The following is a 72089-nucleotide window of genomic DNA, read 5'->3' as shown; positions in this document are numbered from 1 at the left end:
GAAGAGAGAGGAAAGGAGAAGGCGGGAGGGGCCAACCCTCGCGTGCTCGGGTACGTGGTGTCGCAATGCACCAAACGCCTGCTGACGCAGGCGCCCGTGCGGGGCGACGATTCTCCCGTAATGACTACGCCACCGGTTTGGGAGGATAACTAGTGCGGAAAAGAAATCGGAATAAAATGTGGCTGTCCATACTTTTCGGAAACGAAACGCTGTTCATAATGTTATCCTACTATTTCACATTTGTTGTCTCCAACAAGAACGCAGTGACAGTTAAGTAAAAAGAAACATGCTTAATGTTGAACTTGTCAGGAATGCTACTTAAGCTTAACAATTGTCACAAGTGCTAAAGAAAATAATAACCGAAATAGAGAATATACTGAGAGCACGTGAGGGTGTTCCTTGTTATGGCTTCCAAGCAGTATTGCCCCTTGCGATTCGGCTCCGATGCAGTGCACTTGAAGTACCAATTGAATGCGTAAATCACTTAGCGGCTCACACCAATGCGTAGTATCTCTTCTTATTAGCGTAATAGCTCCCAAAGAGGGAAGGAACAGACAAACAGACAAGAAACTTTAATTGGTCCTAAGGGACTACGTTTTCGTAGTCGCAGGCCGCGCCGGGGGCGGAAGACCATGATCTTCAGCCGACAGGGCTGAAGATCACGGCCCTTTGACAGGCCCTTTGGACAGCCCGAAGCTGGACTTGAAGGTCGTCGCTCTTGACGGCTTCATCCCAGTCTTCTTGCCTGTTGAAAGGCGAGTGGCGCTACGCAGAACATTGCTACAGCATGTGATTCAAGGTGGACCGTTCCTCGCCGCAGTCTGGGCAGCGGGGATGCACACCTGGAGTGTAGTGGCTCAGCCTTGAGCTAGACGGAAAGGAGCCCGTCTGCAGCATTCTAGCACCGAGGCCTGGGGTCTGCCTAGCTTCTGATGAAGAGCCGGAAACTGCCTGCGTCCCAGCTGGTAGTGAGCAGTGATCTCGTGGAAAGTAAGCAGCGGGTCCGTGGTTCGGTCGATCCGCTGCGAAGCCGGGCCCCTCGGACCGGCGCGGTTGACGAGACCTCGCGCCTGGTCTTGAGCCAGCTCATTGGGGTTGATCGGGATGGAAAAAAATGGCTGTGGCTTAGCTAAGGTTAAGCCCAGGATGCGAAGCATACTAGCCTTTATTTTAGTTGTTGAACCACTGTTTAGCCTGGTGAACTGCTGTTGCTTGGCTATATTTGGTTCGGCTAGACGAAGAAACAACTCATGCGTTACTCTGCTTCGCCTTCAAGAGTGGAACGCGATAGCGTTCCCGTCGGCCCGCCAAGGGATGTAAGACAATGGGCTACGGCGCAGCGACTACGCGCCCCGCATTGGACGCGGTGAGCGTCGAGCAACGCAGCGTTCGGCGCGGCAACGAAATGTGCGCCTGAGCAAGCGACGCACGCCTGAGCCTTAGAAACAGCTCGTTTCTAAGGCAACACCGCAATCACTAGAGGCGCTTTTGTACCGCTTCGAAGCATCGTACTCGTGGCTCAGTGGTAGCGTCTCCGTCTCACACTCCGGAGACCCTGGTTCGATTCCCACCCAGCCCATCTTGCAAGAGTTGAGCCCAAAGCCACCTAGAAAAAGCGCAGCTGCTTATATACCGCCGCGACGCCGCGAGCGACGGCGCGAGTTGGAGCCCCGTTTCTCCTCTGTCGTGACGTCACGGTGTCACGTGGTATTGAAGGCGACACCACCGCGCCTGAGGAGCTGGGTTGAGCTCAAGTAATATGCTTCGCATAAAAAGATCACTTTCTGCTAACGTCCCTGCGGGTTTCACGTCAGGGACGTCCACGTCTAACTTCATGGCACCTACAGTGTTGTGAGCTCCCTCGAAGGCCCAAGTCTTCGATGCTGTTGTCCCTACGGGGAATGGTCCCGAGACCGTCATCGACGCGACGGCCTCAATAGTTCGCCTGAGGTCTACTGCATTCAGCACATGGGAGGCCTCAACTTCCAAGTCCCCGTCAAGAACATGGCTTCCATGACTCTAATTGTCAGTGCTGGCTGCCTTGTCATCGATGGCGAGCGTTGTCCTATCGTTCCCGTCGGCCTGCAGGTCACCAGCATAACCTGCCTCTTCTTGCCGTCCTTTCTTCCGAACGATGTCCTCGTCCAGGTGCTATCACCATTCAGAAAGGTTCTGTCTTTCAACGTGGGTCTTATGGCCGGACGACGCGGCGTGCTCGTGGGCAACCGCTTTGTTCGGATCTAAATGAGCACCATAACCTCTGTCCCCAATTAGCTCCGGGTCTCTGGTCACCGTGTGACGTTTCACTATTGCGGCTTGCAACGCGTGTGTCCTCGGTGCGGCTCCAACCACCACTACCGTACACAGTGCACCGCAGCGCTCTGTGGCCGTTGTGGTATCCATGGCCACGAAAGTGGCGGATGTGACCATCCTTGTCGGCGTTGCGGGGATGGTCACTCTACGGTCGCGTGCCCTGTGCGGCGTTCATACTCGAACCATAGATGCTCGAACGCTGCTGCGGGAGCCTTTGTCCCCTTACCGCCGGCGTCATCTATGGTCGTGACTGCGCGTGACGCCGTAACCAAAGAAATTGCCTTGACACCGCATCAACCAGCGTCGGCAAATGACAGAAGCATGCAGCTCGAGCAATCCCAAGACGCCATATTCTTCTTGCCTAGTGAAATGGCGCAACCAACTCTGGGAAATCGGCTATTAACCGGGCAGTGAAAAAGCTGTTATCACTTTTCTTATGCGCAAGCGTAACTGGCCTGCTTTTGAAACTGGTGGTTTTTGTCTGAAGTCGCGAAGCAAGCGAACGAGAAAGGCGCCTGGGTCTCCGTGCTGACACAGAGTTTGTTTGCAAATTTCTTTTTGCACATTGAATTAGCAATATGGCCAATGACAACGCAGAAATTTGACGATAAAAATCGTTAAGCGTCCTTCATACTCCTTAAACTAACACTTTGAACACAAAGCCTGACCCACATATGCCTGAAATTGTGCTGAAATTGTGAGGCTGAGGCAAATGCTGTACATTTGAGAAAGTGATGCAGGCCTGATCGGGTGACCAGCAGAGAATGGCACCGCGATCAAACTGCCGTACATCGGTGATCAGCTGGTTGTGAGGTGTCACCTTTTGATGCTCTTCCTGAATGAATTTTGTGTTTTCGTTTGAATTGACCTTCCATTGGACGGTGCCAGGTCCACAGGAAAGGTGGTTGGTCCGCTGCGTAAGACAAGTTCATTTGGATAATCATTAGGTGCAAGAGAAGCCGACCAGGCAGTGTTTGCCTGGCCGGGAGAAGAAACAGACATCAGTCTGGTGTGCCTAGGTCCATCACCGACCGATATATAACCGTCGCCCGACAGGGTACACCAAGACACCAGGGAGGGGCCTGTCCAGTTAAACGGTTCATAGCGTCGCACGGCGAGGACCCATCGAATAACCTGGTAAGGGCAGCGACCGAGCAGCGCTTTCTTGCTTGCTTATGAACACATGTTGCGAGGCTATGTTCGCTGGCCTCCTCAACCGAAAAAGAAGACCGCGTCATTGATGACGTGGCCGATCGGAAAGCGACATGTTCGCTGGCCTCCCAAGCAGCGAAGGACACGCTTGCTGTGGCCGATAGCGCCTCCACTTCGATCGCACCGAGGTTTTAAACCTGGCTAAAACACCTGACTCTGGGATTTTTATGCTCAATAAACCCACAAAATCTGCTGTAGCTTGACCTCCCTCAATTACGCCGCTTACAACGCCGCATCCGATTTTGTGCTCTTCTGCAAAAGCCACTGCGCCGTTGCGTCTGAATGAGCTCCTGGCTGACGAAGTTGTCGGCGGCGATGATATCTATCCCTCAGCCCAATCGTTACCGACATCATCATCACCAGAAAGCAGCTTCAGCCTTGAAGTTGACAGTAGCGTTGGACTCTCGCCAAGCATCGATGGACTCGACGTAGAAATGGTGGTCCCACGCGAAGTAAAGCATGCCCACGCGTCAGCCTCTGGCTTGGACGACGCCCCGGATCGCCACGCCGAGTTACAGTGACCAAAGAAACCTCGGCCTTCTTAGAGAGGGTCTTGGACTGGTCTTGGAAACCCCTGGACTTGTTCCCGGGGCACCGACTTGACCAACACGATCAGATCAGTTCAGTGCCACCTTTATGACTAAACATGGCTGACATCCTGAATATTATTTCATTAAACGCACAGTGGTTTCGAAGTTTTATAAAGCAAGCCGGAATTATCAGTGTGGCCCACGTTGAAAATTGTTACCTTTATGTTCGCAAGACAATTTTTTCTACCATTGGACATGTTTTTGCTTTCAAACGCACTATGAACCTAAATTCTTTTTCTCTTTGGCGACATCAAGCTCAAGTGGAATCGGTATTATTATTTTCAATAGAGCTTTCTTGCGGGATCATGATTTTTTTTGTGTTGGGACGGGGTGGATATTGGCATTTTATTGTGTGCTATTTTTATTTAGGTTACGTATTTTGTGCCTGACACCAACTCCATGATCAAGGCACTCATGCAGGACCTTACAAAGGCTTACAGAGCACACTCTGATAACATTCACAGACTTCTACATATGATTGACCCAGACGGTAAATTCTGTTTGCCCCCGAAGCTTACACGGAGCAAAACATCATTGCTACGCAGGATTCGGCTCGGCGTTGCTTTCACCCGTCGCTACGCACACCTCATCGGCCAATCGAACAGCCCTGATTGTGTACACTGCCAGATGCCCGAAACACTGCAACACGTACTGTGCGACTGCCCAGCATATATGCTGGAGCGAAGGACGTTAGACAGTTTCCTAGCCAGCGTTGGCAGACAACTACTGTCGGAGGAAGCTATCCTCGGCCCATGGCCTGACACTGCAATTTCAATGCGTGCAACAAAAGTATTGTTAAAGTTCCTGCAGGACACCAAGCTCGACGAGCGGCTCTAGCGAGGCAACTGTCTCATGTACATAAGCACTCACCACTTCTCTTATCATCATCATCATCCATCCCAATACTTTCACTCTTCTTCCCTCTTCCCCAGCGCAGAGTAGCAGACTAGAGCGCACTAGCTCAGGTCGACCTCTCTGTCTTTCCTATCAATAAATTCTATTCATTCAGTATTTTGTGCCTCTATGGACCGGCGCACGCACTAACTCCAGTGATCTTTTTTCCTGACCAGGACGTGTGTTCCCTGGATGGTCGTCACGCGGTGCATGTTGAGGATTTTAATTGTGTTTTAGACATGCGAGAAGATGTAAGAGGCCCGGATTGGAGTCGGCCTGATTGGAACGCACGGGAGTTGAGTCGCCTCGTCCAGCACTTTTCGGTGCTGGATACATATCAACTTTTTCAGGGCTCTTCATTCGTCTGCTGCACAGTGCGACGCGTCGCGTCGTCAAGCAAGTTAGACAGTGCCTCTCTTTCAAGCAATTTAGTTCTGTATGTCTCACAATCTTATGTGATAGCGTTACCTTTATCTCCTGATTATATTTCCGATCACAGACCAGTTATGCTTGAAGTTTGCTTCCCCGCTTCCTCATTAGTAAAAACCTTGGTAGCTCTAATTCCATTTTCTACGTGATGCGCTCTTGTTTGTAGAGTCTTGCGTGCCTCCTTTTCTCCCGCAGGGGCGTCTACGTCAGCAGGTGTTTGGTGTGTTGTGACAACACGTACCCAAGTCCATGAGGGTTGGACCCTCCCGCGGGCAGCCGTGCGCGGCTTAGCCGTGTCTGGGGAAAGGGGGATCCTAGGAGTTGAACCAATGCCGAAGGTTCGGACTTATAAGGCCCACCGGCGGAGGCAACACACCTCTTCGGCCTCTGCTTCACATAGACGGCGCCTCCAGACTGACCTACCTGAAGGAAATTGGCAGTCCCCTTTTCCTGTCCTCCTCTTCAATCTTTTTGCTTTCTCTCAGGGTGTTTCTCCTTTCCTGTCTTCTTTTCACTTCTCACTTCAAAATTTATGGGCGGCAAAGGTTAACCTGGGGTAATTATCCAACCTTGGGTATTTTATATTAGATTATAGCGGCGTTGCATGGCTAGCGTCTGCAGGTTTCTTCCAACCTACTAGCGTTGGGCTCAGTGGTGCCTCCAAATTTTCCAATATTATATCGCAAACGCTTTTCCCGCACTACCTGACCGCTTCCTGAAGAGGGGGTGCACCGATGAAACATTCAGTTTTTTTATGCAACCGTAACACATTTTTCGCCGAAATACCGCTCTGTACACAGTCAGCACGAAACTAAGACAGTGCGAATGATCGTACCAATTCTTGTAGCCAAATCTCACACGGAAGCAACTGGCCCAGGTTATAGAGTAACCAAGGTGGGAAGCGGTGATCTTCTCGAAGTTCGGGACAAACCACAGTACGACAAACTCTCGATACTTGTAGCATTTTGGGACATTCCTGTTTCAGCGGGCTCACGCAGGTCGATGAACACAGTGCGCGGTGTCATTTCGGAAGATGACCTTCTCGAACTCGGTGAAAGCGAACTACTGGGAGGATGGCAAGACCAGAACGTAGTAAAGGTGCAAAGGATAACAATAAGGCGAGATGACGAAATAGTACCAACCAAACACGTAATTATTACTTTCGGAACCAGCAACCTACGGGAATCTGTCGAAACCGGTTACTGTAATATTCGTGTAAGACCATACATCCCGAACCCGCGTCGGTGCTTCAAGTGTAAGCATTTTGGGCATTGATGGAAAAGCTGCAGAGGGCCGTTTGTGCTAAGTGTAGTTCTACTGGACACACTTCTGATATCTGCACTTCAGCAACCCGCTGTGCCAACTGCGAAGGCGACCACCCCGCCTACTTGAGATCGTGCCCTTTGTAGAAAAAAAGTGAAAGAAATCATTCAACTGAATGTCAAACTAAACCTACCTTTCCAAGAGGCACGTAAGCATTTCTCTTTCCACAATCAGTCCAGTCCTCCCTACACCGATGTGAAGCGCCAGGGGACAGCGCCACATCTTTTGGCGGCCGCCCGAGTCACACAGCGTGTGACGGCGGTTACGCCATCAGCACCTCTGGCAAGAGCAGCCAGTGCTGTTCTGCCCTCAGCCAAGAAGGACCAGCAGACCTCTTGGCCTGCCAGTCGTGTGCCTCTTTTCTGTGTCCCGTTGTTCGCGCTGTTTGCTAAAGAATGTGTTCGTGCCAACAAGCCTGGCTAGTCACTATTCTGCAGTCCCAGGGTCACTGCTCGTGCAGACAGGTCCGAAAAACACCCGAGTGTGCCCGCCTAGCGGGCGTCATCTTGTGCCTCTGATGACGCGATGCATGCAACCAAGACTACTCCGGCGTCTCAGATGGCAAAGGAACGGCGTGGCTCCGTGGAGCACGCCACGAAGAAAGAAAGCTCCCGTATCACGGGGCCTGGAAAGGTCTCGTGAGCTAACTTATCTTCCTTGATGCACATCACAAAACACTTTCACTACGGTTACACAGATACGGCATTGGAATGTGAGAGCTCTAACACACTATCTTGATGACATTAAGAAACTCCTACACAAGTTTAATCCAAGGGTCCTGTGTTTGCAAGAAACACACCCGAATACTACACACACATTTCAGGCTTCAATAAATTGTTGTAACAAGTCCGCTCCAGGAAACGACAAAATACTTTATGAAATGATCAGACACTTAGACCCTGATACCCGCCAAGCACTACATTCACTCTTTAACTTCTTGTTCAATGGAGGCTACATTCCGTGAGCAATCATAAATCCTATACTCAAAGAGGGCAATAACCCTTCCTCGGTCGATAGTCATAGGCCTATAGCTTTCACAAGTCCTATATGCAAACTCTTTGAGAAAATGATTAACCGCCGCCTCACCCATTTTCTTGAAAGCAACAAAATACTCGATCCCTTACAGTGCGGTTTCAGAGAAGGTAAATCCACAAAAGATCACCTTGTCCTCATCGAGACAAATATCCGTGATGCCTTTGTGCACAAACACTTTATCTTATCAGTATTTTTTAGATGTGGAGAAGGCTCATATCTCTCTTATCTCTCTTATCGACAAGATAAGATCTCTCTTATCGATACAACTTGGCGTTTTGGAATTTTCCGTGACCTGGGTGGCAACTTACTCAACATGAGTCAGAGTTACCTCTTTTATCGCACGTTCCGTGCTAGAGTTGGCAATGTTCTGTGTTGCCCATTTACGCAGGAGGCTGGTGTACCACAAGGTGGTGTGCTGAGCTGCACTTTATTTATTGTCAAAATGAACTCGCTCCAAGCTGCCATACCACGTACAATGTTTTACTCTGTATATGCGGATGACATCCAACTGGGTCATAAATCATGTAACCTTAGTACCTGCGAGCGACAAGTGGCTTAAATAACTGCGAGCGAGTGGCTTAAATAAGCGTCTCAATGCGCTCGCTTGCCCGCGAGGAGCTCAATGCGCGAAGGACGGCTCAGCGGCGTTCAATTAGAGATTCATGCGTTTTATTTTATATACTCATTATATACACCCATGACGTGTCGCCACCTCCTCCCCATTGCCTGCACCGTCACGTGACCAACGACGCACGCACTGGACCACACGTTTAGTCTGCTAGATGGCTGCGACTCGACGTGTGCAGTGAGGCACGCACTACGTGCACCTTTAGTCAGCCAGAACCATGAAGTATTGGCGTCGGGGAAGCGTGATCCTCTCGCACTCCGGAGGCTTGGGTTCGATTCTCAACCAGACCGACATTTACCAAATTTTCGTTTCAGAGGTATTAATTAACTTTATTTGCAGTAGCCTCCCTGAGAAATGCAATGTTAATCTGGGCATTTCTTGACGTGCTTTTACTCTTTCCGGCGTTGGCCGTTTCTCTGTTTTCTTTTCTTTTTTTTTTCTTTTTTTTTTGTGCCATGTCTCGGTCACGCCTACAGATTTTCACGTAATGGGGATTGATTGTGCTTGATTGTTGTCTTCAGTCGTTTTTATTGTGTTGACATATCATGTGTGAATTGTATCCCCCCCCCCCCCCCTATGTAACGCCTTTCGGGGCCTTAAGGTTTTCAAAATAAACAAAAATAAACATATAATGACTTCACATTAAAAAAGTGCCGGTCTTACACGCGTGCATGGGGTATATAAAATCAGATTGGTTATCCCACATATAGGATGGAATTGACGAAGGGGAGGAAATTCAGTAATACTAGGCGCGCAGAGTAAGAAAAAAAAAATAAACGGGAAAACGTGCAGACCTTTTGATCTCATCAAGGGAATAAGCGTTCCTGTAGGGGAATAAGTGGGTCGTGCGTGTGATCTGTCTTGCTTCACGCTACAGACGGGAAACAGCAAGCTATATGCCCACAATGTATTATAAAGAGCAATAGTGATGAGAGCGCGAGGATGACATAGTTTAGAAAGAAAAGCCTATTGAGAGGCAATCCCAACATTGACCTTTCGGCGCACAGCGGGTAACTTAGTCTCGTTTATTATGCAAAGTCGATTTTGCCCTTGATATACATAGAACTTCGTGTGCGCCGAATTGGCAGGTAGAAGACGTGCTTGTTTTAGCTAAGTGTGTGAAAGGCATCCGTCTTAATTAAGCAGCACGCAAAACCATTTTATTTGTTGCCATACCCGAGAGCGCAAATCCAGGAGGAAACAAAAATTTTCTCGGTGCTCAGGCGCAGGCGCCTCCTACGACGCAGAACTTTGAAGCTGCGTTTGCACGAAGCAGACAAATTCGAATCGAATCGGTTTGTCGGGCTGAAATCCGGTCATGTAAATGGTAGCGGGTCGGTCCGAGTGAGCGTCGAAACGAGTTGGGTCAAAGATTCCTCCAAGGGGTGGATTGACTCGTCCAACCCTATCGGCAAAATGCACGTAAAGAGGGCCAATTTGGTCTGTGTCAGCGATTCTTTTGACTCAAACCGCAGGCGTTGAATTCACGTAAACGAAGCTTGAACGTTCGCCCAACTCTTGAGAGTCTTCTCGTATGTTTTCTAATAGCCTCCCGTTCTGTTCAAATGACCTTCGTTCGTTTCTTGTTCCGACTGAGTGCCCTCATGAAATGTTAACGCTTCAAGAAGCAAGAGTGCTTCCGTTCTTGGAAGTTTCCGCCGAAAGTGTATACACCACTTGTGCAGCGTGTACTTTCTCGCGTCTGCGTGTATTCAAGCGTCGAGACGTCATGCACCCCGCATTTCTCTGAATGAGGGCGCGCGTGCGCGACGGATTTGCATTGTCCACCGGCAATCCCGTCGTGTCGGCTACGCCTCTGCTCTTCTGCTGTCGACGAAACAAGGCGTCGACGATGTAAGGAATGCCTAACGTGGCGAACTCGTCAGAGGATGTGCTTACGTTGGAAGCCTCCGGGATGATGAATTGAATTAAAGTTCTGGGGTATTACGTGCCAAAACCGCGACTTGATGATGAGGCACGCCGTAAAGGAGGAACTCCGGATTCGTTTTGAGCACCAGGGGATCTTTAACGTGCCCCGGATACACGGAACACGGGCGTTCATTATTTATTTATTTATTTATTTATTTATTTATTTATTTATTTATTTGTTTATTTATTTATTTATTTGCATTTCGCTTTTATCGAAACGCGGCAGCCGCGACCGGGATTTGATCCGGCGCACCTCGTGCTGCTAAGCTGCTAAGCCACCGCGGCGGGTTCCGGAGTGATGGCCAGAGATAATGGCGCTCTGGGTAGTCAGAACCACCCCAGCAACCTCAATTGCACCTTTCTCTCTCTATCTCTCTTTTCACAGAGCCAGCTGTATGAGGAGTGAAGTACAAATAGTAGAAGCTTCATTAACGCCGTTTTTCCCACTGACAGGGATATTATTAGAGTGATACTTCCGGGGAACTCTTCAGGGTTCTGCGGCTGTGACCATATCGTTCAACAAGCTCCCGAGCTCGATCCTTGGCAATAACGCCACTATTCCAATGAGGGGCTAAATACAAGTACACTTGCGTGCCGCGGTATGGATGCTTCTCAAATAACCCTTAGTAGTTATACTTACTCCGAAGCTGGCTATCGTCACTGCCATTACTAAATGATGAAAATGAATACAAGAACGCTTGTCTAACCCTTTATGATATGCTACGGCTTCGCTGGTCATCCAACTTGCACAGAGTGGAATGGCTCCTCCAGAAGAAGAAGAAGGAACTTTATTAAAGAATGCTCCGGCAGTTTTTGTTGTGGTGGCCTCAGGTGGCGGCTCGAAGTCCTTGGACTCGGGCGGCATCTTTGGCTTGCCGGACGGCCCAGAGATGGTCAGCCAACTCTGAACATTTGAGAGCCGCCTCCCAGAGTCCTCCAGTTTTTTTTAATTGTGGGGTTTTACATGCCAAAACCACTTCCTGATTATGAGGCACGCCGTAGTAGAGGACTGCGGAAATTTCGACCACTTGGGTATCTTTAACTTGCACCTAAACCTCAGTACACGGGTGTCCTAGCATTTCGCCTCCATCTAAATGCGGCCGCCGCGGCCGCTATTCGATCCCGCGACCTCTCGCTCATCAGCCTAAGACCATAACCACTCAGCAACCACGGCGCGGTTTCTCCAATTTTGGAGAAACTCGCGCCGTGCATCAGCGCCATTTTTGCTCTAAAAGCGTCTACAGAGTGGCGAGGAGTTCATGTTGGCGCCGTTGCTACACTCGAGCAGTGTAGGCGGCGCCACGGTCCAGGAGGGAGCGTGAAAGAGAGGAGAAACGAGGAGGGCTGAAGGCGGAGGAGGAGACTGTCGCTACTTTACGAAGTTTAAGGGGTTTTATGCATGTATAGCCGAAGGCCGTTACAGCGGTACTGACGGTTACAGTGGCGTGGTGTGCTGCTTTTGCCGAGACGTCAGCCTCCTCGTTTCCCTCGACTCCTATGTGAGAGGGGAGCCACTGCAGCGACAGCTTCGAGCGTTGCCATGTTAAGTCCAAACTACACGTACGCCTGCCTCGAGCGCGAAAGCTCGCGCCCCCACGCCTCACGCATGCGCAGACGGTGCAGAAAAGATTGTACGCGTCGAAGCGTGGCGCGAGCACTGATATCTTCTCCAGACAAATATCGGTGCTCCGGCTGCATCACAAAAATACGAAACGGTGGCTACCAAGTCGAAAATGTGAGCCAAGTGGACGCGCGCTGGCGCGCGTCCTTTAGGTTCGAACGGCCATTCCTCGCGAGGCGCGGCAAACGCAAGGCGCTCAGACGTGAGCTGTCGCGCGCCGGCAGGCGTACGTTTAGTTTGGTTTTTTCTGTTGTCGGAGTGTCATAAAGATCGATGGCAAGAGTGATGATTTTCTTGAAATGAGTACGCCACCGGTTTGGAAGGAGAACTAGTATGGAAATGGGGAAGAAATGTACGAAACGCTGTTCCCAGTATTATCCTACTATTCTACATATGTTGTCTCTAACAAGAAGGCAGTCATCGTTAAGTAAAAAGAAACATGCTTAATATTGAACTTGTTAGAAATGCTACTTAAGCTTAACAATTATCGGAAGCGCTAATGAAAACGTTGACCGAAATCGAGAATATAACTTTGAACAGATGAGGTGGTTCCTTGTTATGGCTTGCAAGCATTGTTCGCTCGAATATTGCGCTTAGGAGCAAGCACTATTTTACTGTTGCGATTGTGAATGTGAAGCATTAAATTTAGGTCGCGGCGAAATAATGCTACCAGGGAACATTAAACAGACCGAGCATATATGCAAATACTAGGTATCAAATTTTGCACAAGTGGTGTCTCACCTCACACGTGGCGAGACATTGTCTGCTCCATTAAAGAACAGTCAGAAGCAGTGACTTCGTCGCCACTGCCGCTGGCAGAAAGGGCTTTCTTCATTAAGAACGTATTGTGCAGTAAACTGTGGTTTGCTACAAGGGTAGCTCTCCCGCCGTCACCAACAGTACGAGTAGTGAACTCACTTATTTTCTCATGGTTCTGGCTAAACAAGTCGCAATACGTAGCGCAGCAATTTTTGCGTCTGCCAAAATCCAGCGGAGGATGGAGCTTGCCGTGCATAGTTACATTCGGTAGGCTGTTGTGCACTAAGAGTACATCTGATCTACTTGATGATGATGAGTACCCTGGTAGGCCACTGCTCCTTTATTGGCTGGGCCATTACCGTCGAACGCTTATGCCGCAGAGTACAGGCAACTTGCTTCCGACGGCGGTAACGCCAGCATCGCAGTATGCGGCGGCTGCGCGCTTGCAAAGCCAGCTTGTACAACTAAGAATTACAAAGTGGCGTGCGACAACAGTTTCCAGGCTTTGTGAAATGTTGTGTGAGACAGCTGTACCTCCACGGACAGCTACTACACAAACATGGACAACTGTGCTTTCACCTGATTTGCCCTCTCAAGTGAAGGATTTTCATTGGCAATATCAGTGGGGCATATCGTAGCGAATGATAAATGCGTATATTGCGCACAAACAGAGACCAACGCGCATGTAGTAAAGGACTGCGTTGTAGCACGCACCTTCTGGAAGCTAGTTGCAAGAATGTGCGGAATATCCATCGTGCGGCCACCACAGCGCCGAAATCGGTTTGCGAGTCTCGTCTACTACAGCGCTAGCTACGTTTTGTGGTGCTTCCGTAACATCGCAGAACGATCTCAGCAGTCAAATAGAGCAATGTACCCCAGAATGCGGAAACTACGGGTGATAGTATGGGGTCATCTTGAAGAACAGTTGTTCAAACTCGGTGAAGCCGAGTATCTTCGCCGCTGGTCTACGCGGTACATAGCCGTCTCCCGAGGCAAAGTCTTTCTACATCCAGAATAATGCTCAATTCTGTTGCGTGAGTTGAGACTGTATTTGTGTGTGCCCCGGCTATCTTTCATAAATTCGAGTCTGACAATAATGCTTTTGCGTGGACGCTGAAATGAGTTTTGTTGTTGTTGTTGTTGTTGTTGTGTGGGGCAAAGCCACTGTCAAGCAGACACCATTTATTATTTCATTTTCTAATCTGTTTTGTTTACATCAAGTATGATGTATTACATGTGCTGTACCTTATATTGTACTTTTCGTTCATACCACCGTTGTAAGCGTGCCTACGGGTGAATAAATTTCCGTGTCAGCCACTTCTGTGTGTGCGTGATCTCGTACACCTGATCATAGCAACACTTCACATATGTAGAATGTCTCTGTCTCATCATCATTGTACATAAACATTTTGTACACTGTATATATCAACATCATTTTATATAACGTGACAATTAGTTTCTCTCTAACTGTGTGTTTCGTGCGTCTATGTGGTTATGTGTTAGTGAGTGAGGACTCGGACACTTCTTTGAAAACGTGCCGTGTATACAGCGCTTCGTACTTTGTATATGTCACCGTCCTGGTGGAATTGTGCCGTGATTGTGATTCTGTGTTCATATCGTCTCTTGTTTAATAAACTTTTTTTAAACACAAGCTTTTCAGCTTGCGCGCAAGAAGAAGAGACATTCTGCGGGCTTCCCTACGTGCTACGTGTCAGGGACGTTCACCTCTGACGCCATGGCACCTACAGCGTCGTGGACTTTCTCGAAAGACCAACAAGTCTTCGGCGTTGTTCTCCCTACGGCGAATGGTTCCGAGACTGTCGATGACGCGACGGCCTCAGTAGTTGGCATCCCTGAGGTCTACAGCATTCAGCACATGGGAGGTCTCAGTTTCCAAGTTACTGTCAAAAGCATGGCTTCCATGACTCTAATCTTCGATGCTGACTGCCTTGCCATCCGTGGCGAGCGTCCTCCCGTCGTTCCCGTCGGCCAGGAAGGATACGCTAGGGACGTCCCGTTTCTTTTACATGCAAGTCAGTAACAAAGCTTCTACTTTTCGATCTAGCGATAGATGTTTCATCCAGCTGACGTGCCTACGCAGCCTTTGTACGCTCTATCTGGTTATTCGGCTTTTAGTCTTCTCTTTGCTAATGCTTTCTGGGGACGCAGAGCCTAATTTTGGGTCTGGGCCAACTACTGAGGAACTGTTAATTGAACTACTTGATGGTCAGAAGAAAATAGAAAAGAAAAGGTTAGATAAAATTGAAATTAAACTAAAGGTGGTTGAGGAGTCGGTATCAGTTATAAAGGAAGTCAGTAATAAAGTCTCTGGCTTCGAGAAAAGTGTCCGCAAGTTGCAGGATAAATTTGTCGATCTAGAACATGGTTCCCGGAGGAACAACCTTCTGATTTTTGTGGTCAAAGAAACATCTGTCGAAACTCATGATGAGGCAAGCTGAGGCAAGCTGTGCGAGAGGGCGTGTTTGAGAACATCCTTGGTGCGCAAATTTCTTCGTCTGAACGACTACATCATATTGGGCGCAGACAAGGGTATACACCGCGCCCGGGCATAACCAAGCTTCTCTACCACCGCGAAAGACAAATGGCCGTACTACGGAATTGTTCTAAACTGAAAAATAAAGATTTTTTCGGTCTCGGAAGACCTCTCAGCACCCACAAGACTCAAAAGAAAGAAGCTCTGGGTTAGCACCTTCGACATTAGAGCTGCATGGGGGAAAACCCAACTAGTGTATGACAAAATCAGAATTAATGGCTAGCAATCCGATGGGACGCGCAAGTGAAAGTAGGATTCCCACAGGCAGACAGACCAGAAGACACTGGTCACAATGAATCGTAACCTATGCTTAAAAGCTCCCCCGTTGCATCAGCCTTAGTGCACGTAGCATCGTTAATAAATCTGATTATACTTATGGCGTTTTTCACTGGTCGATTCGGAGCAGGATTTCTTGCTCCGCGGCAACGAATCCGAATTTCACTGGTCGATCTGGAGCGGGTTCGCGCGTTCCACTGGTCGTTTCGGATCAACTCGCTCCGCGCCGGATCGCTCTCACTTGCTCCGCCGCCGAGGCGCGGATTCGGGCGGAAATAGCTCGCGTCACTTCCGTCTTCAAGTGAAATCGGTACCCGGGTGGGACGCACAACATTGTGTTGCTTCGCAAAATGGCTGCGTTCGGTGCTGCTGCAGCGCTCGCGTTTAGCGATGAGAGCTCGGACGACAGCGATTACGAAGTGACGCAGGTGCTGTACGAAGCCTTCTATGCACGTTGTCCATGCACAATCCTTGCGGGCGCGACATGGTAATGACGGACTATGCGACTACCACGGTCAAATTACACACGGGGGACGGCGAGTTTGGTTGCCATGGAAACGTACAGAACGGAAGTCGGGCATGGTTTTCGGAACCGGTTCGTGCGTCGTGTACGCAGACTTCCTGTGTGATCCACCGCGGAGCGTTTTTGCGCTCCGCTGGCCGATTCGGATTTGTGAAACCCGAGCGCTCGCTCGAGGATTTCGGCGGTCGCTCCAGATCGACCAGTGAAAAACGCCATTAGTGTCATTATAACGTACAAGCCGCATATTCCTATAATCACCGACACTTGGCTTCACCCCGATACCTATGACGAAGAAGTAACACCACTACGTTACGGGATTCATCGTAAAGATATAAATTCGCGCGGCGGTGGTGCTCCAAGTATTTATCAACAGTCATTATTGGTGTCTAGGTTACCTAGATCGGTAATTGATTGCGTCCTCATTAAAATACATTTTGATGGTACAGTATAATCGTAGGAGGCTTTTACCATCCCCCTACTCAAGATAACTTTTTTTCTTGAGCTTAACGAATTATTTTGTTCTAGCAAAAGCTATTCTTGTAATGTCCTCTTCGGTGTCGACTTCAATATGACTTCAATCGACTGAAGCACCGATTTTCCTGAGCCCCTTTTTGTTGACCTTGTAGCATTCCATGATTTAGGTCATGCAGCTAGTAAAAGAGTCGACGCGCTGTCAGAATGATACAGCTTCAATTTTAGATCTATTCCTTGTACGCAATGCAGTGCTCAGTCGTGATCCCGCAGTACATATTTTTGACGGAATGTCTGATCACAAAATGATATCCTTCACAGTTCAACTTAGCCGTCCGACTGAAAACAAGACCGAAAGACGCCTCGTTCCAAAACATTTGCCGTGCTGAAGAGATCGATGTAATGGACGCCATGGATAGATCGTCGCTGGCTGATTTCATACTTCTTTCTGAATCAGGAACGTTCTGTGCGAATGAGCAGTAGTGCTTCTTCAAGAATCTCATACCTGGTTAACCTCCCTGCCTTTCCTCTTCATTCTCTCTCTCTCTCTAGCGTTAAAATGCGTCAAGGACTTTGTTCCCACGAAACTAAGCATTCGACAGCGCACACACCCATGGATGACGAAGGAGCTAACGGGGCTGGGACGGAAGGCTAAACGAGTAAGAAAACAGCACCGTCAGTGTACCACAGATGGTAATGCCAGTAATCTTTACAGCATACGTCTGCAACTAAAGGTAACCATTAGAAAAGCTTTGAAAAGCTAAAGGAATACTATCAAAGTGTATATGCGAAGAATTTTCTTCTGTCTTCCCCGGCAAGGTATTGGCGACATTTTTCTTCAAGAGAGCAGCCCTTGTCCAGTTTCTGTATAGACGGAGAAACCGTAACTGATGTAAGTTTGATCGCAACGTCCTTAAATCAGTTTTTTGTCCGGTATTTACGGACGATGACGGTCGCAAAGCAAGCTTTAACCTTCCAGTTGATTGCCTGCCAACTGAAAATATTTCAGTAACTCTCGTGTTAAATTTAAGTACTCAGAAATCGCCTGTAATGGACGGCACACCTAATGCTTTTCTCGTGAGATATGCCGAGTGGTGCTCGAAATATCTGTGCGTTCTATTTAATAAGTCTTTATCGTGTACAGGAGTTCCGGATGACTGGAAGTACGCAAAGGTTACCCCAATACCCAGATCAGAAAAGACGTCGCTTATCACTTCGTACAGACCGATTTCATTGTCGCCCACATGTGCGAAAACTCTCGATCATATTGTATTTAAACATTTTAAGCATATTTAAACATATTTCGGCCTACCTGAATGACAACAATTTAAGTGATTCCAGGCAGCAAAAGTTTCGGAAGGGGCTGTCTACAACAACACAGCTTCTCGAAGCTATGTATCCACGAACTCGCGGCAATCCTAGACAGACAGGGAAAAATTGATATGATATTTGCAGATTTCGATAAAGCATTAGGTCGCTTGTTTCACTCTAAACTACTTCTAAAACCACAAACAGAACTTAAAAATGATTCACTGACTTCATGGATTTCCGCATACCTGTCGTTAAGGCGACAAAGTGTTTATCGACGGCGCGCGTTCTGGCTCAACACCGTTTCGATCGGGCATTCTATACAGGAGTCCATCTTTGGGTACCTTTTTCTTTCTTATCTTTGTCAATGACCTAATAAAAGAAGTGAACGTGAAAGTACGATTATTTGCAGATGACTGCATACTCTATCAAGAAGTTAAACTATCGTAAATGACCAGGGGCGGCTTGCACGAACATTTAATAACGAAAGTAATACCGAATTTAAGAACGCGTTCTTGTGCGGACTAGGCGTTGTCAACGGATTCAGAACGCGTTCTTAAATTTGTAATTATTTTCCTTATTGAATGTAGGCGCGAGCCACCCCAGGTCCCATTTCTTCACTGTAGCCAACTTAGAAGCATGGTGCGCCACATGCAAATGAATATTAATGCAAGACAAGACGTCACGTAATGCAAGACGTCACGTAAGACAATGAATGGCTCATAGTCCCGTAAACGCGGCCTCCCCACTGCGACGACAGAAGAGAAATTCCACGCTGGAGTGACGAGCGCCAACGGAGCCACCTGTGGAAGACGACGACGCTCGAGCCATTGCTGGTGATTAGTCTTTTGCACAACATCGCCCTCTGTGGAAGAAGAAGACGACGACGACGAACGCGCGAGCACTAGGACTAGCGCATTTTCGCGGTTGGCGCCGAGAACGTTTGACAGTCCATTTTCAGAAAGTAAGGCGTCAAGGAAAAGGACTTGTGTAAGCTGGTACAGTCGTTTGTGCTCAGTGGAATAGTGTATGCGACGCCTTATATGAAGATGGACGCGACGGAGAAAGGCAAGGTGGAGGCTATGATTAGACAGGCGTATAAGGCGGCCCTTGGGTTGCCTAACAATACTTCTACCGAAAGGCTGCTGGGATTAGGGGTGCACAACACCTTGGAAGAACTGCGGGAGGCACACTTGGCGATGCAACTCAGTAGACTTTCCAAAACGAAAGTAGGGAGGGATATATTGGAAGGGATCGGCATTGGAGTTGATCCTCCAGCTGGGGACATGAAAATTCAGGTGAAGCGAGAAATGCACAAGGGCTTGTACATAAAACCTTTACCTAAATATATGCATCCGATACATCACGAGAACCGTAGGAAGGCAAGAGCCAGAGCTTTACATGCTAAGCACGGGAAGTACAACGGGGCAGTCTACGTAGACGTCGCCGAGTATAACAACAAGGACGCATTTGCAGTTGCGGTGGTGGACGGGCGGGGACGCTTAGTCAGCTCTGGATCAGTCAAAACCCACTCCTCAGAAACTGCAGAGGAGGCGGCGATAGCGCTAGCTATAGCTAATACTGAAGCTGACCTGATTTTCAGCGACTCTAAAACAGCCATCCGAAATTTGGCGAGGGGCAGAATCTCTGCCACAGTGGCAGGATTACTAAATCGGGCCACGGGGCGAGGGACTACGGAGGTGGAAATTCTCTGGGTACCGGCCCACTCTGGGAACCCTGGGAGCGAGGCGGCTCACATGAATGCTCGAGGTTTCGTCAGCCGAGCAGGTGAGCCGGACGTTCCAGGGAGGTCCACGAGAGATGGGCTGGTGTCCTTTCACGACATTACTAACCATTACAAACTTGAGCGGAGAATTTACCCTCCACCGGACAAGCAATTGGTGAAGGCGCAGGAAAGCGTCTGGCGAAGATTGCAGACGAGATCTTTCTATAACCCATACGTGTTAAACAAAATCTACCCGGACGTTCAGCCGGAATGCAAATGGTGCCAGGAACTGGCCACCTATGACCTGTGGGGATGCGCGACTCTCGCGCGTCCTCTGATGTTTTTCCCGCATAGCGCATCCCCTGATATGCTGTTTTCCCGCACGGCTCGCGTGGCCTGGCGCCCGCGGCGTGGTACAAGCGCGGTCCGAGAGATGTCGCGACCGTCGCGCCGCGGCGGGGTTACTCGGGCGCCGAGGGACAAGGGGCTGCCGCTTTCCCGGCGGGTCGGGCGCACGGCGTGGACGTCCCACGCGCGCGCGGCGACCCATGCTTCTGCGAGACCGCCTCGCGTAGCGGCCTTCGAGCGCGCCTCCGTTGGCGTGACCGAACACGCGGACGACCAGGCGTTGGGATCCAGCATGGGGCGAACATATTCGCTCGCTCGCGGTGAGTCGGACTTCTAGATTTGTCGCGCGCCCATCGGCATGTTTTGGGGATAGCAACTCGGCTAGCTGGCATTGATCTATGAAAGGTGCAATAAATGTCCTTGTGATTGTTTGCACTATTGTGTACTGTCGTTCCTTTGTCCCAAGAGTACGGAGGAGAACCCCATATCTCCCACATCTGGCTGCCCAACGTGGACCTCTTGGGGCATCGGACGATAGATTTAACAGTTTTGCTTCGTTCAAGACCTTTGTTTGAACCGAAGCGTAGGCCTAGCGTGAATTTTGATCGCTAGCATCGGCGGCGTGCTTTCTTGAGCGAGGCGACGGAGGCTGTAATGTGTTTGAACATGTCAACGTGCTAAGCCTTTTCGCAAGTGTTTTTTTTTAATGACATTCGTCGGTACGAGAGCCACGTGGTCTGCATCCTGGGAGAGCGAGGCTGAGCGCCCGCGGAGCAGTGGCAAGCCTGAAGCGAGTGAGTACGGAAGCCTCGTGGGTGGTCCGAATTTCTTATGTAAATAGCTTCTTCTATCTCTTTGACTCGGATGAAGTCGCGGCTCTGGGAGCCGGGTGGCCGCGGGCCACGGGTGCCACGACGGGCTGACTGGTATTGCGGCCTGGCACCGGGCGCTCCGACACCGTCTGGGACGGTGGGCGCCGTCAACTCGGATGCTGTGTGCACCGAGCGGAGTAGGACCACCTCACAGAGCTAACGTCTCCTCGCGGCTGCCTGTTTTGCGCCCATTTTGGGTGTTGTTTTTGGATGCCGGTTGTTGTCAGAGTAGCGACGATTTAGGCCTAAGGCTTTACGAAGCTGCCTGTCGCACGTGGAGGGACACAACCTGGTGGACCGTGGCGTTGAGGCGTTGCAATTTGCTTCCCTCATTCTATTTAGCCTCGCACGAATTGAAATTACTCGTTCGGCTCAAGGAAGCGAGCTTCGTTCACGTGAACTTAGCATCTGAGTAGCTGCCCGATCTTTTGCTAGCCGAGTTGAACATCGTACCACGTGGGCGATGCGCATGCAGAATTCCTCTCCCTTGCACTACTGTAGTGTTTGCCGAGTGTGTTGAGTCTACGCAGCGTCATTGGAGTCACCCCTGGTTTGCTGTCACCTGCACATCGTCTGCGCTGCTGCCCCGGACTACGATCGAGTCACCCCGGGCGATGGTGATGCTGTGGCCAGTTCGGCGCAGCGACTTCGGCGGCCTCCTGCATCCAGCTCACAACCCTCGGCGGCGGACAAAGGAGCCAGCGGTCACCGACAGCTACGGCGGCTCTTGCCAGCAGGGCGCGTCGGCGCGAGCGACGCTTGCTCGTACCGACTACTACGTCGTCGTCTCCGGAGTCCTGGCCTGGAATGATGCCGTCGAGTCTGCAAAGCTGCTGCTGTGACCGGCGGACGCCAGCGGTGTACCCCAAGGACAGTCGGCTCGCATGTTACGGACAGCGTGTGGACATTTCCCCGGCGCGGCCACTGTTGCATGTACCACCTTGTTCGCGAAGCACGGGTTAATGTTAGACCGTGTGACATGTTTCGCCGGAATAAGAAGTGATTTAAGGTTGGGGGGATGTGGGGATGCGCGACTCTCGCGCGTCCTCTGATGTTTTTCCCGCATAGCGCATCCCCTGATATGCTGTTTTCCCGCACGGCTCGCGTGGCCTGGCGCCCGCGGCGTGGTACAAGCGCGGTGCGAGAGATGTCGCGACCGTCGCGCCGCGGCGGGGTTACTCGGGCGCCGAGGGACAAGGGGCTGCCGCTTTCCCGGCGGGTCGGGCGCACGGCGTGGACGTCCCACGCGCGCGCGGCGACCCATGCTTCTGCGAGACCGCCTCGCGTAGCGGCCTTCGAGCGCGCCTCCGTTGGCGTGACCGAACACGCGGACGACCAGGCGTTGGGATCCAGCATGGGGCGAACATATTCGCTCGCTCGCGGTGAGTCGGACTTCTAGATTTGTCGCGCGCCCATCGGCATGTTTTGGGGATAGCAACTCGGCTAGCTGGCATTGATCTATGAAAGGTGCAATAAATGCCCTTGTGATTGTTTGCACTACTGTGTACTGTCGTTACTTTGTCCCAAGAGTACGGAGGAGAACCCCATATCTCCCACAGACCACATATTATGGAGCTGTAGCATAGCGCCGCCACCGGCGGATATTACGCGTGATCCTTCTCTTGAGCAGTGGGAGGCCGTGTTGGCCAGCTCAGACCCGGTCGTCCAGACCAGGGCCGTGGAGTGGGCCACCCAGGTCGCCGTCAGCCATGAGCTGATGGCCGTCTAGCACGGAATCGTCCGCACATGCGTTCTGACGAAAATAAAGTTTTTCCATCCATCCATGTACAAAACATTTTTTTTTTCAAAAACGCCTGTTCTTACTCTTGCGCCGGCGGCCTCTTTGGGTCCCACTTGTGACAAGAGTACTCCAAGGGCGCGTTACAGGCCCCCGAGCCCACAGGGGTGTGTGCCATTGAGCTTGGACCCTTTCTGCACTATCACCAGGATCGGTCCACATGATGATTTGTTTTTGTCAACATCTTGGGCACATTTTATTTTTCGAGATTCTATCCATAGACAGCGTCGCTGTAAAGCTCGTGTTTTCCTCCGACGATAGCTGAGTAAAATGTGCTCATCGCCAGTACAGTGAAATTCCCGACCGCCCACTCCTTCTGCAACATGCTGAATATCATTTAGACGTAACAGGGTTGTTGTTGTTTGTTTTGTGACATTATACGCAACTTCTTTGTTCGCTTGCTTGTTCTTATTCTTAGTAGGTGTTTTCTTTTTCGGTTCAACGAACCGAGCATGTGTGGTGTATTTCAGCATACTAGTATGACTGCGATTCCTTCTCTACTTATTGTTATCATTATAGTGTTGTTATCAACATATTCTGTACAGATTGTGCGATTCAAGGAATATCTGTCAATTAGAATGTATTGAATTCTTGCAATGCTTTCTCCTGCTGTTCATTTTTTTGTTTATCTGTATATTGTGCTGCCCACTCCTGCGCAGTGCCTAATACTAAGGCAGGCAGTATCCTGTAAATAAATAAATAAATAAATAATGCTCCGAAGCTTTCACTGTGTTGGGTATCCCATAGCCCCAAAGCTGCTTTGGAACGCAAGACCATATAATGTTGCTCAATTAATCATTGTGGGACGCACCTCGGGGAGTTCTCGGTGATGGCACTTTGATCCGACATAAGTTAGACTCTCACGTGACGTACGCTACAAGAATCTGGACAAAATGTACATCAGCTAGTCAAGTCGGTTGCGAGCACTCTCAGCACTCTCCCGGATTTGCATTCGCTCGGCCCATTCGTAGGTCGTTAGAAATGGCCATGCGTCGCGCCGTACCGGTTCAACGCTAAAACGATCGCGCCTTCAACTCGCGGACTAAAACTTGTCTGGGCAACGTGCCGAGGATCCAACAAGTTCGTTTTCCTGGTCCTGTAATCTCACTTACCTGCAACGAGTTGGTCGCCGATTGCAGCTCTCAGAAGCAATCTTTGGGATACGCTACAATAGCAGAACCTCCCCCCCCTCCCTTACCCCCCTCCACACACACACACACACACACTTAACGCCGAGGAAATTATCTCGCTTCCCTATAGAGACCTGCACTGTGCGCGTCGCGCGGCTACAAGTGTTTCCGCTACCCCACACGTCATGCAGAACTGGCGTCTGTCGCGAGACATGCGACTCAACGAAATTTGCGCTCAGGCGTCATGTAGAACTGCTGATGAACCACAATATGAGCGTTTAATCAAAAGCGTATTTCGTGTACCTTGTAACCGTGGAGAAGTGCCGGCCATGCGTCCCTGCCTAAGGAAGGTGCTTTTGAGCTTTCTGTGAGGTGGAGACAGGGGTCTCGACGAGATGCTTCAATTAATTATGTTGTGCGTCTGTGACTTGCCTAGTGGGACCCATTTCATTTGTCATCCTCTTGAACCGTACCAGCAAGCTAGGCGCCGGCCGCCAGATAAACTACGCTGCAGCCTTTATAAAGTACCTCTCTCTCTCTCCTTTATGTGATTTTCTTAGACCATAGAGAATTTCTTAATCTCATCTGTGGCAGATAGCATAATTCTAGTCATTAAGCTGGATTACTCAAGCAGGCGAACATTTGTGGCACTAAAGGATCGAAAAGCATTATCCGCAAATTCGGAAAACTTCACTGATTACCTCTTCTTAAATAATTACTTAACTGCACATAGTGCACTTTCGAAATGCAGCCCGTGAGTTCGCAAGGCATATCCACTTGGAACACATCTCCAGGATAACGCCATGTTTCCAGATAGTCATTCCCAAAGTTTGCGACAGTATACACGGGCGTTCCAGGTACTTTTGTGCTCCAGTGCACAAACCGGTTGTCTGATAAAAAAGAAGTAAGTGGAACAACAGTGCATTTTCACCGCGAGTAAAACGGCGCATATTTCGACATCCGCGCCGCGATCGTTTGAATTCGTTCCAAGTGGACACACGCCTTGCACACTCATTGGCTACAACTCGTACATTTCTATATGTTCAGTAAATTAATTATAAAAGCTTAATTTTCGAGTTTCTGTCAATTGGTCAAGTATGCAGTTTGATTTTTTTGTGCGAGTAATGTCCGCCGCTCCGAGTATTCCAACTCACAGACCGCAAGAAGAGGCTTAACCGAGGTGCCCGATTTTTATTAATCATATCATAATATCATAAGAAACCAACAAACAAAGACACCAAGGACAACACAGGGGAAATTACTTGTACTTGCTATTTGAAAAAAGAAATTATAAATTAATGGAAATGAAAGTGGATGAAAGACCTTCGCATTACGCGTGCGATGTTCTGCCAATTGAGGTACCACGGCGCCGTTTTCCCATCCACTTTCGGGCGCATTTATGAGTTACTACTAGAACTAGAAATAATCCTGGGAGTGTTAGCCAACGCCACCACTCACAAACCTTGGCGGCGGATGTGGGACATGCTTTCAGCCGCAGGCACCATGGATACGTGATCTTTTTGGGTAAAATCCAGTTTCATTTCCATTAATTTATAAGTTCTTTATTTCAGTTAGTAAGTACAAGTAATATATCCTGTGGCGTCCTCGGTCTCATCGTTTGTTGGCTTCTTATGATACGATTAATAAAAATCGGGCCACTCGGTTAACCCCCTTTCTTCTCATTCTTACATAAAGAGGGTCTCAAATCCGGCAACATCGATGCCTTCCATGTGTGCGTTAATTGGCCAGTCGCCTTCACCCAGAAAGATGACGTAATCGTGACGCCTGCGGCAGAAATGATATTCCACAACTGCCGCCAAGGTTTGTGAGTGGTGGCGCTGGCTAACGCTCTCAGCGTTAGTTCTAGTAGTAACACATGGATATCCAGAAAGTGGATGTGAAAACGGCGCCGCAGTATTTCAATTGGTAGAGCATCGCACGCTTAATGCGAAGACGTGGGATCGTTCCCCACCTGGGGCAAGTTGTTTTTTCGTCCACTTTCATATTTCCATTAATTTGCAATTTATTTCAATTAGTAAGTACAAGTAATTTCCCCTGTGTTGTCCTTCGTGTCTTTGTTTTTTGGCTTCTTATGATATGGTTATATATTATATATGTACCAGTACTAAACAAATGGGCTAGAGCTTGCAGAATAAGAAAGGAGCGTTACACCAAACCAAGGACAGTGCAAAGAGCAATGGACTTGTGGAATGGTGGGAGTAACGTTAATGCACAGGAAGGCAGTGGTAGAGATTACAGAGGAAACGGGGCGTAGCCGATGTTCTATAGGTAACATCAAGAGGAAAGTATTAAAATATTCACGCAGATCCAACGCACATGTGGGAATCTATACGAAGCGAAGCTTAAGTAAAGCGGGTAATTAAACGCTTTTACATTAAAACAACGGTGCGTCCAACTTGGTGATTACGACAGGTGTGTGCACATAACTATAAGACACGTGTGAAGCAACGTTTATGGATACTGCACACCTTGTGCCGCAGTGCGACATACCCATTATGGAGGATTGGCCAAAAGTGGTCACACACACCCAGTGGCACATACCGTATGGCTGAATTAAAGAAAGTAAAGTAACTCAAGAGAATTCGTGAAATATAGTTATAACCATTCTACAAACAGATCCGTATGATTTAGAGGTATTTGTGAGACGAAATTGTGTCTTCACGTTTTATGTAGGAATCGTAGGTAGTGCATCATGTACATTCTGGAGGATTGGGAAAGAATTCAGAGGCCCATATACTGAGTGACTAAATAAAGAAGGATTAAGTAAATCTAAGAAGCCGTTAAATATAATTCACCATTCCCTGAACACATCGCTGTGCTTTAAGGATGACAGTGAGCCGACATTATATTGCACTTTTTATGTAGGAAGTTATTTTTTTTTTCGCATACGTGGCACATAGCTGGAAATACGCGGTCAGCACAAACCAATCCTATGAGCTCCTTCATGGTGTCTTTATGCAACCTTTGTATATACGTATATCCCCAAATATATTCGGTGAGACAGCAGCAACGGTGAGGAAGGCCTGAGAGGGTCCACACAAAAAAATACTTCACTTTGAAGTGGGCTAGAAATAGAAAAAAGGTTAGAAATTTTGGTCTTTCAACAGGCGGTCATGAGATCGAGCTGGTTCGGAAACATCGTTTTCTCTGCCTGATTTTAGACCACCAGCTTCGATGGACTCATCATTTGACCGCCCTGGAGGACCAAATTTGTTGTGTTATAGATGTTCTCCGCAGAATCGCAGGCACGAAGTGGGGTGGAACAACTGCATCCCTGCTTCACGTCCACTCAGCACTTGTGCGTCAGAGAATTGCTTACTCCGCCCCTATACTACACAAATTATCTGCGATGTCCCTCAATCGGCTACAGCTATCACAGGCTCGGGAGTTTACGCGTGTGCCTAGGAGTCCCACAAGCTACGTCCAGTCACCTCACTATTGCAGAAGCGCGGGAACCGCATTTCACGGTGATTCGCAGCCTGGAAACATGCCGACATCTATTCAGAATTTCTACTCGGCATTCTGCACACACTTGCTCTGATAGAGAACCGTCCGGGTGCACAGATACACGCCTTGTTTCAAGAGCATAAATCACGACTACCACGATCACTTTTTTTGGCACTCAGACCTCAGCTACCCACCATGGCTTCTGCAAGCGCCGAAAATAGAAACGTCAATCGAAGGGCTTAAAAATAAAAGCGACGTTTACACATTAGCAGCAAAACAATTAGCGTTACATCACCTATTTGACAGGTACCAGGAATCTATTCACGTCTACACGGACGGTTGTGTAATCAAAGAAAGTGCGACTGCAGCTTATGTTATACCATACATACAGGTGGAGTACACTTGTCGACTAGGACACACGTCGTCACCAACAATAGCGCAATTAGTGGCAATTCTCCAAGTCACTCATTTTATCAAAAGATATGAGACACGAACAAAGTGGGTAATTTGCACGGACTCCTTATCGGCTTTAGCATGTCTTGAAAATATTGATGACAGCCAACTACACGCACGAATAACATACGCAGTACTGAACAATTTAACTCAGGCTAATGAAAGGAAACATGAAGTGAAATTACAGTGGGTCGCGGGCCATGCTGGTATTGCAGGCAACGAACTAGCGAACTCATTGGCAAAATCGGCCCATAAAGATGCAGAAATTCAACTCAACCCTTTGTAACCAATGGACACAAAACGTATATTGACAGTACTGAAGAAATACTTGTGTACGTCAACATGGTTTAATGAAAACACAAAGGAATCAATCCTTTACGAAGTGGACCCTCAACTCAAATACCAGCTGGATTCACCGACTGCGCCTTGGGACAGCATACACCAAACATTTCCTATATCGCATCAAACGGGCTCCTTCCCTGGCTTGCCCCTGTGGCCACGACGATGAGGATGTTCGCCATGTACTCCTCAAATGCCCCATATACGAGATGCAAAGACGGCAGCTAGAACAGGAGCTACACTCCATTGATCCTCACCGGCCTTTCTCACTCCCAAAATTGCTCGGCCCATGGCCATCGAAAATAGCACAGTGAACAGCATTGAACGCACTTGAAAACTTTTTATGAAGAAACAGGCATCCTTAACAAATACTAGCACTGAATATTCACACGATGTTAGTATAACGTTCTTCTATTATTTGTAATTATTAGTGCTTGTATATTACGTGTTACACTTTTTTTGTGCGTGAATTATTTTAACACTGTGTAATTGCTCATCTGTTTATATCCTCATGGAAGTCTGCATCACGGCCGTTTGTGTGTGTTTGTGACTTTGTTTACGAACTCATTTTTGGTGCAACTTGCATTTGACTTTTATACTGTTATGTTCATGGGCGTATATGACTGCGCTGTGAATTTCTGACCGTATGAAGTGATTTCTTTTCATTTTCCTACATATTCTTTTATATTGTTGTTTCCGCTATGAGAAAAGGAGTAGCCGTCACCATTATGAGGTGACTGAGTCCCTTTGATTTTCATTTCAATTAAAAGAAAGAAAGTTCCTTGGAAATTCGCCGGGTGGCGGAAGTTTGCTACAAGAAGCGAAAAGTTTCATCTATCTGGCAGTAGTGAGATGCTACAAAGAAAACGTGGGTTTTTCAGAAAATAAGTTACGTGGTTTATATATATATATATATATATATATATATATATATATATATATATATATATATATATATATATATATATTTACTTAAAAGCTTCCATACCGAGATATCTGTATGCGTTTCCGTTGTAGCTTGGTGCTACACTCGTATTGATGACAACGCTTCCATCTCGCAATACAAACTGTGCGTCAAGTTCATCCGCAAACTACGAACTTACATGTTCGCACGGCGATTAAAAGATAAATCAACGAGCGAGCGCGGCAGGGCCTTGACCTGTAGCTCCAGCCACATAAACACGGGCGGGCGAAGCCCGCTGTGTGTTTGGAATGCGCCCCGACAGACGACATTTCGCAAACCTTATCGTCATGAGCGCACGCGTCCTTCGCGCGAAACGTCGTGGCCTCCGCATGCATTAACTGCGTGCAGGCAGAATTCTCGATGTATCGCTTCGTGGCATAAAGAAACGCGAGGATCGCTGTTTAAAAGGCAACTTCAGTCCTGTTATATCCGCATACGGCTCGTAAATGGCCAGTTCTTATGGCCAGCAGAGTCAGACAGAACAAGGAAAAGAGGGTCGACACATGATTGATTGATTGATTGATTGATTGATTGATTGACTGACTGACTGACTGACTGACTGACTGACTGACTGACTGACTGACTGACTGACTGACTGACTGACTGACTGATTGATTGGTTGATTGATTGATTGATTGATTGATTTCAAAACCATGTACCCGGGCTCTCGGACAAGCCCATGTAGAGGACTCGGATTACCCTTCCATTCTGCTTCCATGAGAATGTGGCTGCAGGTTAATCGAACGCGTGACCTTGTGCTCTGCAGCAGGATATCCTAGGCCACTGAACCACCACGATGAGTAAGACATTTTACACGACTGAATACCGCCTGAGTGAGGCAATTCAAATCGCAATCACAAATATTCGGCGACACCGACGCAGCCGCGTGATTTTCCTTTCCGGGTAATTTATTACATGAATGGTGTCATGTTCTTCTACGAACACGCAACTAAGCAGTGAAAACACGTTTCGTGAATGATAAGTTTTCCGACAAAGCATGGAGCATAGCCACCGCTCGTTACATTCGTTATTTTTCTTTTACTTATTTTTAAGACAGCGCATTCGACAAGCTCTCTCGAACTTCACAGCCGATAAAAGGCGTGTTATGCATTCACGCTCATTTTGTCAGGAGAAAGTGTTCTTCTCTGAACACTTGTTTCTAGGATAAATCTTATTCACCGCGAAACTATATACCTCTATCCCGCAATGCATTTGTCGTGCCCGTGGTCAAAAATGTGAGCCGATCCCTGAGGTAGTGAAATATCGGGCCGATCCCGCGGTGGAGATGAAGTAGGCTTCAAGCATCCGGCTCCTGATAATAATAATATTAAAAAATAAAAAAACATCAAGATGCATTGTTTCCAGTCGATGGGTATACTTGAATAGTTTGTGCACAGCACATGGACTAATGAGCAGGATGCATTGCCATAGCTGCAAAAGACAAAAAGTATGTAAAACCGTGCACCCTCAACTCGCTAGAGGACAATGCCATCGAATGTAGCGATGTCTGGGCCTCAGTAACTAAAGACGGAATGCGACATCCGCTGTGTATATATCTCCAAGTGTGATACCGAGAATTTCATGACCACGCTCTTTGCATGGGTTAACCGTGGTCCCACTACCCCTGTGATAATCGTTGGAGACTTCAATGCGGACATTTCGAAACCAGACAAGAAATGGTTCACTCAGTTTGTGCTATAAGAGTTTGGCTTGGAGGGCCACATGAATCCAAATGACTCTGTGGTCAACAACGCTCGTGTACACATTTAACTTTGGCTAAAATCCTGTCTAAGGTTGTAACCGAACCAATCAGTCAATGTCACAGTAATCACAAAGCTATCACCACTACAATTACTAAATGATGAAGAGAGAGAGAGAGAAATAATACTTAATGGCAGAAAGGTCGGCCCGAGTGAAGTGCCTCCAGCCTGCTACTCCACGCTGGGGAAGGGGTTTGGGGGAATAACAGACAGGATGTGACGAGGAAGGAGGGTAGTGGTATGTGGAATATCATGAGGGCTGCACAGCATGCTGTTTCTGTGCAACGCGTACGTGTACACTTCACAGCGCAGCACAGTCATCTTCGCGGACAGAGGCAGGAGTTACTGCAGCATAGCTAGGAGGCCGTCTATAGCTTTCGTGATTTTTGCCGCTGTTAGCGCCACTGGCATATTTAAAGCAGACAGTAGGAGCGGCATGGCGTCAATTATTTGTCGCAGCATTGCTTGGATGACCGAGCCCTATGGTGATATCTGAGTGCACTGTCCTTGCTCGCGCTTACAGTTTAGGGCCCGTGTGCGCGGCGGCAAGCGTGGTCATACATTCAACTCCAGGCTTTCGCGGCTGGCTTGAAGCAATGGTTTGGACAAATCTATCGATGCCGATTCAACTAGCTCCTGCTGGACCTGCAGAATTGGAGCCCTGGAGCTCCCGTTTAGACCTACAGCTTGCCCACGCTGACGACGTGTTCGTCCCTTCCAGTGTTGCACTGACGCTGCCGCCTCCTTGCGGGACATACTTGTCTTGCTCATTTGGGTCAGTATTTTGATCTCCTTTCTCTGCTTAGGACAATTCTTGGAATTGGCCTCGTGGGGTTCATCGCAATTCGAACACTTCATTTCCTTTATTGTGCACGAAGATAGGTAATGGCTGCCAGCGCAGCGGAGGCATGCCGTCTGGCCTCTGTATACAGCGCTGACATGGCCTAGCTTTAGGCACTTGTGACATTGCAGTGGCCGGGGCACATAAGGAAGCATCGGGTGTTTCACGTATCCCACCTTGACATGATCAGGTAGCGTGTCTCTCTTGAAATGAAGCTTGAAGCTCGTCGAGCGACCGAAGGGGTGAAAATCGATGACCTTCACTGTTGAAGACAGAAGCCTTGTAGCTCTTCGTCGCTGAGGTCAATCACGACATCGGAAATAACCCCTGTGCTAGTACGACCACCGTGCATGATGAACGACCGGACTTCTAAGTGTCCTAGTTTGCGCACTGTTTCCAATTTTTCTAGGTGGCCTGCGTTGTTACTTCCACTGCGACTACGCTTTATTTATTTTTTTTTTTTTTTGTGATGAAACGCACTTCATTAATTCCTTTCGGAGCCACATTACCAAGGTAGGTGTTAAGAATCTGTCTAAGCACAGAATTTAAATTCTTAGAGACGTCGAGAGGCCCAAAGGCAATCCTGTAAGTCGCAGTAGGCGGTCCGTTGGGACCCTGCTCACTCACGTCTTTGGTTGTCTTGCGGTATTTTCTGTTTGGTAACTTGCCCTGCACCACGGCGTAGACGTTGTCGGAGTCCATTGGCTCGCTGTTGGAGAAACAGGAAACGGACATCTCCATGTCTGCCGTGGCAAGCCTTACACTACATCCCTGCGGGACGTAGTGCCAAGAGCCGTGCTCGATGCAAGTAATGGCGTGCTTTCTGTCACCGCCTCGGACGGCTTCTCGCCCAACAAGCACAATTAAGCCTCCACTATGACACAACTATCGCAGCAAGGCCCGAGAAGCTACGATCGCTCAGGTCACTTCCACCAAATGATGAGAATAAATATGAACCCTTCTCTAACCCTGTGTGATGTGCTACAGCTGCGCTGGCATTCCACCTACGCAGAGTGGAATGGCCCCTCAAATATTGGAGAACGCGGAGCTGAAACAAAGGAGTTGCGCGATCGCTTCGGCCTCGCTGCATGTTGAGTTGGCCGGAGCCAGGCCTTTGCTGTACCTCCGGGACACCGTCCAGGAGCAGCCGATCCGGAATAGCAACAGGAGAGAACGCTCCTGTAATGGAAGGCTGCGATCAGGAACTGGACGTGGGGTCGACCACTGGCGATGCGCCTATCTGGGTAAAGCGCCACGAGTTGCCACTGCAACGTGTACGTTGCATGTAGGCATGGTCGAAGGCCGTTACAGCGGTGCCGACGAATTTAGTGGCGCTGTGTGCTGCCTTTGCCAGGGTGTCAGCCTGCTCGTTGTCCTGTGGACGTTGACGTGAGAAGTGTGCCACTGCAGCGACAGCGTCAAGCATTGCCCTGTTACTTTTAGAGAGTGTCACAAAGATGGCAAGAGCGAAAATTCTCTTGCAATAAGTACGTAATCGGTTTGGAAGGAGAACCAGTGCGGAAAAGAAAGTGGAAACAAATGGGCAAGCTCGCACTCGGTCGTGCGAGGTTTGAAACAGCGAAGCTGGTCGGTTAGGGGCTATTGCGGCTTCTGCTAGGTTGTAACCTGGCTGCTGCTAAGGTTGTAACTTGGCTACTGCTAGATGGAAACTTGGCTCGAAAAACTTTTCACCAAATTAGGGAGAAACACTGGCAAGGCTGCGGTGGCCGTGGGTGGAACGACGGTTCACTCCGCGTTAAGCTTTCCCGAAGCCGGACCCAGTATGGTGGGAAGTTGCCACAAGTCGCCAGAGAGAACTACATCCAGTCCCTCAAAGTCCTCACTGTACTTCTGGGTGATGTGCCGCAGCCTTATGTCGACTGCATCCAGCTGATCGGCAGACATCATGCCGTATTGACCATAGCCATGCGTTCGCCGTCGAATGTTCATAAACGGTATTCGAGGGGGTTACCATTCAAACGCGGTAGTCCCGCTAGCTTGTGTAGAATGCTTGAAGCCGTTTGTCACGCAGAGCTGCGGCACCTTCCCGTGTAAGACCGTTTCTCGACAGGTCCTACACAGCCGCATCTCGTCGTGATCGCTGGTCTCCGGGAAGATGTCAGCATACACATGCCTTGTGCACGTTTCTCGACAGATGTAACAGTGTTGAGCGTCGATAGGTTCGGGTCAAACCACAGTCGATCGCACACTCGGCAGGAATGTCCAAACTGCCACGAGGGGAACTCACGTTGAAACCGAGCGTTGGCACCCCCGGTTGAAGCGCGAGCTCGGCGTCGCTCGTACTCGGCCTCCCGCACTGCAGGGTCTTGGCGTAATCGTCTCTGCTTCGCAGCGATCCTGGCTCTCTCTCTGCAGGCGTATTCTGGGTCGGCGCGTACTCGCCACCTCTTGGCTTCGGCCTCTCTGGCCAAGTAGGTCGGATCGGCCCGTCGTTGCCCTTGTTTCTCCCGCACCGCAGCAGGTCTAGCTTCGCAATGCGCAGCCTCTTCTTCGGCAGTACGAACTTTTTCAGGCATTAATTAGCTCCCCATGGCGTTAGCTGACCGAGCGCCGCCGAGCACACGCTTTCGTATCAAGCGCATGCGCATTCCTAACCGTTACCACGGCGCATGCGCAGACCTCGGCGCGCTGGCGAAACCGGCGGCGCGCAGTGTGTTGTGATACGCGCTCTATTTTACGCCGGACAAGAACAGCTTCGCTGTTAAAAATGTGGATGTCGGAAACGAAACCCTGTTCGCAATATTATCCTACTTATTTATATATATTGTCTTCAACAAGAGCGCGGTCATGATTAAGTAAAAAGAACAATGCTCAATATTGAATTTTTCAGCAATACTACTTAAGCTCAACAGTTGTCGCAAGCGCTAAAGAAAACATTCATCTAAATATAGAATATTACTTAGAGCAGGATAGGGGGTTCCTTGTTATGGCTTTCAAGCAGTGCTGCTCTTGCGAATTCGGCTCGAAAGTAGCGCTGACGTATTTCGTTCACCTCTTTCTTATGGCACCTCTTTCTTATGGCAATTAGTTTCTGTGTAACTGTGCGCTTGTGAGTGAATGAGGACTCGGTCACTTCTGTGGGAACGGGCCGTGTAAACAATCCTTCGTTTTGTCATATGTGTTATCCTCCTTGTGGAATTGTGCCGTGGTTGTGACTCGGTGTTCGCATCGTCTCTGTTTTAAATAAACTTGTTCTAAACACAGAAATAAATTCAACAAGAGCGGACACTGCCATAGAGCCCAGCGGCCGAATCGACTGTAGCGCACCAAGCGGACGGTATTACCTTCTTCCGGTTTCGTTTTGGGCGCGCGCGTTTTGAACGCTAGCTGGCACGCACTACGCCAGCAGCGCTACTCGGCGCCCCCTTTTCTTTTTTCTGCTACTCGATCGCGCGCGTCCTTAGTACGGAATGGTTTGTTTAATTAAAATGATTGCGGGCTATATTTACAAGCCTCCATCGAATCTATGGCGCGTGCGATTCCATAATGTAGATGCAAACCGCCTTGTAAAAGTGGAAATGTTCATTTCGCTGTACATAAATGCTCATTCCGTGCTTTTTGTGCATTCATCCAACGTTGTGGCACCAGGTAAGCAGCAGTAGTTCCCGTACGAAGCTCCACCGGACGGCATCAGCTGAAGAAAGTAAATTACAAGCAAGTCTCACTTGGGTATTTAGCCCTTATAGGAATAATGCGTGTAGAGGGGAAACGTGCGAAAGTGGTGAATGGGAGAGATCGCAAACAAAAGTAATTCGCTTCTACGTACATGGCGTCGAAAATACCAGACTCATTCCAAGCCGTACTACAAGTTATGAAGAAAACATCGAATTTCCAGGCATTCTACCATTCGGGGGCATTATTTCCTGCACTTTTAAGAGCTCAAATGCACGGGCGACTGCGCGTTTCAAAAAAAAGAAAAAAGAACTTGGCCACAGCCGATGCGATAGTACGCTACGTACACAGAGGTGACCACAACACAGGCTCTCACCCAGACCATGCTAGACACTCGCAGATTGACTTCTACTCGCACTCGAGAGAAATGCGTGGGTGCAAAGCCTGTTTTCAGTTACTCAGAAGGCATAATGTTCGAGTCCTTGGTTTTGAAGCTCTTCGGCGTTATCTTTTGCGTGTTCTGTCGGCGCAAGCAACACAGTCCAGTGTTATCACTCTTGGCAATCGCTCGTCGCGTCTTCGACAAGCGTGAGTACCGAAAGAAGGTATATGTTGCGGAGCCATAGAAAGCGTCACGAACTTGTCTCACTAAGAGTCAGTAAACGCCAAGCTAAGTGTCACCATGGCCGGCTTGCTTTATTGCTGTCTCACAACCACAGGCGCGGTGAGCGTGCCTCAGAAGTATCCCAAGAAGTAACGAAATTAATTACAATAATTTTAGGGGTCAGAGAATGCGTCGCGAACTTGTCCCAGTAAGATTCAGTACGCGCGAAACTGCGCCACACAGCCGAGCTGCTTTTCCCTAACTGCGTCACAAAGACAAGTGCGGCGAGCGTGCCCAAAAGCTACCGAAAAAAGTTATAATGACGTTGGGGCTCATACAAAGCGTCGCAAACATCTCCCAGTAGGAGCCTCTAACTCAAGTCAATTACGCCAGGACGGCCGAGATGTTTTCCGCTAGCTGCATCACAAGTCCCGGTTCCGTGCCGTGAAGCCAAAATTGCTAGAAATCCGTCGCACACTGGCAAACCAAATTTCTCACCTTGCCGTAGTCCAATAGTGCACTGATGCCGTGCGAAGTGCAGAAGGAACGCAAGAGTACGCCGGGAGTCCAACGAACACGCTACATCCAAAAGAGACGGTTCGCCGAACAGACGAACTTCACATGCGCATCCGGCCTCGCTGGCTTCGGTGGCCTGGCTGGCGCATGACGTATGCATCTGTCGCGCGTGGCCGTGCAGTTAGCTTCTTCCTAGGTAACGCAAGAAAAATAAGTCGCGAAGTATAAGTTCATTTGTACGCAATTCTTTTTTAGTTTTAGCGGGAAAGAATAAAAAAAAATAAAACGTTGTCTGTAAGTTCATTGCACATTTTTTTTTTTTTCCGATGCTCGCGTCAACTAACAAATGGGATAAGTACTAGGCGGGACGTGCTTCCTGTTGCCAGTTTTCGCCGAGTGTCTCCTCTTGTTGAATTTCTTTCTCTATGGTTATATGTTAGTGAGTGTGGGCTCGGACACTTCTTTGAAAAAGTGCCATCTATACAATGTTTCGTACTTTGTATATGTTATCGTCTTGGTGGAATCGTGCCGTCATTATGACTTAGCGTTCGTATCGTCTTTTCTTGAAATAAACTTCTCCTAAAACTTCGTTCCGAACGAAGTACTCGTCCAGGCACTATCACTATACGACAAGGTTCTATCTGCCAACGCTGGTCTTACGCGCAGACGACGTGGCTTGTTCCCCGGCACCCGCTTCGTTCGGATGCGAATGAACACCACAACCCCTGTCACCAATTACCTGAGGGTCTCTGGTCATCGTGTGACGTTTGACTACCGCGGCTTGCGACGCGTGTGTCGTCGGTGCGGCTCCAGCGACCACTACCGTGCACAGTGCACCGCAGCGTTCTGCAGCCGTTGCGGCGTCCATGGCCACGAAAGCGACGGATGTGACCGTCCTTGTCGGCGTTGCCGTGATGGTCACCCGACGGTCGCGTGCTCAGTGCGGCGTTCATACCCGCACGCTGCTGCTGGAGCCTTTCCCCCTTACCGTCAGCTGCGGTTGCGACTGCGCGTGACGCCGTAACCAAAGAAATTGCCTGGACACATCAACCAGCGCCGTCAAATGACGCGTGCAGCTCGAGCAGAAGAAGCGTGCAGCTCGAGCAATCGCAACATGCCATGTTCGCCGGCCTCATCGGCCGAAAAAGACCGTGCTATTGATGACGTGGCGGATCCCAATACCCCATGTTCGCTGGTCTTCCAAGCAGCCAAGGACACGCATGCTGTGGCCGATAGCGCCTCCACGTCGGCTGCTACCATCAGTCCTCCTGATAGCACCGAGGTTTCAAACACGGATAAAACACTTGACCCTGCAACTTCCACAGTCGATACCCCCACGAAATCTGCTGTGGCCTCATCCGCCTCAATTGCATCGCCGTAGGCGACATGACTTTCTGTGCCGCACGCCGCGTTTTCCAGACCATCGGGGGTACCAGCAACTTCAGGCTTTCGCCTTAATAAGTGTAACGGTGGCGTCGAGGCCTAATGTATACGATCGCGAGGTGGTGCTGTCAAAATCAAAACTAATGTCATTATCATTATGTGGTGAGCAATATGTCCACTGCAGTAGCGGCTGGTCGCGCTGCTGGCTCGCTGGCTTTGGGCGTTTTTTTACCGCTGTCGGAGTGGTATTCATGTGTACAGTACTCTAACATGACTACAGATACCTTTTTTTACGTTACATTGCATTGAGGCATCAAAACGAAAGGTTAGGCATGATCATGAAGCTCGGTCTCCCACATAAGAGGTAGGTAAACATGACTTATATTTCTGAAGCGCTAAGAATTGCGGTCCTCAGTGGCTATGGTGTTGGGCTGCTGAGCACGAGGTCGCGGGATCAAATCCCGGCCAGGGCGGCCGCAATTCGATGGGGGCGAAATGCGAAAGCATCCGTGTACTTAGATTTAGGTGCACGTCAAAGAACCGCAGGTGGTCGAAATTTCCGGAGTCCTCCACTGCGGCGTGCCACATAATCAGAAAGTGGTTTTGGCACGTAAAACCACATAATTTTAAAGAATTGCGGTCGTCTAGCTAAAGCGTCCAACCGGGGACGAAGTAACCGTTCTAATAGACGTGAACCTTTGCGAAATTGAATTTTCATACAGAAAATACCTTTGGTTGTATGACATCACCGGTCACTTAACCAGCACCTAAAGTCTTCTAGTTGTGTACAGTACTTCCTTGCATGCTGTTTCTCATCACAATCGCCATGGTGGCTTAGCGGCTATGGCGCTGCGCGGCCAATCACAGGGCCGCGGTATCAAATGCCGGCCGCGAAGGCCGCATTTTGACGGGAGCGAAATGAAAAAAAGTCCGTGCATTGGGTGCACGTTGAAGAGTCCCACGTGTTCATAATTATCCCCTAGTGCACCAAAACGGCTTGCGTCGTAATCAAAGCGTGGTTCCGGCACGTAAAACCCCAGAATTCAATTTTAGAGCGCAGCTCTTAAACTTCCGTTCCTGCGTTGAGTGTCGGCGTCCCTCGGCGTAACCGAGCACAGCGAAGGATGAAAGAGCGAACGTGGAGCGCAGCGGGGAATGAAAGATGGCGAGAGCAAATAAAGCGCGAGGAGGAAAGCGGGGAAGTAGGGTGCAGCGGAAGCGTGAGGAGCAAAGCGGAGCGCCACACGAGACGTGTTCCACGGTGGTGACCGGGCATGCGGTGAGCGAGTCCACTGATACCATATATAGTAACAAAGCGCTGGCGTGAGCTTCGATCCAATTGCGCATGCGCTACTTTGCCTGCGCCGCCGCTGCTAGAGAATGCGCTCCACGCGATCCACGCATTCCCGCGCTCAACTTTTCTTTTTGAACAATGAGCGACGCAGCCATTGGAAATTATTCTTCTGCCGCTGCATGCTGCCCGAGCAGAGGCTCAGCGCCGCCTCCGAGGGGACCTTGTCAATCGGAATCAAATTCTTAGCCACACTATATCGCGAATTCAAAACACCTAAATAGCTGCGCTCAAATTTCATGCCATGGAGTGCCGTAATCTTCGGTAATTTTTTTTCTTACGACTGTGTTGTGTGTTTGTTGTCACTGGTTCTACTCTTTCATCACGCACCAATTAAGCCAGATTTAAGTGCTCCACATATCTTGAACATCTCCAACAAAACTGTCAGAACAGCGCATGATACCGTCCCCATCACGCTTGCTGTCTCATTCGGCGTTGGAAGACTTGCAACAATCGCCGTATACTGGGTGTCCCTCTTAACCTGAGTTTGCCGTCGCTTGCAGATACTCGTATTGTTTTTTTTTCATTCCGCCTAATCTCATTAGTTCCAATTAATTTATGAAATTCTCAAATATTATAATTAGATAAATGTTTCAGTAAGAAAATAATAAAGCAACATGAAAAACTATCGCTACAGCTTTCTGCTGCTCAATGCGTGCTACGTAACAGTATTTTTCCAAGCAGGAGAGAAGCCCCCGAATAGACGAAAAGTGCCTCGAGCGGCCAGTCACGCGGCAATTTTCATGTATTCGTGGGCTCCTTTCATGCTTGGAAAAACACTTTTATGTAGCACGTATTCAGCAACGGAAAGCGGTGTTGGGAGTTCTTCATGTTGCTGTGAAATTTTCTCATTTACACTACTCATCTGATTAATTGAAGTTGATTAATTAATTGAGACTCATTCTGTAATTAGGTGGAATGCAAAAAATAATCTGAGCATCTCCAAGGGACGGCAAACAGCATCACCTTGGTTTTGTCCAGCTACGTGGCATTTGCGTATCTTTAAAGTTTGGTTCAAGTTACGTGGAACAACCTATACATCTTGTCACTGCTTCGGCTGGAGTAGTCATGGGAACGCACGCACATAGGCTAGTCTTCTGACCGCACTTGCGAAAGGAAGTGTCAGATTTCTCTCTCGTGCGTAACCGTAAAGTAATGGCATCCTGAGTCGTAAGCACTTGTGCGATACGTGAAGGCACTCCCACACCTATTGCCGATAAGGAAGCAGCGAACAGTCGGTCACGCCTCCTCGCTCAGCAATCATCTGCATGCCGCCGCGCAAGCAGTTAACCACAGTTCCGCATTCACGGTAGCTATTTATCATTGTCATCTGAAGCTGCACGCAAAAGTTTCATAAATCACACCTGTACTCGACCGATAAACAGAAAAATTTGAAAATAACGCCAGTGGGGTGCTAAGTGTAATGCCTGATATACTAAGTATCCTTTTTTTTTCTTTAGTGTTGCTGATCGATGGTCGGAACCAGAGTTCTGCATTCAAGGCAACGCCTAGTGGGGCCCGTCGACTCAGCAAGCATTGTTCGCGTTGAATAGAACGCGATTTCGCACTGACAAAACGCTCGAAACACGTGGAGCAAAAGTGCCTGAGTGAAGTCAACACGCTAAAGTGGTTTCTATTTGCAAACGCAAGCTTTCCCCATAGTTCATTGTGTCTGAACTGCACTATCAGTTGTTCACCTCGCATCCAAACTACCTCGTTCAACAGAGGCTCATTCGAAAATTCATTTGTGTAACTGCCCCAGGTAAATGACTGGTTTAGGGGTTCCTTCTGCACGTGGGCACTGATCTCGAACAATGGCGTTGTGTTTCTAAGCGGCTAAATTTTGTTGACAGACCGGTGAACTGCACGATGGGACTCCGGAGACAAGAAGAAAACAGTACCGAGCTCGTGTCACTGTTGTATAACGGACAATATGAGTTGCGCACAATGCATGGTAACGCCGATGAAATGTATTCCGTCTCAAACTTTGTGTGCCGTAAAATGTTTTTTCGCTGATGTACATGATCTTTCCTGCTCCTTTATGACCGATCCCATCGTCCCTTGCTGTATTGCTTCTCTTCATTTTTCTTCTGAAACAGCGGCAAGCCGACCATGGTTCTTGTAGACGAATTTATTGACTTTCTATCCCTAAACTTTACCATTTCCTTATTGGCTGGGCTGCGCAATTATTTGTTCGCTTGACTTTTTTGCGTACGAAATGTAGAAGTAGAGACGACTACTGCAACCAGCAAAACCGTTGGTTTGTTTGCAGTAAGCACGTGGCAGAATATTCGCGTCGTCTTCGTGTATTCGTGCAAGATATTCCTACCAAAGGTGTCTAGCACACGTCACCATTATACACCTTGCTACAATGGCTCAGATTTCTTAACCAGCAACTGTTATACTCCATGAGGACACCGTGGTGGCCTCAACATAGCGCGTATGTCATGTGCACTCTCCGGATACTTCGCTTGGTTCCTGCAGTCGAATTGCTTCTTATGGACTTTCTATTTAGGCAGGTGAGGAAGATACGAGTACTTATGGGTACTGTAAGGCCAGAGATTGAAAGCTCATGTGGTCTTGCTTTTCAAAAAGGCCCAAACAAACATTGTGTGCATTGCCCTCGGTACTAAACGTGAACCATCTTCAACGCAGTCATTGCACCACTTTTCATTGGCCAACCATAAACCGATGGACACATACGTGAACTAACGTATACCGACTGATGGGTGCAATGCGCTGCCTTGTCTTTGACATCATCGCGAGTGCAGTAACCAGTGCAGATTGTTGCCTCTGCAGTTGTTCCATATTGTGAGACAGAGAGCAGTTGGCCTGCAAGCAGGTCATGTCGCAAAGCTGGTGCCTGAGACCAAGTATTAGAAAAACAGTGAATATTTCAATTTCTTCAATTCTTCTCGCTTATGTGTGTACATGCTTTCACACACGTTCCTTGAGTCGTTCGCAACCGTTTATAATGCGCCCCAACAAAAAAGCTCACTGCTCGCGATTTATTCTTGAACGTAGAATCCTCCTTTATTCAAAGTTATATGTAAACTCATAAGTTTCCAGCTGAGAGTTACAGGTATGCAACCTACTACGCGGAATTCTAGTAATCGTGGAAAATAATTTTCTATTTTTGTTCATCACTAAAACCTGGTAGTTCTGACGTCACTGCTTATTGACAAATCCCTAGCTGTGTGCGCTCTTGTATCGTTCGCATAGGCGTTAGACCAGGGAGGGCCGTAATTGCTCTCATGGTACTTCTCTTGATGACCAGAAGTTTGTCCCACTGTTGAGCAGTCATTCGTAGGAACTGCGCTTGACATTTATTACGAGGCTGTAGGACGGAGCTCACGGGGCAACGAGCCATGTCAGTGCGAGGCCCACCACGTCCGTGGCGCAAATCACGGTCAACTGTTCCTGCTGACCTGTTGCTTATCTTCTTGATACACTTCAACATAGACCACGATTGGTGACCTTCCAGGCCAAGAGCCCGCCGCTCTTCTGTCTCAGGAATCAGCGATAAGCCAATCTTGAGACGACAGGCGGTGTCGCAAACTGATTTTCTACCCAGCGGTTTGTTGGCAACGTCTATGTAGCGAGATTTCTATGTCGATATCTGGAGTCCAGCGAACTGCACATATTCGTGTGACGCATTAAGACCTTTCTGCAGTTGTTTACACTGTATCTCAAAGTATCTGTGAGTGGACCACAGTGTGACGTCCTCGGAATAAATAAGAAATATTATATATTCAACGTCCTCTAGTTTATACGCTATAGGCTTGAAGGCAACATGAAATAAAAATTGCTGGCTCTCCCGCAATCGAGAGTAGTAGTAAGCATGAAATGGCAACAGGCAAAGCAGATTGGTTGGAGATGATACTAGCCACAATCTTACAATGTTTACCGCGAACGTTCGTAACGGCACACCCCACCACACCGCACAGCACCACATAGCACCCCGACATTGTGTGCGCTAGTCCATATGGACACTTCCCAGCTAGCTGAAGAAAACCGCCTGAAGCCTGCACGACAGGCAGTGAAAGATGTCAGGGAGACAGAGCGCACTGCCCGCATGAAGGAGGCGACGCAAAACTCGTTCCGCGGAACTCACGGACCGCTGGCGTTCACAAGAGGCAACCTTGTCTCAGCACCAAAGGATCATGGATGGATGGATGGATGGATGTTATGAGCGTCCCCTTTGGAACGGGGCGGTGGGTTGCGCCACCAAGCTCTTGCTACTATGCTGCCTAATATCCTACCTAGGTTAACCAATGAAAAAAGAAAAAAAACACTATTAACTACCGCGTCCAAACTTTCTGATTCCCTATTGCGAATTGTGCTTTTGTACGTCTCCGTCTTTTGTCGTTTCCCCACTTTTGTTCCACGAATCCTCCGATCGTCTCTTACTAATGCCTACTGCGGACATGTTTGCTTTACCGCTGCTCCCGCTGAACCCAAGGGCTTCAAGGAGGCCAGTGGTGCCTAAATCAACCGCTGGGTAGACGTCTTCACATTCTAATAAAATATGCTCCGTCGTTTCCCTAGCTTTACCGCAGCAAGCACATGCTTCTTCTTCCTTCTTATATCTCGCTTTATAGGTGCGTGTTCGAAGGCATCCCGATCTCGCTACGAAAAGTAAGGAGCTTCCCTTTGAGTTATCATAAATGGTTTCTTTCCTGATTTCGTTTTTTCCTCTTAAGTAGTTACTCATGGCAGGTTTCTTTTCCATTGCCGCCACCCATGAGATTAATTCAGCCTCTTTGACTTTCCGCTTGACCTTCCTTGTTGCTGTGTTGCCCACCCCACAGGCCGCATACTTGCTGGTAAGCTTCCTAGTTCTTTTCCTCTACTGTGAATCAATGTTTTGCCTGTACAGATACCTGAACACTCTCCCAGCCCATTTACTTTCTTCCATATTCCTCAGCCGTTCTTCATACTCAATTTTACTGCGAGCTTCCCTCACTTCAAAACTAGTCCAGCCCATATCCCCCTGCACAGCTTCACTTGTAGTCTTCCCGTGAGCGCCCAATGCGAGGCGACCCACTGACCTTTGGTTCCCGTCGAGTCCTGATTGTACCCCTGATTTAAAGCAAACAACCGCATTTCCAAAAGTAAGTCCTGGAACCATTACCCCTTTCCACATACCTCGGAGGACCTCGTACCTATTGTATCCCCATAGCGCTCTGTGCTTCATTATGGCTGCATTTCTCTTCCTCTTGACTGTTATGGTTTTTTCCTGTGTTTCCATATATCCATTGCCTTCGTTTATCCATATACCAAGGTATTTATATTCTGTTACCCGAGGTATTTCTTGGCCCTGTATCTCCACTGTCTGTTCACTGTTTTCATTGAATACCATAACACCTGATTTTCTAACACTAAATTTCAAACCTAAATTGTTGCCTTCCTGTCCACAGATATTAGCCAGACGTTGCAAATAGCTTTGCTTGTTAGCGAGCAACACAATGTCGTCCGCATAAAATAAACCTGGGAGTTGCTGCTCTATTACTGTACCTGCCTGTTTGTATGAGAGATTAAACCCGATATTACTTCCTTCCAGCGCCCTCTCCATCCTCACCATGTACATCATAAACAGCAGCGGGGATAAAGGGCACCCTTGCCTCAATCCCTTGTTGATATGAACTTTCTCCGCGCTCCTCATTCCTTCCCATTCAACGCAAACGCTATTTTCTAGGTAAATCTCTCTCAAAAGCTGTATACAATCGTTACCTAAGCCTTCCCCTTCCAGAATATCCCACAAAATGTTGCGGTCTACGTTGTCGTAGGCTCCTGTAATGCTCTAAAAAGGCCACATACAACGGTCTGCTTTCTGCTTTTGATATTTCAATACACTGAGTAAGAACAAACAAGTTATCGTCCAAACGCCTACCTATTCTGAAGCCATTCTGAAGCTCTCCCAAAATGCCATTATTCTCTGTCCATGCTTGAAGCTTTAATTTGATTGCCTAGCTTTAATTGATTGCACAATGACGTGTGTGGCGCCCCCTATCTGCCTTTTGAACGTCGCCATTGTAGATGACAAGCAAAACTTCAGCGTACTAGAAGTTCCAGCTTGAGTAATATTGTGAACAAACATTATAAAGAACTCGGAAGCAATATTTTTTTTTTTGGGGGGGGGGGCACTAACTAGCGTATGTAAAGCGGTCCTATACAAAGAGTTGGGGACCACAGACCGCATTTTCTTAAGTTTTGCCTGGTTGCCCGGATCTCGTTTTGTTCTCGCAACTTGCCCAGATAACTGATCCGGCTTTTGGCTCAAGGTCACTTGAAGGTCGCCGGCAACGCGAGGTGAAAACCTTTCAAGCTTAATAACGGTGCCAGAACGGAGCCTTCATGTAAAAGAACCGGACTGCTGCCCGTCTACAAGTGTAGAAAATGTTCGGCGGGTTATGAATCGATCAAGCTGAAGACTATGAAAGATGGACATAGACACCACATTTTATAAGTCACTATTGCAGGATCTCTACGAAACGGGCCTGCATGCTTATATTTAGTTCCATACTGACGTTATGCAGAGTGGCAACCCAAGCGGGAAAAAAATATCACTAGCGCTCCCTGTAGTAGCGCTCTTTACTTTGTGTGCCAGCAATCCTTGGTGGAGCACGGGAAACACGTTGAAAGTTGCATGCTGGTTCAAAGCGAGACAAAAGTTACCCGCTTGTAGCTGAGTGCTCGCCTGTGTGGTCATGCAACAGTTATCATGTAGCGCTCAGAATAAACCCAGCCTTCTTTTCTATAATGCCAGGGACCAGTGTCTACAGATGAAGACAACGCTTCTCTTTAGCGACACAGAAATGAGTGACGCATTTTTTTGTCGTATTCTTTTTGAAAATAAATATGTTATGCTGACCATGCTTTCTTTTGTATTTACTACGTTCTCTGCAGTCCAATGACGCTGGTCTGTTCAGGTGATTGATAGCGGGAAAGCAGGAATCTATCGTCGCTCTCGGCTCAACACAGAGCGCTTGAGCAGGCGCAGCCTTGGGAATTCGCCCTTCTTGCAAACGTTCCTGAAGTCGTCCAAGTCGATGTTGTCGGCCAGCAGGCAGCCGACGCGGTGTCCTCGAGACAGCTTGTCAATCTGCGACGTTCAAAGGGCCCGGCGCGCCGAGTGAGCGTACAAGACGTTACCGAGACGTAAGAAGTAAAAAAAGAAAGGACAACGAAAAACGAAGGACAAGTTACGCAAAGGCAACAATGGTCTTACTAATGGCGCAAGTACGTGGTAATCAGATCATAGCGGGGAGTGATAAAATAAAGAAACCATCCATCGTATACGTCCTTCGATGTCTGCGCTGTCGCGGATTTTCTGCATGCCCCTTCTAGAGGTAAATTAACAGTTTTACAGTATGTCGAGTTTGACGTAAACAATAATCACATAAGGCGAAAAGGGGGAACCTAGTTGCGCTTCTCTTAGTTGCAAGTGATCGAGAAATGCACATTCAGCACCTTTCTTATTATAACAACCTTGAAAGATCTTGCGCCTGCATGCCACTATTCTTGCTCAAATTTCGCAGCTATACATTACATGTTCTTTTGGCCCGCATCGTTAAGTAAAACTTTTGGCATCCTTAGTTGCCTGCCTTGTCCGCAAAAAGAAAGAAAGGAAAACGTCATTGATTATCTAACCATGATCTAACTCAATTACTTCTAGTAAATCAATGAAAGGGGCTAATTGGTGGACGTTCTTGATTGTGTTGCGCTTAGTACTACAATGATCCAAGAACAAAAAAAATGATGTGTTTTAGTTATTTCGTCAGTGTAATACTAAGTGCTACACAATCATGATCAATTACTTCGAATAATTATGAGCTTCTGACTTCTGAATGCAATTAGAGACTCCTATCTGTTCTTGAGAAAAGACCCAGAAGCTCATAGAAATCTCAGGCTTTTAGTTGTACCTGAAAGCTTTAGTAAACTCCTAGAAAAGGCCGACGCTCAATGTAAAGCTGCGCTTCCTTCGAGCAGCTGCGCTACTACAAGCGCACACAACGTAGACGCTGCATCGTGGTCGTCGAAAACAGGCCCCATAGACTACGCCCGCTTTAGCCTTTGCCTACCCCCCCTGCTGGTGTGGCTTAGGGTGGCGTTAGGGCAAGGAATCTACCAAGCCCATCGACTGCTACGTCAGGTTGTAGAACAAGAAGGAAAAATTCGCAGTTCCGCCGGAAAGGCGAAGCACCGATTGCGGTAGCACATTAGTTGATAGCTGTACGAAGTAAGGATAGCAGTTTTATCTGCCGTATAAACTTGTAAGCATTCGCTTGCTGACTAAATTGACGATATAGAATATGCAAGCGTGACTCAACGAGGACGCAGAAAGAAACAGACACACAGAGACAGCGCTGTTTTTGTGTGTCTGCTTCTTTGTACGTCCTTATCCAGTCGCGCTTACACATTCTATCATGGATTCAAACCAACTAGCCCGTCAACGTGTTTAAACTAAATTAACCATCACGGTGTCATGTGCGCACAGGTAAACATGAACACATCTCGCTCGAAGACTCGATGGCTTTTGTAAATGAGCTTGACAAATGTAACCTTTTCCCGATACCTACGGGCTGAAACACCGTTAAATACTCAACAAACATTCCTTCTTTCCTTCCTTCTTTCCTTCATTCTTTCCTTCCTTCTTTCCATCTTTCTTTCTTTCCTTCCTTCCTGCATTTCCTTCCTTCCCCGTTTCTTTCCTTGTTTCTTTCTTTAGTTAGAGTTCACTATTATACTAAAGGTGGGCATGACAAATCGCATTGCTTGAATAACTAATCTGTAACCTTCTACAAGATCACTAATCACTGTAAGCCACATACTGCATTGGGGGACTGAAGCCGAGCAGAAGACATCCTTTTTACCCGAAATTCTGACACTGTAGTGACATATATCTGTGACCAAAGTGTGCTAAGAGATACACGTTTGACTTCCTGGTTTCTCGAAAGCCTGCTTTCGAGCGCAACCGCATTCTTTCTTCCAAGTTTTCTCGGCACTATATCTCGACTCTGGTCCCACCGACTCCACGCTTTGCGCTGCGTAGAGCTTCCTACAAAAAATCACCAGAGGAAACTGAGGCGCTACTGTCCGCGGGAGCCAGTAACAGCCAAGCGCACGCCTATAGCCGACGTCGCAGTCACTTAAGGTGTTGTCGCATATCGGGTCGCACGCTGACTTTCAATTAATCTGCTCCTCCGCGTGCTGTCCGCCTTTGGAATGGCCTTTCCGGTGAAATCGTTTCGCTACCCGATCCAGTGGCCTTTCGGGAAATGCCGCAGCGGCATTTGTTTCCTCTTGTTGCGCGCGTCAGTTGTACTGGCACTTTTTCACTATCTAATGTAAAAGTCACTACCCATTTCTTGGTTTTCTGTGTATCCATATCTGTACGTTATAACTGCCACTTGTAATATTTAATATGTTCATTAGTAGATGTATTGTGTTCCTGATTTAAAGACTGTTTTTGTAACCCCCTCCTGCCCCAATTACTCAATACGCTGTGCGAGGAGCCTGTAAGGTACTGTAAATAAATAAATAAATAAATAAATAAATAAATAAATCCATTGTGACATCAAGAAGGCTAGCCCTGATAAAAATGAATAAAGAACAAAGGAGCGAATGACTGCGCGTTAATTTTTTAATTCCTAAAGCGCTACCATTCCAAGTAATAGCCACGTGTCTACTGAATAATGAATCCATTATAAAATTGATTCGCAAGAACCTTGCATAAATATAAAACAGCTTTAAACAGCAGCTTCTGCGTGGCTAAAAACAAATACCTAAACGTACGTGTGTCTGAAATAAACGAAAGATGGACGCATGTCGCATTCGTGAAGTGTCGCATACATATACATATGTTCAAATTAAATCGCCACGCAGGTCTGCAACCTCCACTGGATAAAGCTAAACATGCCTGTCTTTGCCTGAGGGCACTCTGACTCTAGCTTTTTTACTTTGACTCAAGACACTACCTTCTGAAACATGCCTAAAACAATTCCAGTATCCCCGCGGGCTGTCGTGTACAAATGAGATGAGTCAGTTTCTTTAATTATGCCCAGTCTGCTTGCATAACGCTCGTCGTAGAGGAACAGAACGAGCAAGAAGCTACGGAAGGGAAGCGGTGAAGGGAGGTGCAACGCTAAGGTGCCTAACCCCACCCCCATCTCCTTAACAAAAATGATACATCACATTCAATTGAATATCAACAGGAAGTACATGTAAGTCAATAAAAACCTAAGAGAAATATAATATAAGTTATCTAACGACCTATGTAAGGATAATGGATTCGTCGTTCTAGGCTAGTACGGTGGGTGAGTGAGCGTGTGAATGATTGGCAGTACACATGGACTTGTCTAAACATCGGCTGCCTGCTTTTAAAACGGCGTTTTTGGCTTTGCGAATATATTGCATTCTTAAAAATATTGCTTTATAAATGCGAGCATTTGCTATTATTATGCACGTGCCCACAAACCTCTTGCATTCACGCGTTTGGAAATACGTGATTTATCATAAATTTAAAGATAAAAACAATAATACTATATAGCGCAACGAAAACGTGTCAAGCCATAAACACTACGATTAGACAAACTTATGTCTAATCGCCATTTTGGTGGTAGCTGACAGGGAAGCCTTTACGCAAGGCTAGTATGCAGGCTCCCTTAGACGCCGAACACGCAGAGGCACATTTCCATCTAGTGAGTTTAGCAGGGAACCCCGCCTCTCGGTACACGTGGTGTTTCCCCGACTAAGTGCAATCGGTCGGCTCAGATAAGGGGGCCGGGAACGGTTAACACGTCCGCGTCACGTATACAACGTGTGCATTATCCGCCTTATCATGCGCGGATTGATCTTGAAGGCTGATATGAATTCCTAAACCTTGTTTGTTTCAGTTAGACAACTGACCTCAACTGATCACCGATGTGAAGGCAACAGGAAATAAGTGCAGTGGGAACAAGACGAAACGACAGGCATCAAAAGCAAAGTATGTCGACCTTCATCGCAGTCATGCCGACCTTCGCCTTGTTAGGACAAATTGCAACGAGCGCCCCAAATGCATGCAGCAAGATGTCGCGCCATCCGTAACGACGGGTGCAGACTATGCCGATGACTTCTGACTCTGCGATAGGCGGAGGCGCGTGTAGATTATAAGCAATGAAGATATAATCATTGCTTTATATGGATGACCTTATTCAAACAGGCCGGCAGCGGTGCTTGATTTGGGAAACAAGTGCTATGTCTGTATGATGTAGATGTTATTTTTTTCTTTTGCACAGCAATAATAATGAAGAAGAGGACGATGTATTCTCTTGTTAGAACTCATTGAACACCATGGGACAACCTGAATGTCTTTTGGTGCCGAGTGTTCATGACCTGGATATCACAATTTTAACGCCACGCACTTGCTACCATTAGATGCCGTTCTCTGATTTCGTGTTCTTGGATATACGAGGGCGACACGTTAGACTTCTGGTTTTAATAAGCTTGTTATGAGGTACCCTCGGGGGATGTCTGGCGAATTGCGATCTATTGCTGCACAAGTTAAATTTTCGCTTTACTATGAGACAATTACTTGACAGACGTCAGATTTTGAACGCCTCTTTGGTTGACAATTCTGTTCGGTTCTTAAGGCAGTGCGACCCTTCGGCGTCGAAGGTGACAGAAAAAAAGGGTGAGAAGGAGGGAGTGTCGCCATCCCGCTCTTCTTCAAGGATGATTTCTGCTGCAGATACTTGTCCGAGCAGCTCAGTCTCTTATCAAGTGACCGCTGGCCCAATCGAGGATCCCACCTCCTTGATCGCGTCGTCAGAGGTCAAGCATTTGCCGTGACACTTGAACACTCCTACGCGAATGTAAGAATGACGGGAACCCCCAAAAGCGAGTTACCTTTATCTCCATCGACATGTCGTCATCGAAGCCGAGCCACGCCCCACCTACGTGCACGTACGTCGAGAGAGTGGCATCGTCGAAGTGCCGGTGAGGATCTTTGTACTCCTCGCAAAGCTGATGTGCAAGACAAGGGTGAAAAAAAAACACGTGACATCGAAAATGCTCTACTATTATGATTACATGTTCTTGTAATGTTTCGAAGTGGTTACAAGCATTTGTTCTTTTTCTAACTAGTTGCAAGCCAACGTCGCGCGTGGAGAAATCATTCGGCGTAGCACGATGTTACAATCTATGAAGTACCATAGCTCAGCCACTGAAATTTCGATGTCACTTTCTCGAACCTCTCCTTGGACATTCCGGGCATAAAATCCTTAGGTCTAAATTTTCTCGCGTGACTGCAGCTAAGCCTGCCGCAAGCAGTTTGGGGTGATGGGAAGCGCGCTTGAGATAAGAAACTGCATCTCGGCGGTGAACAACGAGGTGTTTGATAAGACACCCTTAGTCGTACTGTTGTCATATAATTGTTTCGTACAAATAAGATTCCACCACAGCTCTTGAACATTCTCCTCCGCGTAAGTGATGACAAAGCATTTCATAACGCCGCGAAATGGGACGAACGTATTCCGCGGAATCCCCAGACAGCAGCTGCTTAGCTGTTTGTATACATGACCCTTCGCTCAGTGAAAAAAATTACGCGCCTCTTTACGTTGTTGGCGCGAATGGGGAAGACTTACGCTAGCCGATGTTTAACAGCGCTAGATTAACGACAAGGGGACATTTCAGAAGTATCGTACAGCGCAGTAGGCGTACGTTTTGCGACTGGTTCGAACATACCATACACTACGCACTAGCCTACGCACATGTGTTGACGTAATAGCTCGTTTATTTTAAAAAAAAGCACGTTACTTTACGCGCATATATTCAGATATCAAATCTGTTGAAAACGGACTCTTGTGACACTGAATCTGTCTACGTTAGCTCATATGTAAAGTGCCATTAAGCGCGCTTATTCGGCGTAGAGGTTTATAGAGCGAATTCTTTGACCTACCCCTCCTGTACAAGCGTAGCCCTTGAACGATCTCGAAAGCAGCCATTGCTATTTCCTTTTTCTGTTACGTGCAGTACTCGGCGATTCAAAACCCGACACTCGGAGCGCATGCTATACCGGTGCTGCTTTTTTTTTTTTTTTTGCACCACCGGCTGTCTCTGGGGACACCGATCTGATGCATTGCGGTATACGATGGAAGCGAGAGCCTTTCTGAGGCGTCTCGACTCTGGCTCTCGAGCCAACACCCAGTGTTCACCGGCAGCACGTGTAGAGCGCCGGCCGCCATGCGCTCCGAGTATCCCGTTTCAATCGCTGAGCACTGTGCATTGACACACCGCTGTGGAATGGGATAGAATCGCACTAACAAGCTGTCGCAAGCGCGATAAATGCGCGCCTCACATTGTCGCGCGTATGGCGGTGTGTGTTAAATTGGGTTTCCCGAACACAGAAGGACAAGCGCACACACCTCCGAGTAGGAGAAAGCCGTGTTGACGTCAGAGGCCAGTGATCCAACGCCGGGGTTGGACGGAGCGTCAGCGTCCTGGTCGGAGACGTTAAACTTGTACACGGCCAGCGACACGCTCAAGCAGACGTGATCGCGGTCCGGGGACACCAGCCTCAAGCTCTCTGCCAGCCGCATCGCGTTCTCCTGAAGAGCGGAAGAAATGTTATGTTGTGAAATGTTAGACAAGGGGAGGGGAGGAAAGAAAAAACATTAACGGTGGTGTCACTTAAAAGGACGTCTTGTTGGACGAGTTGGTCACAATTCATCTTGGGTAGCAGGCGCGAACACACACAGAAACAAGGAAGGAGACGGGACACTGTGTGTGGACAACGCGAATGTGCATCTGTGAATTAAGGCCGAAGGATGTCGTGTTGCGATTTCTTTCATTTGATTCTTTTTGTTGGCCACTTTCTGAGCGCGATCTTTCTCGGTGAAGTTCCGGTTTGGACGCCGGCTCTGGCGTAGCTCGTTAGTCAATCTGCTGGCGTTTACAATTAAACGAACGTAAGGCAAACATCTTATATGTATCTCGCGTTACTGTCGATTCGAACCAATCATTTGTGCGTTTGGGCGAAAATGGAGATGTAAGACGACTGTTACCCGCGCACGTTGCTCTGAAGACAGTTGGCGGAACACTCGACGCGCAGGTCGAATGTATAACAACTAAATACTGGCAAGCGCAATTCCAAGACGGGACAGAAGATAGACACAGAAGCACAGAACAACCGACGCATAGCTAATACAGGCACAGTGATACATCGGTTGTTTTGCGTAGCAAAGGAAAGCAGGTTTTACAAATGATACTGTAATCTATATGCTTCTTGATATGATGCATTGGTTGGCTTGGTGGGCAGTGCGCTTGCGCGATCCTGGTCTGCTGTGTACCTAAGTAGGCGAAGTCATAGAATAACATCTAGTCGCAAGTTAGCGCTTGTCCCCTTGTGCTTCTGTGTCTATCTTCTGTCCCGCCTTAGAACTGCGCTTACCAGTATTCAGTTGTTAAGTATGAACCAACTAGCCCAGCAACCAATTTTGTTAAAGTCGAATGTAATACTTGTAACATTACCCTTTACGCGTAGACGTCCTGTTATAGTGAAATGGTCACAACCAAGTGTTTGTGCCATTCGTCACATGGCCACCCACTGGTTCGATTCCACCAGTCGTAGCAAGTGGCGAATAGGAGGCTTCGGTTTTTTTCGACCGCAGCGACCATTACTTCGAACCGCAAAAGAGAGAACTAGTTTTGCGCGCATTTATCTGACAGGGTGTTCAAAGCGAAGCGTACTCGACATTAAGCGATGACAAAATTGCACTTCCGTAAGGCCCCAACATCAGTCTCGAAGAATGGCGTCCAAAGGAGCGGCTGATATATTTCACAGAGACCACCTGAGGGACAGCCTTCACAGGTACAATGGGGATCAACACGGTGACAGCGTATACAGTTACTGCGCAAGTCGCAGGGTCCATCCTGCTGCCCATAACACACGGACCACCCCAAGAAAAATGTTTATCTAACCTGCAAAAAACGTTGATTTTTTTTTCTTCAGAAACAGATATCAATTTCGCAATAACATAACAATTCTCTCTCTCTCTCGCTTTAATAGTCCACTAGTTCTTTGACAGTCTGGTTGCTGGGGCGGCATTTATAGGCTTATACTAGCTGCGAAATCACACCAAGACCACTCTAGTCAACTAAGCACGAACCTTTTGTTCCTGCAGCATTTAATGTATGGGCTGCAAGGACGTTTCGTGCCTCCATATCAGCAGCAACTCTGGCAAAGGCTCATACCGCACTCTAGCGCTCTACAAACGTGACACAAGCTGCAGTCTATGCGTGCTCTATTGCTATGTTGTTATTATCATCGCGAAATTAGCCGTGTAGGCGTGTGGACTCACCACGGAATAGGACTTGCGGTTTGACGAAGCAAAGGGATTTGGAACCGAGGTACCGATGGTGTGTACGTGGCGTGGGTCGTTGCGCAGAAATACTTTGTGCACTGACCTGCAGCAGACACAAATGATTTGCAATTCATGTCATCACGGCTGCCATGTTGGGGTACATCGAGAAACTGCGTGAACAATAAACGCGACACTACGACAGGTGCGTCTTTGCGTCGATCGACAAATTGATAGCAGTGATAACCAGGTGAAAAACGGCTAACTGTCAAAAAAAGCAGAACAACGTACGAGTGATAATATGCTGCACTGAGTGACGTCATCGTGGCCGCCATGTTCGAGCACTAGCACGACGAGAAGCCGCGTCCGCGAATTCACGTCAAAACTATCTACAGTATAGTAAAAAGCACTGTCGATGCATTTACCTCACTTGTATGAAGGAAAAAAATCCTACACTGATGTCCACACTTACTGCGGCGTAACAGCAAAATGTCAACTGTTTCATGAGTGCTCCAGCGCTTCTTCACGAGCGGTGAGCGCGGCGTCTCGTTATTGTTGAACGTCCTGCAGAGCGTTCAAATCTCAGTCTGCCTCACAGCCATCAGTCGCAGTGTCACCCTGAGCGCAATATCATATCGTACACCTACAGTAACCAAAAGCCACGCCCTAATGGTATGCCCAGCTGTGACAACGAATGCTCTGTCGTGTCTGTGCACAGGATGTCTCGCTCCGGAGTCGTCAGCGTTTATGGTCAACGTAGAAAAGAGGAAACATAAACCTGTCTAGTTCTACTTTGTCCTATTCTTGAATTCTTCCTAATTTTTTTATCATAGTAACAGTAAGATTGGCAAAATCGTGAAACACATTTAATGAGCTGCTTTTTCTATACCGGACATCGAGGCTTGTCCATCTTTTTTACGAGACGGCCAAGTAATATAACGTTCTTCATGTGGCCTTCCGTTTTCTAGCTTCCTCTGCTATCCTTTTAATAAACGGTTGATATAAACAAACCTGTTCAGTCGAGTACTGTCAACAGGTGGTGCGAATCAAACCTGTATTGCTACAGTCACAAAGAGGAACTTCACGACCTGCCTATAGAACACAAATAGAATGAACTGCTTGTCCTCTTGCCAGCTTCAACGTAGTTTTGAAAATTGAATCGCGCAGTAGCTTTCCACGAAAGAGAATTACATGACGGACGGTGATGAAAGCTCTTCTCGGTATGAACACTATACAGGAAGCGTACTTCGAGCAAGAGACTCGAACATTACACGACGGATTCACCGGTTTTCGCCGGTTTTCACTGCTCTAGATTCACCGAATCTAGAGCAGCATGGGGTTCGGTCAGATATTTGGAGGTGTACCATCCGAGTGTAGTCCAAGTCAATATGTAAATAGATGACGTGTCCACTTCAAGCGATGCATTGTGGGGTGGACAAGGGAAGCTTCAACACCGAGCCAATGTTTCGTGAAGGGGCTTGTCTTCGTGGACTGTCTCCAAAGACTCCTTATCAAAACGTTCGCTCCAGGTTGATGCATTCCTTGCTCGCGTACGGTTTATCTTACTATTACCCCTTTATCCTGGTTCACGTCACAAACGAAACGCTTTGCAATGTCTGTAGTAGGGAATTCTCCCAAGCTCCCCATCTACAGCCGTCACCACTTGTACCACTCCCAACACTAGGAACAAACACGACAATACTGCTGGTAAAAATTCAGATGGCTGAACGAAAGGCTTGTCTCTTGCCGTTAACATACACTCGTGTTATGCTTCTGTGTCTTTTTTTTTAGTTTTATTCTTGTCTATACCTAAGTTGACAGGTCCTCGGTACAGTACTATTTTCATACGCCACGCAAACGAGCGCAGCACTGAAGGTTCCCGATAGCCAGCGCTGCTTGCTGTCAAGTTAAGCCTTACACGATCGAGACAACGTACAAAACGAGCAAAGAAAAGCAAGAAGAAGTCGGCGCTTTTCATACCGCGGCTGGTCATCGACGCCTGTAAGACCACATGAACCGGTCCTTTAGTACTGCCACTTTTTCATAATTTCTTTGTCATATCAAAACGAGCTGAATAAGTCTTGTTAATGAGGGCGAGCTATCCGAGAGGTCTGTTCAAGAAGACCGTGGCGTTAAGGACTCGCGCTTCCAGTGACGCCCACAGCGTATAACGTTTCGCGTTCATCCTAAATCACGGCAGTGCGCGTACGCATCACGGACAACTCTTTGCGTACAATTACGCCGGCAAATTGATAACGCCGTAAGCCGACGTTCTCTCCGCACTGCGCACACGTGTACGCCGAGCTAGTTATATAGGCGTCGCCACGAAACGAGTTAATTTGCATGCGAAGGTGGCCGGTCTGGGGGGCGTCCCCCGCTTATGGTAAACAGCGCCGGAGACGTTTCATAATTTATCCGCATTCGAGAGGCGAGCTTACATACGCTGGCCTCCGGGCGCCCCACAATTATCCACTTAGCATTCAGTGTCGGGCATGACGGTGCGATTTCGAATCATCATTCTTCTCTGGGGACGCCATGACTCGAGCTAATAAGTATCAATGCTAACGATGGCATCTTGCAAGAAGTTTTGCAGCTGCGAGTCATGCCGAACCTCTTATTTTGTTTATTTTGTTTCATTTTACTTTTAGTCGTCCAGACGAGTCAATTCGGAGCCGCTTCGGCGCCTGTGGCGTTCTTTATTTCTTCGGGGACGTAGACCTATAACGACTGCAATTGCAGACTGTGCAAGAAAAAGATGTACGTGACTGAGTCGCACTCTGAATCTATTTCCTATCGTGTTTTCCATTAAATACCTGTTCCACCACAGGCGATTTCCCATCTTAACCTCACCTTGCATGACGCATAAATTCTCAATTAGGTACGCTACATGATTAAACAAAAAGAGGCCTTTGGCCAAGCAGGTCAAGCGTGAACGTGAAGTTAACCTGCAACGACAAATAGCAGAAGGGGTGTAATAACAGTAATTTTTTTGAGACCGAATCTTATCCGAATCGAGTAGTGCCAGGAGCGAGCCGAATACGAATCGAATATCGAGCACGCTTCTAATAGTTCTGGAAAAATGAACAACCGCTTTCACAATTAATGTAATCTATGTTCACATCCTATAGTATTCACAAGATTAGCAAGCATCTGTCATTACAACACACGTTATGAAGCGTCGTCTATTAAAAAAGCAAATAAACGGAGCAGCAGGAAGAAATAATTGCAACTCGTTTGCGCACGCAGGACTCTTCGGAGAGTTCGAGAGATCGCTGTTCAGCCCTTCAAATCTGGCTCCTTGAGTGACGTATATATAGCCTGCTCCACTACACGTAAGACCTTGTGTTTCACGCCTACACGATGCCCGCTGGCATGAAAGTTGTCGCATTTCGCTCCAATTTTATGTCTCGTGGCGCAGACCTAATGTTTCGAAGTATTCGAGAAATATTCGACCAAAACATTTTCGCACGCACGAACGGTGATGCATTCGTTTCGAAGACCGAATCGAACAGCGCACTATGCAATTCGTTGTTGCAAATCTTCTGATTTTCGCGCGCGCCTGATAGCGGAACGTGTGCAGTATTTTGACATCTCGGCCTGAAGGTAAAAAAAAATGGAAAACCGCCGGTGTTTGTTGTAGCGTGAAGTGTACAGTCTGTCCGTTCAGCTCAGACTACACTGTATGCGCACAGCTGTTTAGCGGGAATGCTGTGTGCGTTTGTGCACACGACGCTCACGCCGACAGCGGAAACTCAGAATCCTGCGCTATAGCGCTGACTGCAGAGCGGATTGAACGGAGCGTGAGGGTTCGTCCGCTGGGCTTCGTCGTTGTTTGCAGTGAAACGCACTGCACGTCTATCGCATCTCTTGACACTTCCTAACCCTCCGCGCGAGGACCACTCGAATGTAGTCGATGCAGTGACAGCACGGCGACGGCGACGGCGTGAACGAGCCTCGACTGCCGATATATAATTGCAATAAAAAAAAACTTTCCTTTTCCACTGTTGTGGGTATACTCTTCCTCGAAAGCTATGCTGTAAATCTCGCGTATTGGTGAACAAACTCGTGTTTTCTATTCGTGCTTCTCTTTTTTTGTTCTCTTTTTATAGTTCTAATTATGGAATTACTCAGTCCCGTTTTTATGCGAAAAGATTCCAAATGAACACTTTGTCAACCTTATTTCTTGTTCCGTCAGTCGTGTGCACCTAGCTGCGCTTGCGAAGCGTGATCTGCTCGTAGATGCAAAACCGTGCAACGCGGCTCACGCACGAAGTGTCGAGCAAATTCATAAATAGTGGAAAGACACGTCCACATCTTAAGATCATACTTGAATTCGTATAGGCACTCGGTACACCCTCGTTCACGTTGTTCTGCGCTGTTAGTTGTCGATTACGTATTATGAGCATGATGATGATGATGATGATGTTTAATGGCACCTTCCTTTGAAACTGGTTGGTGACAACTGATCACTTAGCTTGCTCGAGCTAATCAGGCTCTGTCTACCGCAATCTATAATTTTGCCTAACCCTCCTTGATCGTTCCTTTCTTCATTAATATATATATATATATATATTGTACTGTAAAATAAGGAGCAGTGGGGCTGTGGCTAGGAGAGAGACAGCGACGACGAGAAAGAACAACCTTGTTTCGGTGCTCGGTCGGCTACACTACCTCTCGCTGCTTCAGCGTTCTAGTCGCGAACGCCTTCTGCTCAAAGTGCTTCGCGACAATATATATATATATATATATATATATATATATATATATATATATATATATATATATATATATATATATATATATGTTGTACAGTTACCTGTGCTTGTAACTACTTTGGTTCTACCAATACATTTTGTCACCTTTTTCCCATCAGTACTCTAAACGTCTGTTGCTTACCTTGACAGCTGACCTGTCAACGCTCCCATCTGCTTCGAAAACGAGCGCTTCTTGAACATGAGCGTTTCATGCCAGTGTTGCTGGTTCAATATCTTGGCAATAACCCAGTCCAGCTCCAGCACATCTACAGTGTAGAGCGCTCTCTGGCGGTGCCATCGTGGAAAGGACTCCGCCTTCCGCCCGGGCGCGGCATTAGAACTAGACTGAGACGGAGCATACTGCCATGAACAAGTTATTGCAAAACTTGATATATATAATAGGGCGTTATCACACACAATAAAACGTTCCGGTAATATTTAACTAAAAGACGTTTGTTGCCGACAGATATGTTTTAAAAAACGCATTTCTGTGGCTCTTCCTAAATATTTTAAAGAAGTACGTGTCAGAAACTCGCAAAGTTTCTTAAAGTCATTATTGCGGCTATGTTAGATGATATATAACCGTTCGTGCGTATATATTGGCTCCAGCAGCACTCAATAGGTAACAAAATTGGGCCACGACTTGGCACCGCCGCTGTAAGCACCTCAAGTATACGGCAGCATACTTCGAATGTGATGATTGCGACTTCTCGACAGTTACGCTCGCGCGCATGCGCCACGGCCGACATCGCATTACCCCCATTTCTAATACCTCGTGTACCTTACAAACGTGCGATTTCGGGCACACTGTGACGCGTTCGCACAACACGCCTCGACTTCTCGATTAGGCGCATCCAAAGTGGGTGAAGTCCGCCTATGACACTATAAACAAACGCGTGATCGATGACGTAATCTAGTTGTCCGTCTTCCAGCGTAGCTGCCCAATGCTCTAACCATTAGACACGATTGCGCGCGCTTCTCGCGTGAATGTTGCTCTTTGAAACGTCTGGCGCGTTCTTCACGGGCCACTTCCCATGCAGCGTACTTCCCTCGCGACCGCCAGGGTTTCTAGACGCTGGTTAGATTGAACTGCCTTCGGGATCGGCCCACACTTTTAAGACAGACGACGACACTTCCAAAACTGGTGAGGTCCGCTCGCGAAGCTATCGCAATAAAAAGTATTTTAGCGATCATTCGAACGGGCACAGGCGTCATCCGAAACAAGCGATAGCTGGCTTTACGACGACGCTGACATACAAAGGTAACAGGCGACGGCGACGGGAAAGGAAAAGATGGCGCGACGACGACAGGACAAGGACAGCGATGATTTCGGTCCGACAGTGACGAAGGCATGGCGATTACGATGAAGACGGTGAAGATAACAACAATGATTATAGACGATAACTGACAAAGTTACCACAGGATTACGACAACAGCAAGTACAACGATGACGACGGAACGGCAGTGACAAAGTCGTGAAGGTGACCACAATGAAAATAACGATCAAGATAACAGAGGCCAAAAACAGAAAAGGCAAGGACGCCACGACGACGACAACAATGGCGGCACGACAACAGCAATGACATCGCGACGATGACGACGATAATGACGACGAAGGTAATAGACAACGAGAACAGATAATACGAGGATGGCACGTACGAATGCGTGACGAGGATGACAATTACAATAAAGACGAAGTAACAGACGAAGACGGATTGAAAAGACGAAGAAGGCACGAAGAAAAGGAGATGATAATGACGACACGACAATGACGAAGTCATGACGATGACGACAATGGCAGTAACGACGACGATAACGCATGGATGAGGAAAGAAAAGACGAAGGCAGCGCGTCGGCAATGACATAGACAACGGTGACGATGACGGCACGATAATTACGAAGGCATGGTTCTGACGATAGCAGTAATGATGAAGATAATGTACGAAGGCGAGTGGGAAGACGAGGACGGCACGACGACGACAAGAAGAACGATAATGACGGCATGACATCACGAAGGTACGACGATGGCCGCGTAGATAACATACGACCCCGAAGATTGTGAATACATGACAACGACTAAAGCGCGAGGACAATGGCAATAACGGCAAATTTAACGGATCACAGCGGCGGCAAAGGCGAGGGGGGCATGATGATGACGACAACGATGATGACGGCGATTATAATAACAGATAATAGACGACTACTGAAAAGAAAAAGAAGGAGTGACTACGACGACAAGGGCGAGAATGACGGCATCATGACAATGACAAACGCATTGTGACGATAGCAATAAGGACAAACATAGCAGACGACGACAAAGGCAGTGACGGCACGACGTCGATAATAAGGACAGCGACGACGGCGGCAGGCAAAGACGGTGCCGCTACGATGACGCCACGACGACGACAACGGCGACAACGCGACGAAGGCACCACTGCGACGAGAATACGACGACGGCACAACGCCGCCACGACGGCTCACACATCATGCACGAGCGATCCAAACGCGAATCCTGGGGAAGGACAAGTCGTTGCTTTCTGACAACAACTGCTTTTGTCATGAAAACATGATGGCAGCAGCCAAAACGATTATTCAATTGCGACCCACGCCACGAAAACTGCCTAAAGTAACAGTCATCTCAGCAAAAAAAAGTACGTTAGGCAATGAGCTTACCCCGCGAGTTCTGCTAGGTTCGTTCGCAGAAGTCCGGTTGCGGCGACGAAGTCGATGAGACCAATAAAGTGATAGCCCGGCATGTAGTCTCTCGTCCCCTAATTAAAGGGAAGAAGAAAGAAGAAGAAAACGGCAAGTATTCGGTTGCGGAGAACTTAATTTGAGCCACAAGAAATAAAGTGTTGCTCGCCACTGTTGCTGTCCGGTAAATCTTAAAACACGTCGCTCCTCTGCGTAATAATTCTTTGATTCCCATTTTCAACCACCGTCAAATCTATCGCACTTTCCTTTGCGCTCCTGTCACCGTCACGTGCCTCTTCTTAATTAACTTCTCCGGCCAAGATATAGCTAATCCGCATTAACGTTCCGATGCTAGATGAGCGAACAGAAAGAAGGCAGCCTTTCTAAAGCGCGATGAGGGCTATTCATACTTTCTTGTAGCGCTATGTACAAACCGAAAAGACGAAACGATGGCTGCAGGAAACATGGACGACACCATTCGTTTGTCCTTGTTTTCTGTGCCCAACATTTCCTCTCTTCGGTTTGTACATATGGAAAGAAGAAAGTATGAGTAGCATTTCATTATATTTTTTTTTTCTCATTTGACGCTTCTTTTCCTCACGTTGCATCTGCGCTACATATATGTGAATAAACCAATTAAGTTACTAAAACAAGAAAGAAGATATGAATGTTTCGTCAATACCACTCACACTATGGTTTGCGAAGGGTTAAAGTAATAGCGAGAACAGGAAACACACGCCGACCAAGGGGAGTTTCTTTTTTTTTTTTCTAAATGCCGTTTCAAGGTAATGTACTTGTAATCTTCTAACTGAGGTACAAGGTAATGTTTTACAAATCCTGAATCAATACAACACAACAAGAAAATATGTAAAAGGTAGGTGCTACGGTTGGAAAGACGCACCACAAGGCGATGTAGTATTTAAAGGAAACACTTGTAATTGGTTATAAATACACTGTAACTGCAATATTTGCTCGACTGTGGCGTGGAAAATTGGCTGATATGATGCACTGGGGCCCGACATCCACGCATAAAAATAATTTGCAGGCCTCCATCGCATATCTCGGCCGTAATCGACAGCTGAATAACGAGGTGTAGAGGACCATTCTGCACATGAGGTGCACGATGATTACGCCACAATTCTACTTACAAACTCACCGTGTCTGAACTATTGAAGTGAACTGTCTCTCGTGTCTACAATGTCACGCATTGTAAGACTGGGCAAAACCGACGTTTACTGTCACGTTTTACTTAAAGACACATTCACCGCATATCACTGAAACCTGTGATACGTGAGTTGCGTCCAACCCCCTGCTTTATTTTTGCCACCCTGATCAAATCGTCCGCGCTCCCAGTTTTACGTGTGCTCAAATAAGAGTGAAGCGCTCAAGGCGTTATCGAACGGCATCTCACTCCGCCTGCTGTCTGGGTGTGATCCGATCAAACAAGCAGATAAATCGAACCCTATCAACGACATTCGGATCACGTGGAGGAAGTGCGTGCAGTCGCGAGCATCGCCTGAGAACGTGTTCCACTCCTTAACGGTACAGTTGTCTTCCTTCAGAGCCTCTACCACAGTGTAACGGTCTCTGCGTTGCAAGCTCGGGATGATCCGCTGCATCAGTCTATCTTTTTTTATAGCACATTTATCCCACTTACAAGTGGATTTACCCCCCGCCCCGACAGGAAAAGCTTCTGGAAGCACCCGGCACGTCGCCTACTCCATGACAAGAGCGGATGAAGACCAAGAGGCCAAGGCCTCGGAGCTGAAAGGAAGCCTACCCTCCGCGGGGATCCCGGAAGCGGGAACAGGGAATTCCCGCGAGAACAAAAGAGACTTTCCGTCTTCGATGCGCGGCGACGGAAGGAACACCCCCAACCACGCTCCACCACAAACGCTATTTTTTTTTTCGCCTTTATTTCATTGTTTCTGTCTTTTCTCTTGTGTTGTGGTGCCGTCTTGCCAAATGGTCTCTTTCTTTTGTCGTTGTCTTTTCTTTATCCAGACTTCCAGACGAAGGCTCGGCCAGACACGCAGAACCCTGACGGAACGCACAACCCAGACACTGCGGCTGTGTCCATGGCTGTGTGAGGCCGTCACCGCTGTCTTTTTTTTTTTTTTTTTCTACCCATAGTCGCTCCTTCCCCCGCCACTCACCGAACGCGTTGCCGTCCCGCATACAGGTGAAGAGGAGGGCGTACCTGTGTACACGGCACTCGAAATCTCAAGTGAATATCCAGAGGAGAACGGCTGTCAAGTTCGGGAGGATGGGGAGCTAGGTTGTATGTTTAGAATCCCGGGACTGTACAGGTTATATAGTAACGTTCGTCGCTGTAACCAAGGACTACCGAGCTTCCAGCTACATTTGGCATTCCACCGAGATGTGTTTGCTTGGCTACCTTCCCTGCTTATTGCGTACTCGCTTGGTGGCGACAGTCCGTCCAGAACGGAAGCGAAGTATGAAATATACGCTCGCACTCGCCTAAAAACTAGCATGGTAGCGGGTTCGACTCCAAGCCGCAGCTTTTGCATTCCCAGAATACCAGAATCAATAATAAAGTGCTCCACGGATTTACATTTTGGTGTACGTAAAAGAAAAACCCTGTAGACGAAAACTAGTTCGCAACGTTCTATTGCGGCGCATCGCATCGCCCAAGTGCAGCTTTACGACATAACGTCTAATTAATTATTAACAAATAAGCCGGTTACTTAGTTCATGGTTTTTCAAGCTCCAAACTGACACTACTGCTGTAATGCCGTGAGAGATGCAACTGAGCATTCTGCATCACACTGGTATTAACGACCAATTAATAAACATTCCATGAAAAATTAAGAAGTCGTACAACCTTATCAGTAAATCTTACTCGTAGATGCACCTAAATCTAAGTACTCCGCCCCAATCGCGTGGCAGGAGAAGGCGACAGAAATTGAACCCGGGATCACGTGCTTCCAATTATCAGTCAAGGAGTCGGCAGATCTAATAACGCATTAATCAATCAGTCGCGATCTATCAAGCAATCCAATTGATCAAATGAAATAATCAGTCCGTCATATCAATCAGTCAACCTTACCTGGAGAAGCGTGGCGTGCGAGCGGACGTCGTAGTCCGTCGCCAGGCTCAGGTCAAAGGCAAGTCCGGTGAGGCTTCGCTCTTGAATTAACGACCTCGCCTTGGCAGCAAAGACCACGAACACAGGGAAGTCTGCGACCACGGCCCGCAGCTGATTGGCATCGAGGGCCAGGAGAACGCGGGGTCCGAGCCTGAAGCGGTCATCACTGTCCGCCACCTCGCTCCACGAACCTTGGAAGCAGAGAGACCGCCTTTACTCGACGCTGCTTTGGAACGCTGTGTTCTTCCACAAAAGGCGAAACCAATATTGGCCACAGATCGCTGAACCGGCCTCAAGGAAGCCACTCGTCATCGAGGCTACGGCACGAGCAACGGATGTCTCCATCTGGTTGCAGAGATAAAATGCGTTCTCGCAGACACTTAACCAGCATCATCGTCATCGCTCTAAACTAAATGAACAAAAGAAGTGCTGGGCAGTTTCATTTGCAGGAATGGCTGCCAATTTTAAAGTTATCGCCATTTTTCCCGAGATATAAAAACAAGAAATGTGTTATAAGGTTACTTGATTTCGAGACGACATTTTCTTAACCTTGTAGCTTTAGGATAAAAGCCTCACTTATGCTTTGCGTATGGTACAAACGCACCAAAAGAGACAGCCTTCGTCTTTTTTTTTTCTCTCTTTTTGCTAACCATACAAGCTGATGCAACTACAGCACAACACAACGAAAACAACCAGACTTACATGAATCGGCCTACAAACGAAAGTCACCATCATTCATAATAGTAGGAATGTTAGCCCTTCCTACTTGGTAAATTAGAGGAGGAACGTACCTCTGAAGACCGCTCGTAAGGTGTTCTTGCTTGAATCGTAATGCACCGAGTCATAAACGACGAAGTAACTGCAGAGTGCTGGAGGAAAAGGCCCCGAGTATGTTGGCCCGACAGAGCAGTATAATGGTGATTCTGTCAAAATAAAAACAAAAGAAAAGTCAGGGCAGATCGGAAACCAAATACGCGGGCTCGGGTTGCACAAACCAGAGACTTAATTGTACAACACCTACTCTGACATGATTTCATTTCACTTTACTCACCTATAGCTAGTAAGCCTTACGTAAGCAGGAGACATCAAAGGAGACGTCTCACGTGCAGCTTGGAATTCGACTAGTGACTGCGTACGACCACCGTTGAACAATTTTGCAGCAAATTCCAACAATAATTGCTGGGCCATCTATCCGACGCACCACGCTTCGTATGGGACGCTACGTCGTTCAATATATAGTACGTTGCTTTATTGCAAGGCGAAAGGCAGAAGATGAACAACAAGGTATCCGCACCTGTCTCCAGATACAAGTTACGTTTCATTCTTTTCGCGTGTGTTCGTAGTAGAAAACAACAGCAAATAGCGTGTCAAAATACGAGGTTGGCGCCGTATTAGTCCGGTGTCTTGTGCCGGAAACAAACATTTTCTGCACGGTGCTGACAGAACTGGTCTCGTCCTTACCAAAGGCAATCGGGCTTACAGCCGAGACTACTCTCGTTAGGACAAAGTTCACTATGTGATGATGATAAGACGGTGTATTTTACAACGCGCATATCTTGCCACATGAAAAACATATCGTAAGGACAGCAAGAATGTATCAGAATACGAACACACTTTTCGTCGTTACAAAGGGCTTTTTTTTTTTCGACTTGGTTAGCCGAACCCACACATTCAGGAATGTGCCCCTTTTTGAACACGATATCAAAAGCGTACAAATAATTCCATTATCGTTAGGACCTTCGTCTTTAAACGTTGACAACTTTTGTGAGCCTCTCCGTCGCCGTCTCACCTGTTTTCGCTCTGGCAATGCGGTTTCTCCTCTCTTCTGCTGGGTGCTCCGAGAACTGCTCTTCATCGCGTGCGGGGAAGGCTGTGGGGCCCGCCTCTTCTGGGCTCGTCGGACCACCGATGTGCCTCGCATCCCACTCGACTCCGAGGTCATCGACTTCGGAAGAAGCAGCCAAAGAATGGTCGCCGTCATCGATCGTTGTTATCGCTTCGTCCGCATCGAGCAGCTCTTCCTCCGGGTCAACGGTGGTATAGACTCGATCTTCATCCCGTTCGCGCCGCTCCTTCCTGTCGAGGAACTCGGTGAACTCGTCGGCGATGCGGTCGAGTTCGCGCAGCAGATTGAACGAATCGGTCGTCGTCATCGTCGATGAACTTCCTCTGGGCATTGGTGAGAAGTCCCTGGGATGCCCCTCCAGCGACGGAGGGGCAGTATCTGACCGCGTCGCCTTGTTTTCCATGGCCTCTTCTTCCGGCGCTGGGTCCTCCTGAAATGGCTCTGTGTTGGGGTCACCATTCTCGGCCACGTGGAGCTGCCTGAACTTCCCTGTCCCTTCGGCGGGCCGCCAACCAGCGGACGAGGCTGAGGTCAGCGCCTCCACGTTGAGCAGCGGTCGCTCGCTGAGCCCACGTCCACCTTCGGCGCTGCCTTTGCCGCCTCGAGCCGTTTGACGTCTTAGAAGGGTACGGTCGTAAGCAAGATCGTCTGCAATGTTTGGTCGTCTTCGTTGTTCGCCAGCACTTACCCAGCCTTCGGTCCGTTTCGAATTGTTCAAATCTAATGGCTTCGCAGACCACGCGTCAACGGTAAGCTTTGTCTTGCCCTTCGTACGTGCAATTCGGTACGTCTCCGGAAATAGTGCTTCTGGACTCGGCGACGAAGTACTTTCATCACTTTCGGTCACATCTGGCAGGTAAAGGCGTGCAACAGAGCCATCAGTAAGTAAGTGTTCGGTCTTTGATCTCGGAGGTGGGCTGTCTGTCTTTACTGGATACACACTGTCGCCAGCAAGTACGCTACCGACTGTTCCACGAACGCTATTCGGCGGCACCAAGCTTACTGCAGGATTACCAGTTTCATTAGCAAATGAGTGAGGCGCACTCCCTGCTCCTGAAACTTTCATTCTTCTTCCGTACCCTGAAGGCTTTGTTAAAGGATACAGTATGCCTTCGTCGTAGCCAAGCGTTACGCTGGAGAGGCCCTCGAAGACTGCCTGATTAGATCCTGGAACGGCTCGAGGTACGCCAAAAGTAGCGCCACTGACGTCGGATTTCGGCGCAACGAAAATGTCACCGTCATTTTTGGACCATCTGAAATTTTCTTCGCTGTCTTTCAAAATACCAGTTCCCTTCAAACCCGGCAGATTTAGTGTAACGTTCGAAGTGGGCGTAGTTGCGTAGGACGCGTTCTCGCTTCCTCGTAAACGAAGATTCGGACTGTCCGCGGGGCTTTCGGCATCGACGCCTCTCCGTAGTTCTTCAAGCGGCCAACCTTCGAGTTCGGCGGGATCTACGGAATCGTTATTCTCGGAAGTACGGGATGTCCACGTGACTCTTCCAACGACCTCATTGACCCCAGACCCAAGGAATGTGCTTCCGGTTTCCGTGTACTTGCCCTCGACCGTTGGCGCTTTTTGAGGCGCCAAGTCTTTCTTTTGAATTGAAGGACTACCCCATTCTTGTTCCGGCTGCGTCTCCTGCATTCTTGCGCCTCGCATCGTCCCGTCGTTCGATTTATTTGCGGATAGCGCACCGATCGGTTCGATCTCGCTACGTGGTGCTTCCAGGGAGGAAGGGCTCACCGAAGTTAAACTAACACGTTCCTGAGCTTTGTTTTCGCTGGCTCTACTCGCATCCGGGGGCGGCGTCGAGCTGGCGATCGGACCACCTTCGTGATCTTTCCACGCGGCCGACGTACCTTTCGTTCTAGAGGCTTTTTTGCCAGCCCCAGCGCCGTATGTCGCGTAGACGTGTTCAGTTCCCGCCGCTGTCCCGAGGCCTGACGTGTCGTTAAAACCGTTCAAGGCTTCATTCGAACCGTTTGCAGCCTTCCCGAGTTTCACGTTCGGTTCGACGTGATCGTAGTTGGAAGACGAAGCGTCGTTGTCCCACGATCCTCCTCCCGTCCGGTTTAGACGGTGCCTTTCCGAGTGCGCTCGAGAATCGTTCGCCGACGTCGAACCGGCGTCGAGTATGACGTGGTCGTCGATCTTGCCGTAGTCGACAATCGTCGTGTCCTCTTCGAAGGAGATCGATTCCGCCCAACGTGGCGACGTGCTAGACGCCGCTGAAGTCACACTCGTCGGCGGTTTCTCTTCCGAGCGAGACAGCCTCGAAGCCGTGGAAGACCCTGACGAGCGGCGCGTCGTCGTTGTGTAGAGGGCCTCCCTCACCTTGTCCACGAAGCGGTCCCACAGGAAACCGGCGCGATCCCATGTCGAGTTTGCGGGACGCGTGGAGTTCTTCAACAAGGCCAACAGCATGCGGCCCCTGTGGGGTCTCTCTGGTAGGATGGACAAAGCAGAAACCTTAATACTGTGCGACAGGAAGCTGGACAGTCACTATTTATTTATTTATTTATTTATTTATTTATTTGTTTATTTATTTATTTATTTATTTATTTATTTATTTATTTATTTATTTATTTATTTATTTATTTATTGTGATGTGTCGGTAAGAAGATACTCGGGGAACAGAAAGAAGAGAAGAAAGATGGTCGAGATAGACGCTTGTAAATAAACAAATTTATTTTAACTCGTATATTACGGTTGGCGCAGCTGCTTACCGGAACACACAGTCAGCCAGCCAGCCAGCCACAACAGAATGGAGTACAGGTGTAATATAAAAAGAGATAGATTCACACGTAGGGCAGAGATATGTCGGAGAAATGAATGAAGTACAAACTCCTCGGACGCAGAAGAAAGCAACACAGCCAAGGCCATCACAAGCAAAATTAAGAGCAAACACAAATCAGCCAAAGTAATTTTCAATCGCAGCGGTAAACATACACAACTATGCGGTTGAAAAAGTAAAAGCCGGTAGACTGTTTTCCTTCATGGCCTGTCTGTGGAACAAAGTAATGAAAGAATTGATCCGTTGCGCAACAAAGAACGTGAACAATACAGCGATAATCAGTACGGGACGTTATGCAGGGATGGTTCTGGGAAACGTTTGTGTCATATAGACCCTCAGGGTGGTAGTAAAGTTTGTGAAAAACACACGATCGCGCGACCTTTCACCTAACCGAAATTAGATGGTGAAAATTAAGGCTAACCTTCGTAGATTAAAGGCTAAATGTACGGCATTATGGTACTTAAGATGCGTACTCAGACCGAAGGTGGGGGGGGGAGGGGGGAGAGAGAAAGTCAGTGCACTCAGGTATTGTCACCTCCTAGCGCTTTTTCTCTTATACAAAAAATAACGTGTTAGTAGATCCTTTAGATCCTTCTTGAGTGTGTAAATGCTGGTCCGACGCATACTTCCACCTTCAGGAGTTCTCGCATGGCCCGGTGGATTCCATTCACTTATACAAGCTTCCCCTCACCAATTATACGCACTGCGGCGAAAGCTAAGGTTCGTGCCACACGGCAATCAGCTAGAGCTGGCTTCATGCTTCAGAGAAGCGAGGGCGGCTTGCCCATTGTGCATCGCTGATCTTTTCGTGGAGCTTCCGTTCAAACGAGCGTCGCGCAGAGTGCGATCAGCGGCGGACAACGGAGAAACGCTTTCTTTTTTACGGCTCTTTGTTTTGGTCGACTGACGCTACCTCCATAGCTTTTGGTGTACTGCACGGCGATGATTAAACGTAGTGTATATCGGGCACAAGTGGAGTCAACGTATACTCCGTCAGGGTGTACACGCGCGAGAACTTAAAAGGTAACTGAAACACTTTTTTTTGAAGAACACGGGATGAAAACGTTCTCGGTCTGTAGACAATACTGCCTCCATGAGCAAGAGAGCCAAGTGATATTCACGACGCGAGCATCAGGGAGCCTGTAATCTGGCACAGTAAATCGCTGGCTCTCGCGCGCGGCTTTCGAGGCCCTTGCTCCGTACGTTACGTCAGCGATGACGCTTCAGCTAGCATACCATAGAAAGTTTCCCACAATAGTTACAGGAGGGAGCACTGGCGCTAGTGTCGACGGCAGCTGAAGGCAGGGTGGTTCAACCAACGTGGGAATGATGGTTGCCAGCACGTGGGGATTTGCCTAAACTCCGTCCTTCTGGCTTCGAACACCTTTGCGACCTTGCAAACTGATCATTCCCCAAGAAAAAATATTGCGCTTTAAATGAGTATAAGAAAATAAACGAACGAAATTGCCCGACGACGGGATTCGAACGGAGAACCTTTGGCACACAAGTCCGATAATGGCAACCATTGCGCCTCGGGCGCACGTTGGGACGGGCAGAACCGCTGCAATTAGTAGGGGTAATAAACGTTCACGGAGTCTTATATATTTCCGCATTTCCAAAAACTACAGACTGCTTTGAAATTTTAGCCGATAAAACGTAGTACACGAAGCCAGGAGAACGTTCTCAAGCCATAAGCCCGAAGACCAGACAAATCCATGCCCTAAACTAGCATCCCCACGGGTACCGAAGGATCGCAACGCCAGATCTTCCTCTAGTAATTATCGCGCGGAACTTCGTGGGCACGACGGGCCACGGACGCCAGCCATTCAGCGGTCGTTCACGGCCATGAATTACTCGCTGGCAAAGACTCGCTCCTGCATGCGCGCCCTTCCGTATCTTCGAGGAAGCTCGAAATCGGCGGTTGTTAACGCGTCGCACGCCCGCTGTTTCACCGGTCTTTTGCCCCTCTCGGGCTCCGTTGTCGGACGCCAACCTCGGAAGGTCGCATAGCGGGAACAAGAAAAGGATAGGAGCGGTAGGTCGCCGGGGCATTTCTATCGGCACCACAACAGCCTGAAAGGAACGGATAAGTCGCTGCGCAACGAGGAAGAAAACTTCACGCTCATTACGTCACCGCTAGTATACATCACTTTCAAAAATATCTTCGAGAATATACTTACGAGGGCGCATCAGAACGTTTTTGCCCCTATGTCTTATTGGTCAAAATAAGGTGTGTACAGGTTTAACAATATACGTACCTTAGACTATTTTTCCACATGTTCCCCGCAACGGTTCAGGCATTTGTCCCGTCGCAGCACAAAAATCCGTCTCATCGCAGTCGTCAGTAAGCGACTCACGCGGCCTCCCCCGAACGCTCATTGTCATGCAAGTCGTCACTGCCCTTTTACGAACTCACAACACCGCCACCTCACACTTCTCAAAGCGAGACACCTTTCCCCATACGTGGGCTGCATTTCCCTGTGTGTTTCGATGGGC

At 48.1% G+C, this 72089-nt stretch overlaps 1 protein-coding gene across 2 annotated transcripts; it reads right to left on the bottom strand.

Moving 5' to 3' along the window:
* Positions 1 to 45017: 45017 nt before the first annotated feature.
* On the bottom strand, positions 45018 to 69792 carry LOC126520697 (uncharacterized). 2 transcript variants are annotated; one of them, XM_055064278.2, is made up of 8 exons: positions 66742 to 69792; positions 65744 to 65875; positions 64914 to 65143; positions 61823 to 61920; positions 54396 to 54501; positions 52461 to 52643; positions 50944 to 51060; positions 45022 to 46156 (listed from the first exon to the last, which is right to left on the bottom strand). In XM_055064278.2, the coding sequence occupies exons 1-8, from the start codon at positions 69221 to 69223 to the stop codon at positions 46010 to 46012; spliced, it is 3495 nt and encodes a 1164-aa protein (XP_054920253.1). In that variant the 5' UTR covers positions 69224 to 69792; the 3' UTR covers positions 45022 to 46009. The 2 variants fall into 2 exon arrangements, with proteins under 2 accessions (XP_054920258.1, XP_054920253.1); XM_055064283.1 differs by lacking the exon at positions 50944 to 51060 and having other exon boundaries at positions 45018 to 46156.
* Between the last annotated feature and the right edge of the window lie 2297 nt (positions 69793 to 72089).

This window comes from Dermacentor andersoni, chromosome 3 (genome assembly GCF_023375885.2).
Source record: "Dermacentor andersoni chromosome 3, qqDerAnde1_hic_scaffold, whole genome shotgun sequence".
Taxonomy (NCBI): Eukaryota; Metazoa; Arthropoda; class Arachnida; order Ixodida; family Ixodidae; genus Dermacentor; species Dermacentor andersoni.
This window is presented reverse-complemented; position numbering and strand designations above follow the sequence as displayed.

Coding starts and splice junctions, on each gene's coding strand:
- LOC126520697 (XM_055064278.2), bottom strand. CDS start 69,223: ATGCTGTTGGCCTTGTTGAAGAACTCCACGCGTCCCGCAAACTCGACA. Junction 65,144..65,743: donor CTTACGAGCGGTCTTCAGAG/GTACGTTCCTCC, acceptor TCTGCTTCCAAG/GTTCGTGGAGCGAGGTGGCG. Junction 61,921..64,913: donor CGCACGCCACGCTTCTCCAG/GTAAGGTTGACT, acceptor CCCTTTAATTAG/GGGACGAGAGACTACATGCC.